Genomic DNA, 55,601 nt, shown 5'->3' with positions numbered 1-55,601 from the left:
GACGCGCAATAACCCCACGTTTGCAACTACTTTCGTCTGCACACTCTAGTATATATAAACACAACAAAAAAATCACAACTTGTCATCAATTAAAAACAAAACGAACAAATAATTTCCATAAATATATATTTTTTAAAGTTTAAGAAGCAGTGAAAATTGCAGATCTAGAAGCTCACAACGCTGCGTGAAATGACGCGCTGTGAGCTTGTAGATCTGCTATTTTCACCGCCGTGTTTGAAACGATACATGACTTACGCCCGTCAGCATTTTCAAACGATTGCTATAGTGCCCCCATTTGGCAGCGCTTATTGGCATGACCTTCTACCCTACTGCAATGTTTTGAAAAAATATGACACCGCATTCATGTAGCATGGAGGCAGAAGAATAATTTTCGTAAAACTGCAATATTCGTTTATATTTCGTCTGGAATTTAGATATTGGTCCAAAGTTTGTCTGCACCTGGCTTGCTGATAACAAACGTTCACTTCATTGCTGGAATTACTTGTATCCACCAGCAGAGGGAGGCAAAGGACATACTGTATACGCTTGTATCTATATAGTCATCAATGTAACACTGTTATTATTGTATAATTAAAGACACAGGCTACAACATGGTTCCTCGTCAACAAGTACACAAGTGTATTTTATTCATTTTTATTTGTTTATGCAAGCAAGTTTTCGTTCCTATAGTTGGAAAAAAAGAAGCCACTGTCTGCCCAAAGCGGTTGGCACAGTTATGTACAAAAAACGGACTGAGTCAGAGAACAGCCTGCTACTACTGTAAGCAACCCCATGAAATACAAAAAGCCTAGAGAGCTGCAGAGACAGAAGAGAGAACAGAAAATAGAAAAGCCCAGCGTCCTCCTAGACCACCAGCCTCTCCCCTGGCCACCGTGCATGGATTCAACCCATGCAATTTCAAGGACCCCCAGTTTGACATGCCTTAGGCCCCGATCTACAACGTACAATTCTCTCAAGTGTTAATTTAACTCAGAGAGTGTACAAATGGTACCATTTGGTTCCATTTGAGAGTTACAGACCCGTGAAGGGTTCATTTGGACCCCTGGTGGTCCCCGGACCTGATGTTGAGAAACCAGGGGATTTAATATCACTGTGATTGGTTAAAGTTCATTCGCCCGAAAGCTGCGATGCTGCTACTAGATCAGATCAAACATCATTTATTAATAATTGATCCCTATTTTGGGTATACGCACATTTTGAACAATTTCAAAAAGTGAAAATAGTCGACCTAGCTTTTACATTTGCTATTTTCACTATTTCTGCATGACACCGTTGTGTGGCGAAGTGTGAAATAATGCTTAAGTGCTTAATCGATTATTGTATATATATTTTTTTTTTATGGTCGATAGAATGATCGCTAATCGATATACCTGAAGCTCTAGTTCAGATCAGATCAGATTGTTTGTCTCTGAAGTCACACTATCTGGTGAGCACCAAGGGGAGACACGTGGTATTTGGGACACCGGGTAAATACATGGCGATGCACAGATTCACCTTCACAAAAAAATGACAAAAGGCATTAAGACTCAAATGAAAAACAAAACGTCACGTCCAGCTATAGAGGACAGCGAGGACAAGGCCAGAGGCCTGGCCCAGAAGAGCTCACGCCTTTTTTTCTTGTTGTGAAACGTCCCGATGGAAATGGGGAGGAGTTTGAACTCATTTCGCCACCTGGTCTGACCTTCCTTTGGCCCTCAGGATCGAATACTTCTTCCCATTAAGACGGCAGTCCGTAAACTGAAGAACTTCAGCCTCGTCTGAGCTCAATTCAGCAGTGATATATACACTGCTTGATGATAAGAGGACGAATCCCCACTCTTTTTCTGTCCTGGCCGTCAGGCAGGGTAGAGCCTACACCTCATGCCTCTCAGGATGTAAAGCCTTGATTTATACTTGGCCGTGTGCTGAAAATAACAGATCTATAAGCTCGATGTGAGCTTATATATATTGTATTTTCACTGAGCGACGCGACGGCGTGTCAATCAAGCATAAGACTGCATTGGGCTCAGGACACTGGGTAGCCAGAACATTACATTATACGCAGGAGTTTCGCAAACCCGAGGCCAAACAATGAAAACAGACACAAACTAAAATGCCTCATGAGTTCTACAATCACAGATTCATGCGCGTAGTGCATACAAATCCATCATGTGCTATCTGGGAACTTATGGGCAAATTTTGGTTCATCAAACGGCTATAATATATTCCTCCGGTGTTAAAAATACAACAGTTAGCGAGAGGAATTGCGATACTGCACATTGAAAAGTGAAAGAAACAAACATTTGAAAGCAGGACAGTATAAAAGAAAACTAAAATAAAGCGTAATCAAAGAAAATTGCTCTTTTTTTGTTTAGTTGTATTCCGTAGAACTAATAATAATTGAATGCATAACCATGCCACATAGAACATCGAGATTCACTTTCATATGTTTTTTTTTGTTCTTTTTTTTTTTTTTTTACCTAGTACAAGATGATCATTATTAATATCAATACCATCGTTGTTATTTTTATTTTATTTTTTTCCTCTGGTAATAACCAATGCTGCAAGACTATACACAGGTCCCATGGTCGGGATTCCAATGCACTTACACATCAAGAATAAGAGAGAGAGAGAGAGAGAGAGAGAGAGAGAGAGAGAGAGAGAGAGAGAGAGAGAGAGAGAGAGAGAGAGAGAGAGAGAGAGCTCACCATGGGTCAATAATTGCACAAGAAACTAACTTTTTTTTCATCAAATCCGAGGTTAAAAACACTGACAAGACATAACCATTGTCAGGCAATGAAACGATAGAATACTATTACTGCAAAACTAGACCGTTAAAAATACAGACTGTAACGGGGCCAGGCAGCCGAGATGGACGTCCAACATGGGCCCCAGAGCTGCTTTCACGTCCTTATAGAAGTCATTAGTCATGTTTCCATCCAAGTTCAACCACTTTAACCCCTGCAGGCCTCCCCATTGACGAAGTATATAACATCACCAGAGAACCTGGGTTACGAAAGTAACCTTAGGGCTTAAGTGGTTAAAGTGAACATTGGGAAAACATAAAAATAAAAAAAAAGCGAAGTGGAATTATGTGCTTTTACAGTAGCTTCTAGTGAACAAATGAGTTGGCAGGCAAATGTTAGCATGATTTGTCACCAGCTAATGTGATCATTTCAGACCTGTTTCAATAGCAATGTATCACTTAGCTACTTAACTGGCCTCTTTTTGTGCTGTTGAAGTTGTTTGGTAAAGCTTTGGTAATGCAGTATATATCATACTTCACATGCAAATGCTTGAATGGAAACATGGCTATTGCTGGTGTTGGTTCTAATGCATGTGATGGTACATTTGGTGGCACCAAAAGTCAAAAGGATAAGAAATAACTGAATGAGGTCTGATCTCCTCAAGGCTGCCTCAACAAAGAAGAGAAAGCCCATTGACCACATTGTCCCTTAAAGTGTACGCAGAAATGTCAGTTAAAATCAGCTGCTGAGCCAAACAAATGAAGCAATGGGCAAAGATCCCTGATATACCACCAAGATAGCCAAGCCCAAGCCTCGCCACTACTATGAATGATACACAATGGGCGTGGCCACTCCATGTCAACATCAGATCTTGTGAACATACTAACCCTGTGATCACTGTTGCCAGATCTCATGAGAATGTGTTATTGACACAGACCTCGACACAGGTCTCGAACAAAGATAATTTCCTCCTGATCGGTCAGAAAAAAAGACTATTTTAATACCAGAATGCTCAGAACATAATGTGACTTGTAAAAGAAATCGTCCAATAAATACTTCAGTCACAATGGGTCATAATCTGTGCTGGTGGTCGCTTCTCCACTGGAATCTAGAGACTCACATGCTACTTCTGATCTCTTAAACCCATGTGACACATAGACACAGGAAACCAATCGAGTCTTGGTTTTCTACGAGATCTTTGGAAAAGCCGGGACACTGAACAGGAACCAGAGGTGCGTATGGTGTCACACGTGTTTCCTAAGCCAATCAAATTAAGTTTCTGGAAACTGAAACGGGACTACCTTCTGGAAACCCAGGACTAAAGTTAATGCACAGAACCTATGAAGTAGGAATCTACTTTCTCAGTCTACGGTTTGACTTTGTTGGACAGCCAGAAGGAGATCAGATTCCTGCTGCAAATATCTTTAGTTTTTCTAGTCAACCTTTGTTCCCCTTTGTCTATGTAGATCTATGTAGGTCACTGTGACAGGATTCCTAAAACCATGTCCGTGTGACAGAACGTGTTCCTCCTGACTCCGTACCCAATGGGAAACCATCATCTCGGCTGCCCCGCCCGAAGTGTTTCACATATACTGTATGTATAATATCTTTATACAGAATTATCTATGTACAGTGCTGTATACTCCCAACGTATTGTTTTTTTTTTGTCCATTTTAAATGATTATTTCATATTTAAAAAAGTCGAAGAGATGAAAAATGCGTGAATTGTTGGAGAAAATAAGAAACACATTATGGCTCATGGTAATGGCAGTGAAGGAGGTATTTGCATGTGATTGTGTGCTTGCACACGTGTGCTTTTGTGTGTACAGTATGTGTGTGTGTGTGTGTGTGTGTGTGTGTGTGTGTGTGTGTGTGTGTGTGTGTGTGTGTGTGTGTGTGTGTGTGTGTGTGTGTGTGTGTGTGTGTGTGTGTGTGTGTGTGTGTTTTCATACAACCACATCAAATCCCTATCTCATGATATGATCATCATAATCAATACCACCACCACCACCACCACCACCATCATCATCATCATCATCATCATCATCATCATTACTGCCATAGGAATGGTGGAGTCTGCACAATCAAACGTAAACACAAGACACACACGATGGTAAAGTAAGAATAGAGTCGTCTAGACTGAGCAACTAAACGGTGTTAAACGGGTCAAAGTTGTGCTGATGAAGAAGATAAGTGTCCTGGCGTCTTGTTCACAGTAGATTAGTTGTCCTGATACACGGTACTGTCTTATAAAAGATGCAGGTCTGCTCTAATGTCAACCTAGATGTTTTTGTCTATAATAAATATAGCTGCAAGTCATACTTGTGGGGGTTCAAGCACCAAAGGGAGACATTGTGATGTGTTTATTTTTTGTATTATTATTTTTTACCTGGATCCTTATTTGTTATATGATTTGGATGTTTGTGCGGACAGTGTCCTCGACAAAGGCCAGATTCGGTCAATGATCTTTTTGCAGCTGAGAGAGCCTCTAACATTTTAAATGACTACAGTGCCACCATTTATTAAGATCATAATTTGCTTTACAGTTATAAATAACCTCTTGCAGATGACACCTTCCAGGGTTTAGTACAGATCTTACAATGTGTTGGCAGGGGTACCAATGCACCATTGATGCTTGGCTCCCTACTGTCATGAGATGATTGAATGGGAGCAACTGGAACGCACTTATAGAAACTATACGGAACGCCATCTTACATTAAATCAGTTTCAAACTTGTAATTTTATGGAATGATAGTTCATCTTCAATACGACCCTGGACAGTAGATATGAAACATGTGTGATTAGTAGATCTACAAGCACCACAGTTCAGTCAAACTGAAAATCACGAGGGTCTCACCCGTTCACCCTCCCCAACTAGAAATACCTACTAAAACAAAAATAAAACAACAACCACCATCATCATTTAGAAAGCCATCATTAGTAGTAGTATAAGTATCGTAAGTGTAATACGTTGTATGAAAGTGAAAGTTTGGTCACATAAGCTCCTACACGTATTAAAATGGAAAAATAGAAATAATTGAATATTGAAGTGTAAAACGTCACAAACGGTGTGCATGTGTGTAGAAATATAGAAACATTGATTCATTACACAAAAATGTAAAAATATAATAATAATAATAATAATAATAATAATAAATACAAATCCCCCACCCCTGCAAATGCCCTGCATGCCAAAATGACACATACATTACAATAATAAACATTTGGCAAAAATGTGGTTTAAAATGTTGATAAAAAATAAAATGTAACACACACACACGGCATAGACAGCTAGGTGCAGCGTGGAGATGTTGTGCTGTTTCTGAAGATTAAAATACGTGCGTCAAAAGGGGTAAAACAAAAAAAAGGGGGGGGAGGGGAGCTGGTGAGAAATGTGAGGAGAGAGGAGACAAAAAATGTTGGAATTTTTCCGAACGTTTTCGGAAATCTTCAGACATTTTCTTAACTCAACAGCAAATATAGCATACCTACGAGCTGCGTTGATATGCTATTTTCGACATTTGTCGTACGGTGAAGAATATATTGAAGTTGTTAAAACACGTGCATCAAACCGGGGGGAAAAAACAGGGAAACTGCTGAGAGAGGTGAGGAGAGAGGAGACACAGCCACAACTAGGACACTATAGGGAAGGACAGGAGTGGAGTAGGCTGGGTGTTATAAGGAAGTATAATACTATAGGTCGATGCAATAGAAAGCTTGCGCTCTGCATGTTGTCCATATTCACGCGGTGGCCATTTCAACTCCTACGTCCAACACCCGGGGCTGACGTAGGAACCCAAACGGCCATTGTGTGGAATCATGGCCAGTAGACGGCGCACAACTTTCTTCACGGGAATGTATTTTATTCAAGACGACGACACAGCGTGACATGACCACAACCCTCACGATTCCAGAGATTCAACATCTATGTGTGTGTGTGTGTGTGTGTGTGTGTGTGTGTGTGTGTGTGTGTGTGTGTGTGTGTGTGTGTGTGTGTGTGTGTGTGTGAGTATGCGCGCGTGTGCGTGTGCGTGTGTATCTGTGTCACACAGGTAAATTCAGTGTCATCTATGTGTAGTTATTGATGTTTATCATAATTTATCCTCCTCAGTACGGCGGAGGAACTAGCTAACGTAAAATCAGCTGTTTCTCTCCAGGCAAGCGACACTGCCGCACGACGGGAGTATAAATTAGCGTCCGAAAAATACCGTCATCAGCTTTATGTCGTCTGCGTGTGTGCGCAGGGACGTGCACAGATAGACTCTAGGTGGTGCTCGAGCACCTGCCCTTTGCCCTCTTGACCAGAAGTGCCCTTTTGAAAAAAAGGAAAAAAAACGTGTTTTTTTTTCAGTTTACAGCAGGGGTCTTCAACAGGGGGTCTGGGACCCCTAGGGGGTCCTCAGAGTTACTACAGAGGGTCCGCCAAATCTTTATGTGATATGATTATTCTTTTTACCATAACCACTCGAAACCTAGCATCCCTTTTCTGAGGAGAACTTTAGCCAAAAATAGTCGATCTACAAGCCCACAACGCCTCGCGCTGCGAGGCGTTGTGGGCTTGTAGATCGGCTATTTTTGGCAAAGAGGTATAGGTGTAGAGGGAAAAAAGAGCAGACCAAGTAAACCAAAAAAAGTATAATTTACTTGAGCACCTGCCCCTCAAAATGTCTGTGCACGCCACTGTGTGTGCGTGTTTGTTTCTCCGCGATAATACATTTAACGCTTATACCGTACGTGGATGTGTGTACCAATTCACATTTGCTTTCCGCTACCTATATGAATATGTACACATACATTAGCTTAGTGAGTGTGTGTGTGTTTGTTTGTTTGTTTGTGTGTGTGCGTGTGTGTGTGCGTGCGTGTGTGCGCGTGTGCGAGCGCGTGTGTGTTTATGTGTAGGCGTTGAGGCGCTCTTTGGAGCGCGTGGAGTGGATGTCATGCAGCTCCTGCTCCTCCTTGGACTTAATGTCCTCGTACTTCTGCAGCCGGCTGGCGTCCTTCAGGTAGCCCCAGTTAGCGGCTAACGCCATCAGGAAATGCACCTGAGAGGAGAGGAGAGGAGAGGAGAGGAGAGGAGAGGAGAGGAGAGGAGTAGTGGCAAGTTAAAGCAGTGTTAGTACAATGTTAGAGAGGAAATTAAACCTTCAGTTGTTCTTGTGTTTATAACTGAATTAATTGGATTTTAATTGAACAGAATCGTTGCATTTAGTTTCCAATGTAGTTTATTAGACCACACACACAGCGTGCGCACGCACGTACGCAAGCACGCACACAATAGTACAGTTAGCATGGAGTTATCTTTGGTTCAAGAAGCTGTGGGAGGTGACATGACCATATTTGGCCATATTCTCCTAAGAGTGTGTCATAACGTACGTTATTTTCCACAAGCCTTTCCATGTGGCCCATAGGAGCCTATCTCCTGTTTCTGTACCGCGTGGGGCTTGATGTAAAAGTACACCCCCTACTGGACAAGACGCCAGTATGTCACAGGGACTTGCCCCCCCCCGCCGCCCCCATCCAACCCTTGATGCTGAGTGCCAAGCAGGGAGGCATCGGATCCCATGTTTATCATTTTATTGGTATGACCCGGCTGGGGGAATCGAACCACAACCTTCCCATCTCAGGGCGTCCCACTCTAACCAAAAGGCCACTGCTGGTTAGAATTGGCATATAATACAGAACAATAACCTTCATAACTTTGGTGAGATAGCCAATATATAAATAATATATATATATATATTAAAAAATGTAAATTCTAAATGAAAAAGAAAGACTGGAAGGTAAATATTGTCACATTGTATCAATGAACAAACGTCTCCATAGATGAAGCTGAGTCAATAAAGCTGACATGGGCGCGGTCCTGTTCTCTGTGACTGTTTTGAAGTATAGCCTGGAAACCAGACCAATCTGCCATTGCAACAAAAAAAAAGGCCCTCGGAAGATTTGGTCTGGCACCGCTCAGCTGTGATTGGATTTCACTTTCCCTCCGAAGTAGTGAGGGACCAATCAGGGCCCAGTATGCAAATATGGGGCGTGTTTATCACCAGAGGAATTTTTTGTATCCGCCCCTTGGGAATGCAGGTTCCACACAGAGATTCCAGACTAATATCTACACAGTGATAATAGTCTGGCCATGTGCCAGGCTATAGCTTTGAAGTGCATTGTTTGTTTTTATCTCCTGTCAGTCAGTCAGTGTAGAACGTTGTGAGTCAGAAGCGAGTACAGTAGCGGTTCTGACTCTGTGAGGATCGAAGCACACTGTTATATATTAGAACCATCAGAGACGTGGCCTGGGGGGGGGGGGACGGGGGGGGGCATGAAGCAAAGACAGGTGGGAGTTAGAAAGAGGGGAGGGAGGGGGGGAGATAAACACAATGTCAACAGGGTTTTTATACTGTATGTAGTATCAGCTATATTTACTAAATGCCATTCAGTGTTCCTTGTCTCATTCCAGGCCGCTGGAATCATCTAGACCAGGGGTCTTCAACAGGGCAGTAACTCTGAGGGGGTCCTCAGAGTTACTACACCCGGGGGGGTGTAGTAACTCACAACGGCTCACAACAAGTAGATCGGCTATTTTCGGCAAAGCGGTTTGGTGTACTAGGAGGGGGAAAAGAGCAGACCAAGTACCGAGCCAGAGGTCAAGTTTACTGAGTGTTGAGGGTGGTTTAAATGTCTGACATTAAACATTAATTTATACAACATTGATGCTGTCAAACAAGTCTATGAAGCTATCTTTGAGATCTATGAAAACTTTTAATCTGCAACACGATTTTATACAATATGTATACTGGTGGGGGGTCCCTGCTTCATCTCTCTCTCTCAGCTAGGGGGTCCTTGGGGCTGAAAAGAACGTTGAAGACCCCTGATTCTGGACTGTTTTTGTAGTGAGCTCATCTGCCCACTAGGTGTCAGGGCAGTGCCACCTGAGCAGTGCCTGCGCTGCAGTGTTGCTGGTGTATTATTGACCATGACGTAATGAAATAAAGAAAAAAACAACATTGCTTCATCTTCTCATCCATGCATCCACCTACTGTATGCATCTATGCATTCAGCATTCAAAAAATAGCAGATCTACAAGCTCATATCACGGCACTCTGTGCCGCGCTATGAGCTTGTAGATCTGCTATTTTTGAAAAACCCATGAACATTTATTTTGAAAATACATATATTTTTTTAAAGCTAACATTTGTGACTCAAATCTTTGCTTCGTTCATGGGGTCCCTGGAACAAAATATTTTGAGATAGGGATGAGCGGCCAAATACATATCATTTTGGGGGGGGTCCTTGACATGAAAACGTTTGAGAACCACTGATATTATAGCAACATTATGTTTTTGTTTTTTAAAACTGTTTGGATGTAGAAGACATTTTGTAGAATGGGCCTCAGGTCTTAATGAGTTAATGTTCATGATGTCTGTCACCTGTCAGCTATTACACTATGTTGATGTGAGTCATTAAAACTGCACTTTATTTCAGTTATTCGTATTTTTCAATCCAAAGCCTCTCCCCTCTGGACTGTGATCATTCAATCATTTATTTCTAATTTCACTTAGAACATTTCAGGGCTTTTACATTTAAATTAAGTATTAACGGTAGATTTCAATCCAATGCAATGTTAACATTAAACCATTGCCAATTGTTTTTCAATTTGAAAGAACAACGCAGTTAAAGTCAGAGTAGTAGCTGAATGCTTATGGGTGGGTGTGTCAAATCAACACTAGATTTATAGAGTGTATGTTCTTCTCTATCGACTTTGTCTGTCTGTCTGTCTGTCTGTTTGTCTGTCTGTATCTCTCTCTCTCTCTATCTCTTTCTCTCTCTCTCTCTCTCTCTCTCTCTCTCTCTCTCTCTCGCTCTCACTCTGTTTTCAGATGGTTCCTTATAGCATCACGTCATACCTGTGAAACCACACACACACACACACACACACACACACACACACACACACACACACACACACACACACACACACACACACACACACACACACACACACACACACACACACACACACGTGTCTCTCCTTTCAGTTTCCATGGAAACATTGGTGGTGAAACCAAAATGATAGGTGTCTCATCAGAATATTGCAAATAGACGATCTAAAAGACACGTTGTGAACTCACACGTTGTGAGCTTATAGATCCGGTATTTTCACTATCATTATCATACCGACAGCAACGATTTAATATTGATCTAGCCTCTGATCCTTTATTCATAATGTTTCCCTCAGCCAGAGGAGTCATCATTTTAGGGCCTACCTATAAACTCTCAGGTTAGCTCATCTAAAAACAAAGTGTACTCTAAATGTTATGAATGTGTTTTATCCTAACTCGTAGCGACTAGCGAGACCAGACTAATCCATTTGGCATTCATGTGGTGGAACAGTAACATAGCGGATATGTACGTTACTATAGTTACTAGTTGGGGAGTAGGCGTGGCCTAGATATGATCACACTGGTCTGAAAACGTGACGTGAGGTTCTCACCATGGCTCTGTGAGTGAAAACAACAGACGGGTTCTCACCATGGCTCTGTGAGTGAAAACAACAGACGGGTTCTCACCATGGCTCTGTGAGTGAAAACAACAGACAGGTTCTCACCATGGCTCTGTGAGTGAAAACAACAGACGGGTTCTCACCATGGCTCTGTGAGTGAAAGCAACAGACAGGTTCTCACCATGGCTCGGTGAGTGAAAACAACAGACAGGTTCTCACCATGGCGATGACAGCAGCTGCTGCTCCGGCCAGCGCACACACAAACAGATGGAAGGTCAGGTCCAGCTGCAACACAACACACAACACAACATCATCAGCAACAATACAGAAGTCTGACGTAATTTACACATCGTACCTGGGTCACAGTCCGCCAACCCCTACCCCCCCCCCCCCCCCCCCCACATTCTAAATTCCCATAGACGTGTTGGACGTGTTAGATATGTGTTCCAAAAATAAACAAAGAAGCCCGGCGGCTGGACTCATACGGGTATGAAGTGTCAACTGACAGCGTTAATTACATTTTCAGCAGACACAGACTGTATCAAATATGACTGACTGACTATGGTAAACGATACAGAGCCTCCTCCCTGTGCCTGCCAGGATTTCATTTTGGACCACAATTCTTATGAGACGATTCTACGATGACCCAATGTAATTTTCCATAGAGAGAAAACGTCCGTGACCCAGGGGACCCAGCTTGTATATTTCTGCCCTTTTTAAAACATTTTCTTTTCAAGTATAAAACTTTGTGTGTTTCAGTTATTTGTCATGTCTGCCCTGTGCAATGTTTGATTACGAAGCCTAAAAGGCAAACAGAAATTACATTTGTATTTATATGCTAATGTTTCAATGTTCAATGCCAAAAGCACAATGAAATCGTTAAAGGTTTCATGACATTCAGTTTTACCAAAATTTGTATTCGTGACAGCCCTAATTTACTTAGTTACTTTTAAATGTCCCTGTTCCTTCTGTTGCCACAAAGTGAGGAAAAGGAAAATCCATCGGACGCATTGTCAGAGTTTCCTGATGAATGAATGAGCTCGTCTTTGTCAACGGAGAGTTGCACGGCCACGGATGTTACCAAAAAAAAAACGGTGTCCGATGCCTTTGCCCACTGCCAGTAGCCTGTGTGTCATGATTGCATAATAGGTCACCACTTTTGGTGTGGCAGTGTCACACGGCTGACGGTATTACTGCGTTAGCTTTGTATTACATGAATTTGTCCTGCCTGTCACTGTGCGACATGGCATGAGATTGAGAGAAGACAGAGAGGTTATCCTTTGGTAAGGTCGTGGAAGTATTCACATAATGTTTGGATTTGAAGTAAGAAGAACTTCAATGCAAATTAGCCGTTTGCCTTGGACAGCTCCAAAACACTGAGGCTGCACTCATAATTTTATGTTTACCAAACATACTCGTAATGACCTGTAAAGAGGTTATTGCGTAGGCATTCCTCGCAAAGGGTTTTTGATCGTTGATCGGTAACGCAGAAGTAATCTAACAAGTTATTTTTCTCAGAAGGTAATCCTGTAACGTCACGGAACACATTTCAACGCCAGAAATCCTGTAACGTAAAGAGTTACTGTTAAAAGTAACGTTAACCAACAACACGTACTGCTTAGCACACATGGATAATGGTGGCTGGCCCCCGCCCCACAGATCACACACACACACACACACACACACACACACACACACACACACACACACACACACACACACACACACACACACACACACACACACACACACACACACACACACACACACACACACACACACACACAGACTCACCTCGTTAGATTCACACATCTTGAAGAACTTCTCAGATCCTGTGCACACCTTCTTCTCCTCAGAAATGGCCACCATGCCTGATGAATGACAAAACACCTTTTTTATAATGTGTAGTTCTGTCATAGATCATACCCCAACAAGTCAAATAGTCACACACACATTTTCCTATGTTAACAGCTGATAGCAGGCACTGGGTTAGTTGAGCATCGATCTCTTTTTCTAACATGTACAAATTAAATGCAATTAGTGCTACAGTTTTTTGCAGCAATTGAAACATAATAAGTAGTCCATGGTTTGGAATGCAATGGAAACAAGCTGTAAGCTTTATTGTGTTATCCTTTCGATTAAGGTGGGTCAGATGTATGTTACCTAGCTGTGACATTATGCTTTATTTCATGATCAATAATGATGTGAAACCCAGGCCACTGTGGTGGTTTTAGAGTGTTTTATCTCTATGCCACCTGTCTGCCTCTACTGTATGTATACGTACTGTACTGTTTCTCTCTCCATATCTCGCCCTCTCAAAGCAAAAGATGTTTCGTCGGCTACCTTTTTTCACTGACAAAAGCAAAATAAAAACAAAATAAAAACTAAGCTATGATGACTAAGATTGAGACTAAAAATATTGACAATTTGGTCAACAAATAAAAACAAAGATTTTAGGGATGGACTAGTGGAGAAGAGATCCAGTAGAACTAAAAGACAAGTCATTTTATGCTTGGTTGGGTTCTGAAAATAGCAGATCTACAACCTACAAGCTTGTAGATCTGCTATTTTCAGCATGCAACCAGGTGTAAAATCAGCCATTACGACACCATCAAGGCACCGCCACAATACTTGTAGGCGACTAAATCAACTGTAGATTTAGTCGACTATAATCTTATGATATTTAGTCGACTAACTAGACTAAAACTAAAACATTACAGATGACTAAAATATGACTAAAGCTAAATGGAATTTTATTCAAAAGATGACTAAAACTACATCTGTCAAAATCAACACTGATCAAAAGGTTATTCAGATGAATTGGTGAGATAAACATGGACTATAGCTCAGTGTCTCACCAAACTGATGGAGGTCCACAGAGAAGAGATAAACATGGACTATAGCTCAGTGTGTCACCAAACTGACGGAGGTCCACACAGAAGAGATAAACATGGACTATATAGCTTAATGTCTCACCAAACTGACGGAGGTCCACACAGAAGAGATAAACATGGACTATATAGCTTAATGTCTCACCAAACTGACGGAGGTCCACACAGAAGTTGGCTCCCTCCACCAGGCTGGTGTTCTGGCACATGGACCACACGTTGAAGTACATGAACACTGGAACACTGCTGAACGCTGTCACTCCCAACCACACCAAGAAGAACAGATAGGCCAGGAACATCAGCTAGAGAGAAAGATAGAAAGAAATGTACTTTGTTGTACTTTTGAACAATAGGGATAGTTCGCCCCCAAAATCACTTTTTCTTCTATGGATTTCTATGAATTTTACTTAAGTAGGAGACTTGAATTCATGGCTATTTCTCATCTCTCATTCCTAAACCAATATTTGATGGACGTCAGTGGTTCCAGTAGGAAACACAAAGAGTCTCCTTTGTGTCTCCTACCGGAACCGCTGCCTACCAGTAAGCTGGTCATCACATTGTCTTAGGAATGCGACAAAAACAAAAAAATATCCAATAATTCAAGTCTCCATGGGGTGAATAATCCATAGGAAAAAAAAAATTGGGGTGAACTATCCCTTAAAGTATTTTACAAGCATAAATATACTTTTGAATATTTTAGTATTATAAAAAGCAAGTACTCAAGTACTTTTAACTCAAGTGCAAATATAATTTAGCAACTTTCACTTGCAGTTGAGTAATATTTGACTATCTATACTTGAGTAGTCCTTGAGTATCTTTGTCCACCACTGAATGGTATTACACCAGGGGTCTTCAATGGTCCCGGACCCCTACCCCAAGTTGACAAAATATTGAGGGTTTAAAGGGTTAACAATCTGAAAATACACATTAGAATGAACCCAATAAACTATACAAGGTTTAATATGCAACATAATGTTACACAATATGTAGTTATACATTAGAAGCAATGGTTCCCATAATAACCCAGTCTCCACAGTGTCAACGTATCGGCGTAATGTGAAGCATTCTTACGAAGGCGGTGAGACAACGTCCACAGGCGGTGATCTTGAACTCTCCGTACAGATCTCTGATGGCTCCGGTGGTGAAGAACCCTTCCACCAGCAGGAGAACGCCGAACACAAAGAACCCGGCCGCCAGTCCATAGATGATGTACTTCAGAATGTCAATACTGTGAAGAGAACACACACACACACACACACACAAAACAGTATTTTCAGTGTTTACACTAGATGGCACTCTTCGCCAACCTATGAGAGATCCTATGACTTCCAGAGAACACCCGGAAACAATGTGATCACAACAAACTTAGCCCCGTCCGATCTAATGTTAAAATTTCTCTGCTTTCTTGTTTTTTTCTGTGTTTTTTGTCGAGAACAAGCTATATTCAACAGCCATTAACTACAGGGCGGAAGGTCACGGTGACAAGCTTTTTTCCTCAATGGAAGCAGAGACACTCCTCTGTCTTTTGCGACACTCTGTGTGTCGATCGTCCTGGAGCGAAATATTCTGTGGCTCTTGAAAGGTCAGTAAAAATGCTCAAAACAACTCTGGCAGTGAATGATTCTCACATAAAGTAACATAAGACACATGTCAGCAGATCAGCGTTGGCCAGGAGAAGTAAAGGATGGAGGCTCTACATCCTCCCGGTGGGGGCTCCTCACTGGCAGATGAGTCAGATACAACAGCAGTGACAACACACAAATGTGTGCGGAGGAATGAAGTGGTATAAGAGTGGGGAGAAAAAGGGGTAAAAAGCAACAGAAAAAAAGAGGGAAGGAATACAGAACAGGTCAAATAACAATCAACTCCAACAAGTCCAATAATAATTTTAAAAAACACATAGCGACCGATGTATAGATGACTCTGCAGAAAATACTTATCCATCATACTGTATGAGGATTCTGATACGGAGATATGCAATAATTATTCTCTTCTTCAAATGGAATGAGCTGCACCCCAAAACACATGAATTCAAGTATTATTGAGTATTACTTTAAATATTGCTTTTCACTATTTTAGATAAGTATAGGCTTACACGTCTCAGCAAAGAGGTGACAGTTGATGTTCTTTGATACTGACAGTTTAGAAATGTGAGAGGCAGCCAGTGTCATGTGAGACGCCCATTCACATCCTCAGAGATAATTGAACAGTTTGTTTAGATTTAAATTAACATTCAGAACTAGTGTGTACGTTACCCGGCTCTGGAGTCATCTGCCTGCTACACCCCACACATTGAGGAAATCGATATACAGTACATATACGTAGATCAAAGCAGATAGTAAATAAATGAATCTGTTTTGTCTGCACAATGCTTGTAGTCATACAGGTTTATTGTCTATGGAGAAAGCAGTAAAAAGGCGTTGTAAACAGGCTTATCATGGTTTTGTGCTGTAGACTCATTGTTTACCTTGGATCTTACTCTCTTTCGGGCATTATTCTCTCTACACTACACTGTTCTCTCTACACTACACTGTTCTTTCTACACTACACACCGTTGGTAGATGAGAGGCAGTTCCACCTTCGTCACAGAAGCGGGGCGTGGTTGTTATAGCACAAGCGGTATAGGCTTTGGTATGTCGCCCATAAACGTGTTCTTGGTTGGTTTATTTTTTTCTGTCTACACCAAATCCTTTCACCGAAAGATATTTGCCGATCTACAAGTTCACAACGAGTCTCACTGTGACGCATTGTGAGCTTATTATAGCAGATTGGCCACGTTCCACACATATTGACGCCATAGGGTTCATGTGGTTACATTGATTGTTTTATTTCTGTTTCAATTCCATTTTCTATTTCAATCAATTTATTCACCATATTGCTGTTAGTTTTTGTCGCTCACTGATTCCTTGTGATTGTGCAGCATATTTGCACTGTACCTCCTCCTGTGTGTGTGTGTGTGTGTGTGTGTGTGTGTGTGTGTGTGTGTGTGTGTGTGTGTGTGTGTGTGTGTGTGTGTGTGTGTGTGTGTGTGTGTGTGTTCTTTCTGACTTCCTGTTTTTGTCTTCCTACTGAACGCCCGTCTGTCTTGTTCTAATCTGGTTCTCTCCGGGATGGGGAGGGGGGGGGGGGGGGGGGGGGGAGGGGTGAGCAGGTGCATTCTGGGACCACCTGGAGACATTTCAGGAGGCTTCAAATCCTCACCGTGGCCCCACACCAAAATATCACACACACACACACACAAACAAACACACGCACACGCACACGCACACACACACACACACACACACACACACACACACACACACACACACACACACACACACAATCAGCTGTGATGCATAGGGATTGGCAGCTCTAACAGGCATTCTTTGCCCACATTTTTTTGGGAAAGAATTTATAGACGCTCACCGGTTTGATCCCAAAATGTGTTTCATCAAATGGACTGATGAGGATACTGTGCTGTTGTGTTTATACTGCATTATCACCATTTCATTACAGTAATGACATATATTGGAGGTATAGCATTATTTACTCTTATAACTGTTCATTTATGTTAACAGTTAATTTCCAGCCAACTCCCACCACCTCTTAAAACTGTAATGAACAGATCACGGCTGTCGGGCAGAAACCTTGTATCTCCATATTTCAACTTTTGATGCTTATAGTTTCCGTTTGTTTTAAATGAATATGCCCCGATTCATCATACTATACAGTGTCTCACAAAAGTAGCAAAAATATCAGATCTACAAGCTCACAGTGTGGCGTGAGTTTGTTTTCGGCGTTTGTATGTAAAAGTGGCGTCTTTCTGTTTTATAAACATTGAACCAATGAAAAGTTTGAATAAGAGCTTGCGACTCAATAATAACTACATTGGATCTCTTCTTCTTTTTTTCACTTCCTTAAATGGGGGGGGGGGGGGGGGGTGCTACAAGGCTGCAATCCTGAAGCAGTGTATCTTAACGCAATGGAATGCCAAACAAGCGATTCAAACAACCGTTTAGATCAGTGGTTTTCAACCTTTTTCATGCCAAGGACCCCTAAATTGATATATATTTGGCTGCGGACCCCCATTTGAAAATGCTTTGTGCCAGGGACCCCCAGAAGCAAAGATATCAGTTAATTTTCCGCTTAAAAAAAAAATAAATATTCAAAGACATATGCAGACTTTTTCAAGGTTTTTCAAAAATAGCAGATCTACAAGCTCATAGCTTGTATATCTGCTCTTTTTGAATAGCCAAATTTAAGTGGTTTAAAATGATTGTGACGCTATTTTAACTAATTTGGCTGGGGACCCCCTGGTACTCCCTCAAGGACCACTGGTGGTCCCCGGACCACTGGTTGAGAACCACTGGTTTAGATCGCTTATTAGTTATTATTAAGTCAACCTATGCCTTGTTTTCTCATTGCAGGAAGTTGGCAGCAGTGCCGACATCCACGGTTGGGTGTTGAATGAGAAAACTTGGCACAGGCTGACTAAATAATTAAGCGATCTGCTTGCTTTCTGAACTACTTTTACTTTTTGGATAGGATGTGGGGGAAAAAGGTAATAATGTGGACCTTTCGCCGGTCCCGAACTCTCCCAGAGCTCAACACAGCGGAACCCCATCTCGAAGCTATAATAGCGGAGAGTGAGGTTCCGGGGCTATTCTTTACAGTGTGTTGCTGAAACAGAGACATTAAAGGTGTAGGGTAAGTGATTTTCTTTGGTTAAAATAAGTGTTAGATAGCTCTATATTCTGATAGTACTCGTTGCTATAGAGTGTTTTTTTTTTTCAGTAACAGGAGTCTCCATGTCAATCCAGATCTTTATTAAACAGAAAAAGCATGTTCAGGTCAGGATACCAATTTTATCCAATCAGGATAGAGAACTCAGACAGGAAGCAGAGTAAAACAAGTGGAATTGGAAGTGATGGCACAAAGGAATGAGCAGAACAAAATTGGAACTGGAACACTATAAAAATGAAGCTGGCTGAAATGTTGCCACCTACATGAAAATGTATTTTCTGTTTATTAAAGAGCTGGAGAGACTGGGAGACTCCTATTACTGAATAAACACTCTATAGCAATGATTACTAACCAAACAATATCACTTACCCTACACCTTTAACATTGAGGCAAACAGAAGCCAGTGACTCACATGGTGAAGACGTCCAGGGTTGCCTCCGGGGCCTGCATCAGCTCAAAGTAGTTCTGCAGGATGGTCACGGTGCCTGTCAACCCTTCATGGCCACACCCACAGAACAAGGCCACGCCCATGTAGAGCAGCACGGTGGCGATGAGAGACGCCCACGGCAGGCTGCCCACGCAGCGCTCGCAGCACTCCTTACAACCTATGGGATATATAGAGACACACTGTATGTTATACACAACACTCCTTACAACCTATGGGATATATAGAAACACACTGTATGTTATACACAACACTCCTTACAACCTATGGGATATATAGAAACACACTGTATGTTATACACAGCACTCCTTACAACCTATGGGATATATAGAGACACACTGTATGTTACACACACACTCCTTACAACCTATGGGATATATAGAAACACACTGTATGTTACACACACACACACACACACACACACACACACACACACACACACACACACACACACACACACACACACACACACACACACACACACACACACACACACACACACACACACACACACACACACTCCTTACAACCTATGGGATATATAGAAACACACTGTATGTTACACACACACACTCCTTACAACCTATGGGATATATAGAAACACACTGCATGTTAAACACATAGCTCACAACACTCCTTACAACCTATAGGATATATTGGATACAGTTTATCATTCTGCTCTGCGATTTGTATCTGGTGAACATTATAGGACTTATCACTGCATCCTGTATGATAGAGTGATTTGTATCTGAACATTATAGACTCATCACTGCATCCTGCCTTCCTTGTCACGGTCCACTCCTCAGCCCTTGGACATTGTCTGTGTTTATTACTTTTGGACTTTTACTTTGTATTCCTGTTCTGTTTTGGTCTTTTAGTTCTGTGTAGTCTGTTACCCTGGTGTTTTATTGTGTAGTATTGTTCCTTGTGTTTCCTGTCTGCTTAGTTATCCAAGTTATTCTAGTCTTTGAGTATTTTGAGGTTCTTTGTTCCAAGTGTTCCTTGTGTGGGTTTTTGTTAAATAAACCCCCTTGAATATTCACTGCTCGGCCTCTCTCTGTCGTTCTGCACCTAGCCTCGGAAACCCATGCCTTTTTTTTTGTTTCAAAAGAAAAAAAGCCTGGGAGAACCTTGCAGGAACGCTGGTCTTAGGACCTTGTTATCTCCTAACCAATCAGAGTGCTCCAAGGCTCCGCCCTTCAAGACCATCGATTGGGCTCGTTCTTTCAGTCTATTCTGCACCTGAGTCCTACACCTCCAGAACCACACCGTGACATTCCTTGGCCGACAGGCCAAACAAACACTGGTACCTGTTTATTTTTTAAGGCAATTGATGGGACTTTACCACATTATATTAAATCTTTGCTGGATTGGAATCCTGTAACACATAGGACACGTTCCAGTGATTGGCTCACGCTAAAAGGTCCCCAAAGTAAAGACTGAACTGGGGAAAATAGCCTTTTGTTTTAGTGCCCCAACCACCTGGAATGACCTACAGCTTATACATTTAAGATCTGTTCTCCCATAACATACGGACAATTGAAATATTAAATAACAAGTGTCTGCAACTGCTTTTAAACTTGTGTTGTATCACACGTTAGGGGAAAGTTTCCGTTTTGTTTTGTTTTATCAGTGAAAACGAAAATGAAATTGTGCTGTGATGTATCTCGACGACACTGAACATGAGGGCAACATGAATGTCCTTCGAGAATAAATAAAGTTTTGAAAATAAATACACTGCATGTATACACACCTCTCACAACACTTCTTACAACCTACAGGATATATATAAATACACATGAAGTACAACTGTCATCCTGCAAAACTTTGAAGGGGGCTTTAACTTTCTATTCGCCTCCGACTTAATGTGTGCCTGGGTCACACACACACACACACACACACACACACACACACACACACACACACACACACACACACACACACACACACACACACACACACACACACACACACACACACACACTAGTTAGTTTGATCACATGCAGCCTAGCGTCCCCAATCATGGCGCGAACATTCTGTGAAAATATCCGATCCACGACGGTTTGTGAGCTTGTAGATCAGCTGTTTTCAGTGAATATATTTGGTGAAGAGACCCTCAGAGTTGCTACAGGGGGGCTGTTTGTTTTGTACATTAAGCACTTGAACCATAGTATCCCTATTCTGGGGCAACGTTTGCTGAAAATGGCAGATGTACAAGCTCGCAACGTGTCGCGCTGCAACACGTTGCGAGCTTGTAGATCGGCTATTTTCGGTGAAGGGGTTAGGTGTAGAGGTGGGGGGGAGAGCAGACCAAGTACAGAGCCAAAAGTCAAGTATACAAAATACTGAGGGTTTAAATGTCTGAAAATACACACGAATCCAATATATTAATAGCAAAAAAGTGTGTAAATAAACAAACGAGAAAATATATAAATGTACACAACACTGATGATAGTGCTGTTGAACAAGTCTATGAAGCTATCTATGAAAACCTTTAATCTGCAACACATTTGTATTCCAATAGATGTAGTGGGGGGGTCCCTGGGGGGGGGGGGGATCCCTGCTTCATCTCTGTCTCTAAGCTAAGATGGCCTTGGCCTGAAAGACCCCTGCCTGGTGTAGAGGGAGGAAAGGAGAGGACAAAGGACGAGTGCTGGGGTGTTGGTTCTCAACCTGTGGGTCGGGACCCCCAGGGGGGTCCCCACATGATTTTGAGGGGGTCCCCAGATGACAGTGAAGTGACTATTTAAGGTCTTTTAATACCTCAAGAAAATAAAAAGACCAAATACTACATCAATTGTCAAATAATATAAGAAAGTGGCAAAAAAATTGAAAATACCCGATCTACAAGCTCACAACGCCTCGCGTTGCGAGGCATTGTGAGCTTGCAGATCTGCTGTTTTCACAATATTTATCTGTGGAACGAAGTCGAACAAAATGGGGGTTCCCCAGTTCAAGTATGATTATTTTGGGGGGTTCACGGCCTGAACAGGTTGATAACCACTGTGCTGGGGGGCTGCGGTCAATGAAGTATAGCGTCTCTGTCGGGTGGAAACCTCATATGTCCACAACTGTTACTTTTCACGATTAAAAGGCAAAGGTTGCAGATCTACAAGCTCGAAACGTGACGCAAGCTCGTAGATCTGCTACCTTTGTGCTAACTTTTGTGTGACGCTGTAGTATGATCAAGTAGGGCATTGATTTACGAACATACACAACAAGTTCAAATATGGAGGCTGGCAGAGGGAGAGTAGCGCCCAGGATTACAGCTTAGGCATTGGCACTGGGTGAGAAAATGGGTTACAAAAATAATTTTAAATTAAAAATATATATATATTTGGAGATAAGAGGTTTCTGCCCGACTGCAGCGATAAAGAGTTTAAGTGGTTAAACATAATAACGTGTTCATGCTGCCACTTGGCCTTTCAGTGTTACTATCTAATGACTGACTGTCCATTAGAGAGGAGATGGCACTTAACGTTATAACAGCACCTCACACGTAACCACCATCTTTACACTTACTGAGGAGGGCTGAATGCACCCTGCCATCCCCCACATGACAAACACCCAGGAACACTGGCTATAAGTGGGTTATTTCAACGAAGGTGGGGGCTCACACTACAACTACAACTGCTCTATATGTCATCCATACACAGACAATGAACAGGTTGAAATAATGACCTTCAGACCTCGTGTAGTGGAACTTGCTGATCATCTTTCATATAATAGACCTATTTCAAGCCTAGCCGCAAACAACTGGGATGCTATAAGGCAGTGGTTTTCAACCGGTGGTCCGGGGACCACCAGTGGTCCTTGAGGGAGTACCAGTGGGTCCCCAGCAAAATGAGTTAATAGCGTCACGATAATTTTCAACCACTTAGTTTTGGCTATTCAAAAATAGCAGATATACAAGCTCTTGTAGATCTGCTATTTTTGAAAAACCTTGAAAAAGTGTGCATATCTTGGAATATTTATATTTTTTAATGCGAAAATGTACTGATATCTTTGCTTCTGGGGGTCCCTGGCACAAAACATTTTCAATTGGGGGTCCGCGGCCAAATGTATATCAATTTAGGGGTCCTTGGCATGAAAAAGGTTGAAAACCACTGCTATAAGGCATCTAAGTTGCAACACCAACCACACAAACAGAAAAGTCCTATCTGATTGTATTAAACAACGTTAAGCTTGGATTATCCTCTTTGTATCTGTCAAGTCTTTGTTTCATAAAAATCCACTGTAGTTTTGTTACGAGCTACTTTCTGTCAATACATTACTTGTAGGTGATTATCTTTCTAAGTGTTCCAGTTTGGAAGCGGTCGTTGGAAATCACTCAACGGTCCTGCATACGACCCGTTTCTAAATTGCACATACTAGGAGGCACTCCAACACTTAGCTGTCAATACACAGAATGTATTGACAGCAAGTATAGCTCACATGTCTTCGGTGGATTTTTATGAAACGAAGACTTTGACAGATACAAAGAGGATAACCTGAGGAGGAGGAGAATCTAAGTTGCTCGCGGCTATTTCAAGCCCGGGCGGCCCATTAGTGTCGGCATAGTTTTTGTGAGGTTGAGGTTAAGGTAGGGTCAGGCTTAGTGATAATGCATGCTGTCTGACCAATGGTACTTCTGAACGACGGGCCGTCAAAATAATGCATAGAGTTATAGAAAAAATAGTAGAGAGCGCACTGGAAATCCCCGCCCATCCACTTGTATAGAGTTGCTCACCCAGCGCATACTACTCCCTTTTCACCCCTTCTTCCGGGTTGGGAAATGTGACGGGCAGGGCCTATTTAGGGCCTATGTGGCGCGTTTTGCGTCACCTCCGTTTGCAACTCCGTGTGCAAGCTCCTGAGTCGAGTCCATTGGTCGAAAGCGTTTTTGCATGTGTCTGGCCCCAGCCGTAATAAGCTGCAATACCTATGATATGACTTCCTACTGACATACAGTAATAGTATAGGGCAATGTTACATCCTGTACAGGTGTTACCAATGATACTAATTAAGGCTCTGTTCCATTCTGGTCAAACAGAGTCAGGGTAACGTGCATGTTGGCTCACTGGAAAGACAGCTGTACTGATACAGAACGTGAACCGAGTGCAGGCACGCACATGTTGGCTGCTGTTGCTGTTTTTACATCACAGGTAAACCCAGGCTCATCATAGCCCAGAGCCTCTGGATATAGTGTTGAATGTACTGGAGAATAAAAAGAAAGGAACCACATATATGTGGGAGTTCAGCTGTGTGTAGCAGGTTGAGGATGCTGTCCTCCACTCAGTGTGAGCATGGATACTCACATTTACATTACATTACAGTCATTTAGCAGACGCTTTTATCCAAAGCGACTTACAATAAGTGCATTCAACGTAGGTAGGCAAGGCAACTACTAATCACCAGAAGTCTGAAGTGCATTCTCTTATAAAACAAGCAGCTAAGAGCATACCTAGTGCTAAGGTAAACGTGCAATATATCAGCTACCTACTTTCTTAAACAGGTGAGACAAATAGGAAAATCAAATGAGCAAGAGCTAAAACAAATAAGTCTATCAAATAAACAAGATCCAATAAAACAAGAGTCCGTACAAATAATTGACAACAAGTAGACATGGCTAAGAGGAAGGGTCAGAGTAGTGTTTACTGAAGAGGTGGGTTTTCAGCCTGCGGCGAAAGATGGGCAGTGCTATACAGTAAGGTAGGTTAGTGCTGTATGATGCTCACACATACAGTAAGGTAGGTTACTGTTGTATGATGCTCACACATAGTAAGGTAGGTTACTGTTGTATGATGCTCACACATACAGTAAGGTAGGTTAGTGCTGTATGATGCTCACACATAGTAAGGTAGGTTACTGTTGTATGATGCTCACACATAGTAAGGTAGGTTACTGTTGTATGATGCTCACGCATACAGTAAGGTAGGTTACTGCTGTATGATGCTCACGCATACAGCAGCAAGACTGGCTCTTTTTCATTAAGGTTACATATTATCGTAACGATGCATTGTGAGCTTGTAGATCGGCTATAGTTTTTGGCAAAGAGATTTGGTGTAGGTGGACCAAAGCCAAAGCTCTAAGCCAAGGAAGCTGTTTTCCACCTTCTCCTCCCTCCTTAAAGAGATAGTTCTTTGGGGGTGAACTATCCCTTTAAACCCCTCCCCCTTCATCTCTCTCCTGCCTGCCTTCGTCATCTACTTTGATAAGAGAAAGGTTGACGACATCAGAAGCTCTTTTTAGCATCTTCCTGCTAATCAGGTGTCTGACTCACTCACCCAACGCTAAACCCAACATGTCATTATGACTCACGCCTGTCCTTCTCTCCCCTCTCTCTCTCCACATGATCGGTCCTATAGCCCTGAAACATGACTGTCATATCATGACAGTCAAGGCGCTACTTGTTCCTGTTTTTTGAAATTTACAACCCCTACATCTACATAATTTCAATAATTTCAAATTTCAAATATAAAGTGCTGACCCCACGACCATGGATGTAACAAGTTAAAACGCCCGGGTCTATGTACCCGTATCTTCCGTATTGGTTAATAAAAAGCATTTTACTCCAATCGCCAGCTATTTTTTAGCCGGCGTTATAATGTATCAGAGTGCAGTACACCTCCAAACCGATAGGGTCGCGTGGTTGAAAGCATATGGAAAACATTTTGTACATTTTGTACATCTGCTATTTTTTTTTAATATTGAAAAAAAAACAGTTTGAATGATATAGATTTTTTTTTAAATAAATCATCTGGCGGTCCCTGGCACAAACATTTTCAGATGGTTCCAAATACGTATCTATGGGGGTCCTTGGCATGAAGAAGTTTGATAACTACTGCCCTAGACTCCATTCCTTCCTTGATATTCCACACCATCATCAACACATAATGTAACCTCAGGCTCAAGTCAGCCAGAGTCACACCGCTCCTCAAGAAACCAACTCCTCAGACGTTAAGAACTACAGACCGCGGTGTCACTCCATTCCTTTCTTTACAAAACTCTTGAACGTGTCGTTTCCAACCAGCTTTAATTTCTCTCCATCTCTCACAAAACAACCTGCTGGATCCCAGCCAGTCATTGTTCAAAGTTCAAACCAGACCACTCCACAGAACCTGCACTCCATGCAGTAAAAAAGGCCTGTCATAATTATTACATAATCGACTAATTGCAATTAAATGAGATAATCACAATTCCTTTGCATAATCGTCACAATCGTTTCCATGTTAAAACATGTTTCATAAATGTTGTGTTTTTATTTTGTAGTGATATTGAGTGTGCCCTGTTCAGTAGTGGTTTGGTTAGTTTACTGTTGTGTTCCTTTTATTTTGTAGTATTGTTCCTATAGTGTTTCCTGTCTGCCCTAGTTACTGTTACCTGTCTTGTCTCGCCTCCCTGTTATATTACTAGTTATCTCCACCTGTGTCCTGTTAGTCTCCTAGCCTATCCATGTGTTCATTGTCAGTTGTGTTCACCTGTGTCTGGTTAACACGGTGTGTATTTAAACCCTCAGTTCCCTAGATTATCAGTCTGTTCTTCAATGTTGTTATGGTGACAGTGATCTGCTGTAGTTATGTTCTCCTCGTGATTTCAGCTGCATTTATTCCACCCATGTTCTCTTGAGTTTGGGAGAAGACATCCTTTGCATTTGACCTGTCCTACATTTGGGTTCTACACTGTCTCACACTGATACAAATATTTCCCCCAAAAATGAAAATAAATGCATTTCACTAAATCTCTTGGCTCTGTCATCTCTGCTCAAAAACTCTCCTATGACTCTTCTTCCTCCTGGCTCCCAAACCGTAGGACAAAAGGCCCATTATACAGTCAGAACTGCAGGCTCACTCCCAAACGTTCTGCCATAATATGAAGACTCGTCTCTTCATTGTTTTGATTGATGCCAGCGACTGACCGAGATGTGGCCGATATACAAACATATATATCTCGGTCACTCGTTCGTCTCTTCTTTGTTTTCTGTGGCCACAAATGTTAACAATGTAATTTAGTACATTGGTTCTCAAAGTGGGGTCCGGGGACCCCAAGGGGTCCTTGAGGGAGTTCCAAGGGGTCCCCAGCTAAATGATAGATTAGGCACCAAATGGACCCTTATGGATCTGTAACTCTGAGAGTGTACAAATGGAACCAAATGGACCCTAACGGGTCCATTTGGTTCCATTTGTACACTCAGAGTTAAATTGACAGATTTTACAATATAGATTGCGGTCCAAGTGATAGAAATGCCATTAAATGCGTGTCTGTAGCCCTAATGCATGTCAAACTGGGGGTTCTTGAAATTAAAATGGTTGAGAATCACTGCTAGAGCCGTAAAAAAATCTTCTCTTATGGGGGTCCCTAGCATATCTTTTGAAATGGGGGTCCGCGGGCTAATAAGTGTCAATTTGGGGGTCCTTGACATGAAAAAGTTTGAGAACCACTGATTTAGTACACTGCACTAATACACTGTTCTCTCAGCATTCTATGTATGTGATTATTTACCTCGCTTATTGTTAGCGCTCTGGATCAGTGGCAGCTAAATGATCTAAATTGTAATAGTAAAGTTTGGCCTTGTGCCCTTCAAAACAATGGCATCCCCTTTGGCCTCAGTGGTCTTAAAGGTTTTATGACATTCATTTTCACTTTTTTAAAAAAAAAACACGTTTTTTGGGGGGTTTTATGACCTCAATTACACCCCAAAAACCTGAACTTTGAACATTCAGTGGATTTTCTGTGGTCTGGGGTTTTCCCAATAATTAAGCTGAAAAGTAATCTGTGATTGGCCCTTGGACAGTGAAGTCACAGGCCATTAATCCCGCCCACTCTCCTCCTCTCGCCCCTCCCCTCCCCTATCCTTGGGGGGGGGGGGTGGGGGAGCAGAGGTGATGATTGACAGGCAAAAATCCCTCAACAGCGACACCCGCAGGCAAAGATTTATTTTTTCATTGCAGTTGAAAAGGCTTTAGAAATGTGAGAGAAAAACACCTGCAATGGCTCACTAGAGTGGAATTTTCAGTTAAAACTTTGTATACACGTTTGAAGGACCATGACAAAGACTTTTAATGTGTTGTAAAACTGAATGTCATGAAAGCTTTAACGCCCCAGCTGCCTGTACCACTGTCTCCTCTGTCTCTTTCTTGTCACGTAGAAACCAGTGTCTCTTGTTGAGATTCTGAATTCTTAACTCCCCTGAGTCCCCATCTTTAAAACAATCCTGTAACTTTGATTGGTGCAGGGCTGAGCATGGATCAGATTGTAAATACCATAATGTATTTATTTCACTGCAGACAGTCTACATATTAAATAAAAAAATCATCCTTAACCGTTAAATACTATTCATTCGTTCAATGGAGAGCCCTCACTGTTGAGGGATTTTTCCTGTCAATCATCGCCTCTGCTCCGCCAGGGGGGAGAAGGAGAAGGGAGGAGAGGGGGCGGGATTAATGGACATCAAAGTCCACTGGCCAATCACAGCACTTTTCTAAGCCTAATTATTCAGTAAACCCCAGACCACAGAAAATCCACTGTATGTTCAATGTTTTTTGGGAGTAATTGAGGTCAGAAAATCAAAAAATAAAACAATACGTAACAAATGTTAAATTCTATGTCATGAAACCAAGACTTCCAAAAATGATGTGTATTCCTGTGCTGTCTGCCCAGAGTGGTCTCAGTACATAACAGTACTGTACATACAAACAAACAGAGAAAATACGTTTAAACATTCAGTTATACATTTTGTATTGCTGCCATTTGTTGTAAAAGTTGATCCCGAGCTAACCTCTCCAACAGTGTATGTATACTGTATGAGTATTTCTGACAGCAAATGCACAATTCTTATGACTTTGTAAGCTCATTTTCCTCCAAGTTACAATGTGTGTTACAACGTGACGTTGTTTTGACTGTTTTGTTCCACTTTTGCTTTGACAACGTAAACGTATGTTCTCTCATGCCAACAAGGCCCATTGAATTGAATGAGAGAGAGAGCGAGAGAGAGAGAGAGAGAGAGAGAGAGAGAGAGAGAGAGAGCATAGTCATCATCACAAACATCTGCCTACTACAACAAGCAATGATAGGATCAACACTTATGCGTGCACACACACACACACACACACACACACACACACACACACACACACACACACACACACACACACACACACACACACACACACTAATAATAAGTCACACGTAGAACAAAGAGGGAAGCCGTCCAATCGCAACAAAGCACATTAAGGAGATGGACGGTGATGTTAATTATTCATGATCAGCATATGGAGCACTTTAACTGAAGAGGCTCCACATGCCGTAGATCTGTTGCATCTAATCTCACCCTGTGAGGGGAAGCAACAAATACACACACAAACAACTATCCAACACCGTTTCAATTAAATTAATAATTGATAAGTGTGTTATCCATTAACCAATCAAGACCTGGGACGCATCTGTGTCATTTTTAGATTTGAGCTAAAAAAAAGCATTTCTTTTACACTTTGGCTGTTCAAAAATATCAGATATACAAGCTCATAGTGAGTGCCGCGCTACGAGCTTGTAGATCTGCTATTTTTGAAAGATCGTGAACATTTGTGCAAATCTTTGAATATATATATTTTCAAGCGAACATTTCTAACTCAAATCTTTGCTTCTGGGGGTCCCTGGAACAAACTATTTTGAGATAGTTTCACATCATTTTGATGGTCCTTGACGTGAAAAAGTTTGAGAACCACTGACATAGAAACATACATCTTTTTTAGAAGAAGACATTCTAAAAACAGACATTTTGTAGAATCTGCCTCAGGTCTTAATGGGTTAAAGGTAGGGTAAGTTATGTTCCTTTTAAATAAGTGTTACATAACTAGGATAGTACTATTGCTATTGGGTGTTTGTTCAGTAATAGGAGTGATACTTATTATAGTATTATTTGTGTATTTTTTTATTTAGATCTATTATATTTGCCATTGTATATTATTCTGTATGAGACTGAAGCCTTGGCTATGAATGGACTGACACCTGCCTGTGGTGTCATGAAACTGTTGATTACTGGAGACTGCCTGCTGCTGTGGGGAAATTGGTCCTCTCCACTGATTGGCTGGCTCTGATGAGCCCTGTGACACAGGCGGTGGATTGGCTGGGGGCCACACCCAGTCTCCTATAAAGCTGGATCTCACACTTTACCGATGAGAGAACTGTCAGCTTCGGCAGCAGAGGATCACTTCCTCTGTCCTATCACCCAAAACCTACTGTCTTTGAATGCTTTTAAAAGAGACTGTGTTTTCATTATCTGCCCCTGGAAGCCTGGAGAAAGATTGATCCATGACCAACTCAGTTCTCTTGTTATTTGGGTTGTGTTTAGCTCAGACTTGTAGTTGGGTTATGTTAGTTAGATACGTTTTCCTTTGTATGTATTGTCTATTATTGTAATATTCCTAGTTATGTTTATAATAAATATATATTCAATGTTACATTCCAATTGTTCTTTTGCATTTTATGTTGCTTCCCCTAACCCTAGACTAGGGGTTCGTAACACAGAGTCTCCATGTCTCTCCAGCTCTTTAATAAACATAAAATGCATTTTCAGGTTTTGATACCAATTTTATCCAATCAGGAGAGAGAACTCATACAGGATAACGAAGTGATGACACAAAGAAATGAGCAGAACATTTTTTTAACTGGAACACAATAAAAATGAAGCTGATAAATTGGTACTCTCTCCTGATTAGTTGAACATTTGCAACCCAGCTGAAAATCAATGTTATGTTTATTAAAGAGCTGGAGAGACGCGGAGACCATAGTTACTGAAAAAGCACTCAAGGAATGAATACTGTCAGAATATAGTGCTTTAACCGTTTTGTTTTGACCACAAAATATCACTTCCCCTACCTTTAACCACTCAAACCCTATCTTCTCCCCACAACGGTGTTGCACAAAAATAGTTAAAATATCTGATGTACAAGCTCACAACGTGTCACATCACGTTACTTTTATTCAGCTTCCTCCGGTAAAAACTGGGAACAAATAAAGAATCTAATACACAGCATCGCTGTCGGGCAGAAACCTTGCAGCTACATATATATATATATTTTCTTTATGATATATTTTTATGTTAATACCCTCAGGACCTTTCACACCTTGTCATGAGAAAACTGCAAAAAGAGCAGATTTGCTAGAGCTTGTAAAATGTATTTTTTGCTGAGAACATGCCCAAATATGGAGGCCAGGTTGATAGTGGTTCAGTGTGTCTGTGGGTTTTATAAATGTTGAACCGATGAAAATTGATTGTGACTAAATGATAAGTATCCATTGGAACACAGGTTATTTCTTAATTTTCTTGAAAAAGCAGTTATGGACATACAAGGTTTACACCAAAGAGTGAGAATATGCCTATTAGATTTTTTACGCACACACACGCACGCACGCACGCACGCACGCACGCACGCACGCACGCACGCACGCACGCACGCACGCACGCACGCACGCACGCACGCACGCACGCACGCACGCACACACACACACACACACACACACACACACACACACACACACACACACACACACACACACACACACACACACACACACACACACACGAATGAGTTTGACCGCAAAGATTGGCTGAGCTCCTGTATCTAAGATGGACGTATTCAATCCATGGTGGCTGGTTGTTTGTTCCATAGGAAGATGCATTGATTATGGTAACCATAGCAACATGCAACCCAGCAATGTACTGTAGGAGGCTGAGAACCGTCTACACTTTTACATCTATGTCTGCACCGCTGAACAACAGCAGCACTGCATACAATGGTGCATTTATGAGATATTGCACCTTTTATCCAAGCACAATGTGCATTACATTCACACATTCACACACATTCACTGATCATCAGCAGCCGTTAGTGGTTCAGTGTCTTGCTCAAGGACACTTGGACAATAACCCAGGGGGAGTCTGGGATGGAAGCTGGATGGAACCATCTGATTCCGGGATCAGGGACCACTTGAAAACCTCCAAAGAGGTTTGGGACCCACTCAATCCAGCACTTCAATATGTATAATATAATCCAACACGGCAGCCAAATTGTGGTTAACATTAGTAGTAAAACATTAATGTTCTTGTTATACTATCATTAAAGGTAGGGTAAAGTGATATATATTTTCCGTTTAAACAAAGTGTTTTTTTGTTAAAAGGTTAAAGCTCTTTTTTCTGATAGTAATCATTACTATAGAGGTAGTGTTCAGTAACAGCTCTTTAAACAGATAAGTACATTGTCAGAAAGTTGACACAATTTCAGCCAATCAGGAGGAGAGAGTACCCATGTATCAGCTTCATTTTCAAAGTTGAGATTCTCGCTTCTGTGCGCACCGACATTGCTGAGATCTTTCCAACTGAACGGCAGTCTGCTTTGGGAAATGACTTGGCAACCAATACATATGAGCTGCTCTGAATACAGAACCGTCCGACAAGATAACAACGTTGCAGTCTGATGTTACAGGTCTGAAAACTACGGTGGGAGAAACAGAAGCATCCTTTACTACAGATAAGGACATTGCTGCATTCCAGGCGATTGTGCAAAGTCTTTCTGCGGAATTGATTAAAATGGAAGACACGTATGATGGGTTCAAATCCATGGTCCGTCGCAACAACATTAGGATAATCGGTGTGTCCCTGAGGACAAACCCCCTTCGACCACTTCCGTTTCCAAGCTACTTAACCCATTAAGATCTGGAACTGTCATTTTTAGATTTGAGCTAAAAAGCATTATTTTACACTTTGGGCTATTTTTGAAAAATCGTGAAAATGTGTGCAAATCTTTGAATATATATATTTTAAAAGCGAATATTTTTAACTCAAATCTTTGCTTCTGGGGGTCCTTGGAACAACATATTTTGACTGGGGTCTGCGGCCAAATACATATCATTTTGGGGGTCCTTGACATGAAAAAGATTGAGCACCACTGATATAGAAACATACGTTGTTCAGAAACTGTTTAGGAGACATGTAGAATCGGCTTCAAGCCCTTCTACCCACTGCATTCAGCGAGCCAATCAGCTCTGGGAAATAGACGGTGCCCTGTTTGGTTGTTTTCTCATCCCTGACCAGTTTGCGCATTACATACTGAATACTATATGACACACAGAGGGAGTTGGACTGGCCAGAGGAAGCCAAAGTGTTCACACCAAAACCCTGGTCAAAAAATAGGGACTGAATTGATGTCTGGGACTGCCTGCTCCACTTTTGCTTGCATTGTTGTTATTCTTTATGCCCTGAAGTGTTAGCTGGTGACAACATATGAAACAGGTGTGGCATTGCACTACATCATGGGTCTTCAACAGGGGGTCCAGGACCCCTAGAGGGTCCTCTGAGCTACTATAGGTGGATGGCAAATCATTGTGAGAAAGGAACTTCTTTTTTTGTTTGTGAAGCACTTTAACCCATAGCATTTCTATTCTGGGGGGAACATTTGCCGAATGTATAGATCTACAAGCTCAGCTATTTGCGGCAAAGAGATATACTATATGTGTATAGGAAAGAGCAGACAATGTACAGAGCAAAAGGTAGAGTTTACTAAGTAATGAGGTTCTAAGTGGTTTAATGTCTGAAAATACACATTAACATGAATCCAACACTGATGATAGTTGCTGTCAAACAAGTCTTTGAAGCTATCTATGAAATGTATCAAAGTTTAATCTGTGACACAATGTGATTCAACATGTAGTGGATCCCGGCTTCATTTCTCTCTCGGCTTTCCATCTTGACACAATGAAGCCATTGTGGAAGTAATGAAAACACTGCAGTTCTCATTAACATTTCCCCTTCCTGCTGGTCGCAGAAGCATTTTCATTGCCTTAAAGCCTATGAAGACCCACCCCCGCTCCCCTTCCCACCCAATTAGCATCCGTTTTCCGGTTTCCATTCGGGATTAGAAATTCCAAGATGGTGGATTTGAATTTGATGAAATAGTGGCTGCAAAGACATGCCCAAATATGACAGGAGATTGGACGGACGGACGGACGGATGACTGGATGGATGGCTATCTATCCAGTACGAGATTAATGTACGAGAACTTTGGCACTGAGCGACCGTTCAGTTGTTTGCTAGCTTAGCTGCGGACAAACCGACAGAAAGACAGGCAGATATAGGCAGGCACACAAGCAGACGGACAGACAGACAGACAGACAGACAGACAGACAGACAGACATTCAAGAAGGGAATATAACATTCAAGTAGGGAAGCAGGTGCATGGTGTCTGATGGAGTCATGTCATCAGACCAGACAGTAAACATGAATCTACCATCAGACTGTTGAACAAGGCTGTCATCAGGCTGGCCTTTTCCTAGTAAAACTACCATGTGGATTTATACCTGGAAGTTCTGTGGTTGAACCAAGGGGCAAGTCTTAGATATTTACGATGAGGTCGACACGGAAGCTTATAAATGGCCAGAGTGGCGCTGTTTTACCCTGCGCCGACCTGCGGTGTCAGAAAGAATTTATTTTAACGCAAGTGAATGGGTTTTTTGACAAACTTTAGACTAGATTTTCTTACTGTATTAAAAATTGTCATAAATTCTATATGCCTCCAGTCGCTAGTTTAAAGTCTCCTTTCAATCATCAGGATATGCGTTTTGCTCACACACACACGCTCAAATGCACAATCCACGCACACTCATATGCACGCTCACATGCATGCTCACACACACACACGCTCAAATGCACGCTCCACGCACACTCATATGCACGCTCACATGCACACTCACGCACTCACATGCACGCTCATATGCACAATCACATGCACGCTTACACACACACACACTCATATGCACGCTCACATGCACACTCACATGCACGCTTACACACACACACTCACATGCACGCTTACACACACACACTCACATGCACGCTCCACGCACACTCATATGCACACTCACATGCACACTCACATGCACACTCACACACACACACACACACACACACTCATATGCACGCTCACACACACACGCTCACATTCACGTTCACACTCACACACACTCATATGCACGCTCACACACACACACGCTCACATTCACGTTCACACACACACACACACTCATATGAGTTATAGGTTTATGATTAGCAAAAGATGCATGTTGGGGTTATAGGGTTAGAATTAGACATTGTGTTAGGGTTGACATTTGTCTGACCGAAAACAGCTGATCTACAAGCTCACAATGCGTCATGGCATGAGCTTGTAGATCAGCTATGTAGGGTCAGGGCTAAAAACGGGAAAAGGAAATGGCATTCATACAATTGCCGTCCAAAAATATTGACGTCCACAAGTATAGCAATACTAATAGAGTGTGTGTGTGTGTGTGTGTGTGTGTGTGTGTGTGTGTGTGTGTGTGTGTGTGTGTGTGTGTGTGTGTGCGTGCGTGCGTGCGTGCGTGCGTGCGTGCGTGCGTGCGTGCGTGCGTGCGTGCGTGAGTGGACTCACGCATGTGAGTGTGTGTGTGTGTGTTGTGTGAGCGTATGACTCATCGCAGCGCTCATGTTTAATTGACTGGCCTTGTTGCCATGCCAACCGGGGTGTGGCCAGAGTCCACTGACCCACTTTGACTGTAGCGTCGTCATGACGACAAGGAGTGTACATTAGAGCTCAAATCAAACACACATACACACACACACACACACATGCGCACGCACACGGACGCACGCACACACACACACACACACACACACACGCGCGCACACACGCACGTGCGTGCGTGCATGCGTGCGTGAGTGTGTAAAAAGCATGTTAAATAATTAACCATACAGCAAATATATAGATAATGTTGAAAATTGTAACGGCCTCTTTGAATTAGACTGTCGATGCTGCTCGGCAGCATCGACAGTCAGAGGAAAATACCAAATATTATTTAGCTATTTATTTACATTTTCTAGAGCCATGACATCTGACCTCTTAACACTTCTCCTCACTTTCCCTGTACAGTATTTCCCCCTCATTGTCTTTCCTGATTTGCCTGGTGTGAAATGCGGCCACTTCAAACCTGGCACCATGTCACAAATGCCCCCCTTTCTCTCTGTGACAGTGTTTGGACAATTCACTAATGTTTCTCTGAAGTGTCAATGGCAGGCTCATGTCACATCTGTGACATGTTCCACAATCTTCAAATGCTATTCTGTGATTCATATTGTTTGATATAATTATATTAAGGTTCTTGGTTATAAAATGTACCTACATGAGCAATATTAAGTGGCTTATTGGTTCTGAATATGGGTTTGGATATATTTAGGGTGAATTGCCTGTAGGCTGAAGGATTCCAAACTTGTGTGGGAGCCAACAATCTGTCTTGAGCAATGGTTCTCAAACTTTTTCAAGTCAAGGGCTCCCAAAATTATATGTAGAAGCAAAGATTAGCAAAAACTGTTCGCAATTTTTAAAAAAAAGAATAGACCCCAAAAGACCCCTGGGGGTCCCCGGACCACACTTTGAGAACCACTTATTGCATCTGGATATAGGTATCGATATATTTTAGGTGAATTGGCCAGCTCTACGCAGAAGGATTCAAAACATTGTGGGGGCCAACAATCTGTCTGGAGAGACTCAACATACAAGATAGATAAAAGCCACAGTTAGAGTCAGTGTTAATGACATGTAAATGACATGTAAATGACATGTAAATGATCCATGGATAAGGTTTATTAAACGGAAAGATCTTCTTTCTAATCTTCAATACAAAAAGCTTCCACTAAATCAAGAAGAATTTGGCTTCATGGGGTTAATCTGTCCTTTAAGTGTCAACATGCCAGCTGTCATAACATATCAACCTCCTCTCCTCTCCTCTCCATGTCTCTCCTCCCCTCCCCTCCCCTCCCCTCCCCTCTCCTCCTGGGTCTTCTAAGTGCATTTGTATTGACATGGCTCTTCTCTCTGTTGAGTTGCATTTTATTAGCGGTCTCAATAATCAAATGGATGTGGGTTAAACGAGAGTACATTTACTTGAGTACAGTGCTTCAGTTATGTCTGGGAGTATCTGTACCTTACTTGAGTATTTGTATTGTTGTATTGTTGGATACTATTGTTACTGTTACCTGCACTGTATCTCTTTCTGTCTCTCCTTTGTCTCTCTCTCTCTCCCTCTCCCTCTCCCTCTCTCTCTCTCTCTCTCTCTCTCTCTCTCTCTCTCTCTCTCTCTCTCTCTCTCTCTCTCTCTCTCTCTCTCTCTCTCTCTCTCTCTCTCTCTCTCTCTCTCTCTCTCTCTCTTCCAGTTGAGAGGGAGTTTTTCGTTGCCACTGTCGCAAAAATTGCTTGTTCAGGGTGGGATTGTCGGGTCTCTTCTCTACATGTAAAGTGTCTTTAGACAACTTGTTGTGATTTGACACTTTAATAAAATTGAATTGAATTGAAAAAATTACTCATGACTTTCACTCAAAGACAAATATATACTTTTAGCCCCATTTCAAATATTGTGAAAATAGCAGAACAACAAGCTCCTTGTGAACTTGTTGATCTGGTATTTTCACTATATTTGATATTGTTTGTACTTTCTAATGTGTACTTTTTGATTACTTATTGATTAATTAACCCATTCAAACTATTAGGATTTAAAAGGGCATTTCTAGAATCTGCCTCAAGTCGTAAGTATTTTAAAAAGCATGTGCTTTTGAATACTATAACCCAGTGGTTCTCAACCAGTGGTCCGGGGACCACTAGTGGTCTTTGAAGGGGTTCCAGGGGGTCCCCAGCCAAATTAATAGTTAGAAACCAAATTGACCCTTACTGTATGTGTCTGTATCTGAGAGTGTACAAATGGAACCAAATGGACCCTAACGGGTCCATTTGGTTCCATTTGTACACTCTCAGAGTTAAATGAACACTAATGATGATGATACAGTGTAGATTGGGACCCCCAAGAAATCAAAATGGTTGGGTCCCTGGCATCTTTTCAAATGGGGGTCCGTGGGCTAATGTGTGTCAATTTGGGGGTCCTTGATGCAAAAAAAGGTTGAAAACCACTGCTAAAACCCTAAGCCTAATAAGAATAATAACAATAAAACAGTTTGAATACACTTGGGGATTATTTTCTAACCATGATTTTACAGAATAAAAAAAAAATCGTGGGTCGCGGTGCGGGTTGAGCCATAGATTTATATATGGGTTCTTGGGGCGGGTTGAGGCGGGTTGGGTTCCGTGGCGGGGCGGGGCGGGTCATGAAAAAACCCGACCCGCGCATCACTAGCGGCCGCGGTAATGAAATGGCTGTAGGTTAAAAAAAAAACATCTGTTCTTTCATGTCCAGAAAACCCTTCCTGTGTGAAGCCATCATTTAGCAGTAACAACCTCATTATTTTCCGGTTGAATATTGATTTAGTTTATTAGCGGCGGTGTGGCGTATGGGTAGCCTAAGTGTTCTGAATAATGTCCCATGAGGAGAAGATGAAGTTAATTACCTCCCACGGTTCATTTGACCACTTGTGAAAAATGGTATTATCTTCAAATTAAATTAAAGTAACCCAAATTGCTGTTATAGGGAAGTTCAGTGACGTGCACAGACATTTTGAGGGGCAGGTGCTCAAGTAAATTATACTTTTTTTTGTTTACTTGGTCTGCTCTTTGTTCCCTCTACACCTATACCTCTTTGCCAAAAATAGCCGATCTACAAGCCACAACGCCTCGCAGGGCGAGGCATTGTGGGCTTGTAGATCTGCTAATTTTCTCCTCAGAAAAGGGATGCTAGGCTTCGAGTGGTTATGGTAAAAAGAAAAATCATATCACATAAAGATTTGGCGGACCCCCTGTAGTAACTCTGAGGACCCCTTAGGGGTCCCGGACCCCCTGTTGAAGACCCCTGCTGTAAACTGAAAAAAACAACAACTTTTTTTACTCTTTTTTTTCAAAAGGGCACTTCTGGTCAAGAGGGCAAAGGGCAGTTGCTCTAGCACCACCTAGAGTCTATCTGTGCACGTCCCTGCAGGGAAGTTTTAGGGATTTTGTTTTTGCCTACCAGCCACTACAGGGCTGTGTTGTTTTTTTTTTTTTTCAAGAATACAGTAAATGAACACTGAGGATTTAACAGTGTAGAGTGGGGTCTGTGCTTGTTAATGCTTGTTATCTCCATGTATATATATTCATTCATTCATAGAGTAACATGTGAGTTATATTCTTCAATAGCAGCATTATCAAGGAAAGAGGAAGAGAGAACTGAAGCTCAAAAAGTTTAGTCCACTTCTATCAAGAGCCGTGTAAAGCAACTAGATAATAGAAACATGTATCAACTGATATGTGTTTATATTGTTAATGGTGTGTGTGTGTGTGTGTGTGTGTGTGTGTGTGTGTGTGTGTGTGTGTGTGTGTGTGTGTGTGTGTGTGTGTGTGTGTGTGTGTGTGTGTGTGTGTGTGTGCGTGCGTGCGTGCGTGCGTGCGTGCGTGCGTGTGTGAGTTCACTTGAGTTCAGTTTTCTGAATTATAATTCAGATGAAAGTACTTCATTTGTGTCACTGTCACCACAACCACCACAACAACAGCAAATAAACACTATTGTTACAATAGTGTGCGTAACACCAGTACACCTGCATGAAATGAGTCCAATCACAAAGAGAACATATTCTGGCACGCACGCACGCACGCACGCACGCACGCACGCACGCACGCACGCACGCACGCACGCACGCACACACACACACACACACACACACACACACACACACACACACACACACACACACACACACACACACACACACACACAGTTGTACTGTTTCCTCCTGTTTTGCTTCTTTATCTCTAGCTTGTAGATCTGCTATTTGGTCCCTCAGCACTTTGATTTGAACTCAGAAAACACACACACACACACACACACACACACACACACACACACACACACACACACACACACACACACACACACACACACACACACACACACACACACACACACACACACACACACACACACTTGTTTCCCTGCTAAGGATGCAGTGCAATCATCACAAAGGACATGAGGCAAGGAGGTAGGAGAGGAGTCAAGGAGACAAACCCCACACAGAATCTCAGAATCTCCGACATCTCAATGTCACTAAAAACTAAGCTTCAAACCTCCTAAAACAAACGGATACAACTAGGCCTTAAGCCCATGACCCACCTGATTCCAACACACTTAGCTAGTCTGGGATGGCTCAGGGTAGAAGACTGGTTATAAGCTGTTAAAATGGGATTGGTATTTAAGATAGTCAAAGAGACAATACCCTGACACCTGTCTAAAAACTTCTCCAAAGTGAGTGACATCCACAGCCACAACAAGAGGGAGCAACATGACCTGGTAAAATTTTACCCGGTGCCAATTTGCTAAGTGATCCTGGGCACTACACTCCCCCCACCAGCCTAGGGAGGCCAGGGCCGAGCTCATGCCTCCTTCAATGCATGAGAGCCAACTGACCTTCTTGTCACCTGACAGGGGGGAGTTTCCCCGGTTGGACGTAGCGCGTGGAAGGAACACGTTATTCCAACCAGTTCCTTTCCCCTCCATCAGGCGCCCCGGCTGACCAGGGGGAGGCAGTATAGTGACCAGGATTACTACATGTTTTTGTGAGGGTATTAACTACCCTAGGAGACACGGGGAGAACATGCAAACTCCACACAGAGTAGGCCCTTTCGCCAACCCCACCTAGGGTATGGGCGCTGGTGACGCGGAGGAGAAGACACACCCCCAGTGCCCACAGCGTCCCCGGCGGGAATCGAACCTAGGACATTCTAGCTGTGAGGCGACATCGCTACCGACTGCGCCACCGTGCCCCCCCCCAAAAAAATCTCATTCTACTACTCTGTCACCAACATGTAGAATGTCCTGACTCCTGACACCAGCATTCATTAAACCAGTGGCTCTCAAACTTCATCGTCATGTCAAGAACCCCCAAATTGACACTTATTAGCCCACGGACCCCCATTTGAAAAGATACGCCAGGGACCCCCATAAGAGAAGATTTTTACGGCTCTAGCAGTGATTTTTCAACCATTTTAATTTCAAGGACTCCCAGTTTCACATGCATTAGGCTGTCTATCATGAACTATCTATCATTTAGCTGGGGACCCCCTGGAACTCCCTCAAGGACCTCTGGGGGTCCTCGGACCCCACTTTGAGAACCAATGCATTGAAGGATGTGAACCATTGGTTTCTTTAAAACAGGCCTGAAAACCCATCTACCAGGAAAGCACAAAGGAGAGGTAAATGTAAATGCTCATAGAAAGGAGGTGTCATTCCACTTCTTCATTTTTCTCCTGTGTACATTGTTTGTATTTGTTGATCACATGCATTATTATTATTATTATTAGTATGTATTATTGTATTAAAACAGGAGGCTGGAGGGAAGAAATAACAGAAGAATCACCAACCACTTGTACCCCAGCTTGAACCCCATGAGCCTCCCTATTCTGGGGGGAGGGGGACGTTTGCCTAAAATAGCAGATCCACAAGCTCACAACACGTCAAAATGCGACACGTTGTGAGCTTGTAAATCTGCTATTTCTATTGGCAAAGAGATTTGGTGTATATAGATGGGGAAAAGCAGTCCAGCTACAGTTACAACTACCTAAGACTGAAAGATTGAAGAGGTATACAGTAGATGCATGAGACAAAGAATGTTGTTAAAACATTGCATCGTCCTGTTCTCCTCCTTTGATTGGCTGAGGCGGTTTCCCTCCAGAATGAATCACTGCGCTATCTGCTCACCCAACAATAGACGGCACCCTTCCCACAGACGCTGTCACCACCCCCCTCCTTCCCCAAAACATGAATAAATAAAGAACTATAAATTAAAGAATAAACAATCAACAATGAATGTCTCTGCTTCTCCTCTTCGCACAGCGTCTGGTTTGGTAGCGGTGTAACCCGACGGCACATTTCTTTCGGGGGGGTATTTTCCATGCCGTGCGGACACGCCCATTTTCACCGCCATCAACAACAATAACATCGCCATGGGCGTGCTGCCGTGGCAACCGAGCGGATGCTGTGTGGCTTGAGCGCACGAAACGGGGCGAGGCGGCGAAATGGACGGATGAATGAAACCGCCGCTACCATCGGAAAAAGAGAATTGGAAGGGAAATAAAAAGGCACGACTAATGCCCAGTGTTATACTCTGTCGCTCGCCGGGGGAAAAAAAAAGGAACGGATTTCTTGGAAAATTTGTCGTCTTTTTTTTCCCGGCGAGCGAAGCTGTGGGCGCGACGGAGAAAGAAAATGGGCTCGACGCAGGCAACAACTATAGAGGCAAACAAAAAGGGAGTATATGATATGTAAGTGAAAAACACAGGGAGGGGCAAAGACAGGACGTAAGACCCATATAACGGCGTTCCATTGATCCATCTATAAGCTTAAAACGATTGACACTAACATCCATTGATTAGCGTTTTGTAGCAAATGTAACCACATTTGGTTCCATTTGTACATTCTTAGAGTTACATTCCTCACTCTCAGGGTCTTTGCAGTGTTTATCATGAGAGGGGGAGAACGGGGATGGGGGGGGGAGGACATGGATCCACGCTGGGGAGAAGAAAGGGGGGATAGAAGCATTCTGACAAGCGTGAAGCGCTAACAATGGAGGCTCACAAAGGAACCAGCAGGGTTGGGGCATTAATCACCACTACCTCCCCCCCTCCCTTCCATTCTCTCTCTCTCTCTCTCTCTCTCTCTCTCTCTCTCTCTCTCTCTCTCTCTCTCTCTCTCTCTCTCTCTCTCTCTCTCTCTCTCTCTCTCTCTCTCTCTCTCTCTCTCTCTCTCTCTCTCTCTCTCTCTCTCTCTCTCTCTCTCTCTCTCCCCCTCTGCCACTCTCCCGCTTATTTTCAATCAACATTTCAATTTCTCTCCACCCCATAGCCCCCTTCCCCCACCCACCCCTCGCTCTCTCCCTCTCTGCCCCCTCCCTGCAACTCCCACCGCCCCCTCCTTGTTCCTCTCTCTCTCTCTCCCTCCCTCTCTCTCTCCCTCCCATCCATCCATCCATCCATCCACCCATCCATCCATCCATCCACCCATCCATCCTCCCCAAAACAGCCCTGTCCAATCTGATGCTTGGCATCTCCTCTCCTCTTTCAATCTGTTGTTTATCGATCTCTCCATCTGTCCGTCCGTCCCTCCCTCCGTCTATCCGTTCTGTCCATCCTTCCCTCCGTCAGTCCCTCTAAAGCAGGTGCACGGTGAGGCAGGTGAGGCAGAGAGGCTGAGAGGCTGAGGTTCTAAAACGTTGGACGCGATTCACCGGAGAATTCAGATTCCAATCGAGACAAATGTGAGGTTATAAAACCATAGAATATGCATCTCTCTCTCTCTCTGCAACACACACACACACACACACACACACACACACACACACACACACACACACACACACACACACACACACACACACAAAGGGAGCGAGCGCAGCCTGTGAGAGAGGGGGGGGGTGGACCATAAAGCGCTGTAAAATGACAGATGGGACATGATGAAAAGACACAAAGACAGAGACATCTCACTCTCTCTCTCTCTCTCTCTCTCTCTTTCTCTCTCTCTCTCTTTCTCTCTGTCTCTCTCTCTCTCTCTCTCTCTCCTACCCTTCTGGCTCTGTGAATCATCCATGTTGTCCTCCATTGCAGCAGGTTTCTGGACGTATATCTCCTCTCGTTACAAAGCTGCTCAAAGCTCCTTCAGCACTCTGCTCTGTGGCTGTGGATATGCACTAGACTCTGTCTGAGTGTGTGTGTGTGTGTGAGTGTACTGTATGTGTGCGCTGGGGTGTGTGTGTGTGTGTGTGTGTGTGTGTGTGTGTGTGTGTGTGTGTGTGTGTGTGTGTGTGTGTGTGTGTGTGTGTGTGTGTGTGTGTGTGTGTTATTTTCCCTCAACACAGGGGAGCCCCTCTTTCCCTTTCTGCCTCAGCTCTCCGTCTCTCCGGCGCCCTCTAGTGTATCTCTGCGTTTCTGCACCGAGGGTCCCAGTTTTTTTTTTTACATTCTTGAGAGGCAATCACTTATTTCAAAAATAGAGAAAATAGAAAACAGATCTACAAGTTCACCAAGCGTAGCACCGCATAGCACGCCTGATATTTTGCACCTTGATCCCATGTACAACGCACTGACTTGTCTTTCTCGCACCTTAACTAACGTCCGTAAGTATATCATGTACATTATACATCTGCTGCTATGCACAAACACCTGTATATCTTATGTCACGTCACGTACCATGTGTGAATATGTAGATAACTTGTTATTAGTTTTATCTTGTTTTATCTCCTTTTCCCCCTCGCCCTCTCTCTTCTTCCCCTTCTTTCTTCTATGGATATAACGATACGATGAGAACGATATCATGATTTGTGTGCACGGGGATCTCATCTTAAACAAGCTTAGTGCTTAATGAGCTTTCCAGTTTAGTAGACCTTGTATTGTGAATTTGTACTTCCATGTACTGTTATGTACTGTCATGTACTGTTCTCATGTCTTACTAAATAAAGTACATCAATCAATCAATCAAACTAATGAACGATGGGCACGAAAACTAATTTCACCCACTACTTTACCCTGTAAACCTGTGATGACAATAAAGATGATTCTGATTCTGATTCTGATTCTGATTCTGGTGAAGTTTTGAATGTTTCTGAACTTTAATGAACATTTTCACCTTTATAATGATGTGTCCAAAATGATGATGATGTTGATCACAGCCCCATTGACTTCCATTGTAAAATGGAAGTTAAATATTTCAAAAGTACGGAGCCCCCGAAGTGAACTATAGGGTTACGTATTATTTACGTATTATTTATGTGATCATGGGAACATCACACAATGCCACGACTTAATAGTATGTGGGAACGCGGTCTGTTCTGCAGTATCTATGGTTTCCAAATATATAGGCATAAACAAGAATAAACAAACAATAATATCCATCCAGCCTATAATCCTTTTGTGTGGTAAAAATAAATGGTAAATGGTTCATTTATGTAGCGTTTTTATCCAAAGCGCTTTACATTGATTGTGCCATTAACCCATTCACACACACATTCACGGCGGAGGAAACCATGCCAGGCACCAACTTGCTCATCGGGAGCAGTTAGGGGTTCAGCGTCTTGCGCAAGGACACTTCCACAATAACTCTGGGGGAGCGCCCCAGCCCGGGATCGAACTGGGAACCTTGCAGTTTTCCAGTTTACTTCGGCCACTCTACTCACTCTACCCCTGAGCCACTGCCGCCCCGTGTGCAATTTAAATGAGTTTTGGGTGTGAGTATTCTCATGCCAGACTCTTGAACCGTGTTTGTTTGTTTGTTTGTTGCGGATTGGAGCGACGGCGCACCTTGACGACCCCGCGGCCCTCAGGGGCCCCTGGCGGCATGTAAGCTGGGTGTGGTCCCTGCAGGGGGGGGCGGAGACCTGCACCGGGAGCGGGATCCCATGGTAACCACACGGATCCCTACGCAGGTCTTGTGGGCGCGGGCGGTATTTAAATACAGGCGGTCAGGAACAACCTATGGAAGTCGTTCCAAAATCAAACCTGCGGGCCCTGCAAAATCCTGTACCGCCCTGCAATAAACCTGATATACAGTAGAGCAGGGGTCTTCAACAGGGGGTCCGGGACCCCTAGGGGGTCCTCAGAGCTACTATAGGGGGTCCGCCAAATCTTTGTGTGATAGGATTTAGTTTTTTTACATTAACCACTTGAACCCTAGAATTCCTTTTCTGAGGGGAACATTAGCCAAAAATAGCTGATCGGCTATTTTTGGCAAAGAGGCTATAGGTGTAGAGGGGGAAAAGAGCAGACTAAGTAAAAAAAAAAAAACTTTATTCTGAAACACAATTTTATACAGTATAGAGTAGGGGGTCCCTGCTTCATCTCTCTCTCAGCTAGGGGGTCCTTGGCCTGAAAACGTTGAAGACCCCTGCAGTAGAGCATGTGTGGTCATGCTTTACTTTAACAAGATATGAATCTTATGGCTACATTCAGAGGGAAATGTAATTTCTCTCTCTCTCTCTCTCTCTCTCTCTCTCTCTCTCTCTCTCTCTCTCTCTCATGTTCGTTCTCACGCTGTGCGCTGTGCTCAGCTCGTCGGGTTGCCATATGTCCATCGCAATATAAACACGAGTCCTCACATATAAACAGTCCCTCTCTCTCTTTGAGCGAGTCCTCACATATAAACAGTCCCTCTCTCTCTCATGCACGCCCGCTCACTATCTCATTATGTTTTGTAATGTTTTTGGAGGCTTATACAGGACTGGACGGTGATATTGCGGTCCTACATACGGGACTAAATGGCAGGTCAGAAGTTAACGGCGGGCGGTCATAAATTAAATCATTGCGGGCGGGGCACGGTCAGAAATACAACGGGAGCGGGCAGGGGAGCGCAGGGCTCTACCACTGGCACAGTGAGCTGGGTGTGGTCCCTGGATGGGGGCCACTGGCACAGTGAGCTGGGTGTGGTCCCTGGATGGGGGCCACTGGCACAGTGAGCTGGGTGTGGTCCCTGGATGGGGGCCACTGGCACAGTGAGCTGGGTGTGGTCCCTGGATGGGGGCCACTGGCACGGTGAGCTGGGGGTGGTCCCTAGGGGCCACTGGCACGGTATGGTCCCTAGGGGCCACTGGCACGGTGAGCTGGGTGTGGTCCCTAGGGGCCACTGGTACGGTATGGTCCCTAGGGGCCACTGGCACGGTGAGCTGGGTGTGGTCCCTAGGGGCCACTGGTACGGTATGGTCCCTAGGGACCACCGGCACGGTGAGCTGGGTGTGGTCCCTGCATGGGGACCACTGGCACGGTATAAGCTGGGTGTGGTCCCTGGGGGTTGTGCAACGTGGCCCCTGGTGTGACTATTCTCATGGCGGACCCCTAAACAGTGTTTGTGCCGAGTTTGGTGTGGATTAAAGCAACATTTGCCTGCTGTGGCCAACCAGTAATCTGAAGTTCCCCCTGATGGGGGAAACTTCATAAATTACTGGTTTCTGACAGAAGATCTATTTTCAAGGGTTCAAGTGCTTTTGCGCTAAAACAAACAAAACATTGAGGAGTGCTCAACCACAGTCATAAATCATACATTTATACTATAACTGTGACTTTGTATAAGAGAGCTGCAAGCTATTGATAGCGTGGCATCAAATAAGCCTACTGTGAGTTCATTATAGTGTTTTTCATAGTCATAAATCATATATATTTATGCACACACATACACACGCACACGCACGCACACACACACACACACACAAGGTTTACAAGCTTTTTGTGGTTGTCTGTCGTGGATCAAAAAAAGTTCCCCCCCCCCAGAGACAACTGGAAGACACCTTATGAGGTTCCCCTCCATTCGCTTCAGCCACAGAGCTGTAGCCATAGAAGACATCATCTACATCTATAGGGAGGATTTCCCGGTTGCACTGATTTAAATCCAGAGGCGTTCTACTGCAACATACTCTATGCATTTGAAGGACCAACAATGCAAGGTTATGCAAGGTTCTACTTATTCAGCTCGGACCTCCCACACAGCATCAGGTGGGAACTGGTAGCTATGAGCCCACGAGCCCACAAAAAGAAAAAAAGAACGGCAAATCTATCGTCAACATAAAAAGGTTGATTTTCTATTTTTTTTGTCTTTTTAGTCAAAAGAATAATGCTGATCTACAAGCTCACGATGTGTCACAAGACGGGATACGGGCGTCTTTGACAGTAATAATAGTCAAAATCTACAAAGTACAGTGGTGGAAAAAAGTACTCAAAAGTTTTATCAATACTGCAATGTAGAAATACTCATGTTTCAAGTAAAAGTCCGGAATTCAAAATGTACTTGAGTAAAAGTACAAAAGTATTGGTATCAGAATGTGTACTAAAATGTTTGAAAATAGCAGATCTACAAGCTCACATGCAGCGACGCGTTGTGAGCTTGTAGATCTGCTGTTTTCAAATAGCCTAGGTATAAAATAGTGCTGAAGTGGTTAATGTATCTATATATACAATTTGAATCCTGCGCCATGTCGGTTGTCTGTATGTATGTATGTAGCCAGTGTGACGTCATATGACATCACGGTCGTGACATCACGATGAGACACGCCAGTGTGACGTAATCTCACGACAGCATGACATCACATCCTACCTAGGCTTCCATCCTCAACACAACCCACGCCGACGACCCTTTACACAAATAAACTGCTAACTTCATCTCCTGCGATTTCAACTATCTTTTCACATTGTACACCACTGCACACTCCCCACAGGTCTGCCATACCAGGTCTGAGTAATCACAAAGTGGGTTTTGGTCATTGGAGAGGTGATGCACGTCACCTCTTTCTGAAGTGGGTACTTTCAAAGCCTGCCGTGGATTTAGGAGAGCACAAAACTCTCTCTCACACTGTGAGGTGCCTGTAAGGTGGCACTGCAAAGTGAACGACGCGTCACGCTAGACGTTCGGGCCGCGTAGCGGCCCGAACTTCTAGTGTTTTACAATATCCCAGATAGCTGCATGCATGCATTATGTACGTATGTACAGTACATGAATTCAAATCAACGACAACACACACACACACACACACACACACACACACACACACACACACACACACACACACACACACACACACACACACACACACACACACACACACAGAGAACCACTGTACCACAGCATCTGGCACAAAGACACAACTTAATAAGGAAAGGCTATAAATGAACTTACCATTGTTGGCACGGGCCGGCCGTAACTACATATTCCTCATTCTGTGTTCTTTCCCTTTTTTAAAATGTATTTATATCCTTAATCCAATCCATTAAACTTCCCTCATTAACCGCAGTAAACACCCTGAACATGAATTGTTGTTGTTGTAGTAAGTAGCGTAGCCGTCCAAGGAGCTTACACTCTTTAAGGTCAAGAAACAAATATTATTAACCCTTTGAAACGGCAGAGTTATAACTTCCTCCAACACTACTGTATGGCATGCTTCTGTTTGAAAACAAAACAAAGGCAACTCACCAGCTCAGCTGGAGTGTCGCCAGATTTTGCGAGGGAAACAAGCAACCATATGAAAACAAGCCCAAATCAGTGCAGTTATAATAATCAGACTTGGCAACACAGACCAACACGGACCAAACCATTGTGGGCATTATACACAGGGGGGGATGAAAATGAATCCTTCAAAAAACATTGTGTTTGTGTGGGAATGATTTCTAAATTATATTAAATAAGTATTTTAAAATTCTTATTTAATCATGTATTATTCCAAATGACTCCTAAATAACTTGGGGGGGGGGGGGGTCCAATCTGAAGCTAGGGGTAGACAAAACTCCCCCGCCCTCCCCCCCGGGATGTCCGCGCCTGTATTTGTTTGCAAACTTACCTTGAGGGGTGGGGTCGGCGGGCTGTGGGTCCCCACCCCCTATGCAAATAGCCTCAGTGCCCCCGTGTGTGTAGCTGTGTGTGTGCTTGTCCGGCACATAGACGGTAAACAATAACAGACGCAGTGACGGCGACGTCACCCATTGGCTCGTGGAGGAATCCCCTTGTGAAGCCTGGAGTAGGGCAAATGGAGCGTGGCGGCCATCTTTGATTTGACCGGCACCACCATGGATTTCTGCAGCCAGAACAAGTGATGAGTATGAATTAGATGAGGCGTAAACCTAATTTATGCTCCATCGAGTGATGGTGCTCGGTTGGCTCAGTGGTGAGGTTGTGGGTTCGAATCCACCACGTGGTGCATCTGAATTTGTTAAGCGTTTATGCAAACACAAAAAAAAAAAGTCGCCAGGAAGGGAGGAGGGTGATAATTGTCAATGCATGTAATCTTACGGGCTGGGGGCGGAGCCTGTCAGCAGGGAGTGTTGGGCGGGAGGAGTAGGACGAAGGCTCTACGTCCTCCCAATATTTGTCTTTGAAATAATAGGGAATTCTAAGTATCCAAAAAGTACAAATACTCAAGTAAAGTACAGATAGTGTGCGCTGGGGGTTTTCATCACGTTACACATAGTTTTGTGAGGTTAAGGTTATTATAGGGTTATGGTTAGGTTTAGGCATAGTTGTAAATACACAAGGACAGCGGGTACTGGCCAATCACAGCGGACCTTTGCAAAAGTGGTATAGGCTATGGTTAGCCTCGTTCCCAGCCTTTACTCATCTGCGAAGAGAAAAGCCTACTGGTCACGACCTAATGCAGAGAACAGCCTCTTCACGACCTAATGCAGAGAACAGCCTCTTCACGACCTATTGCAGAGAACAGCCTGGTCACGACCTAATGCAGAGAACAGCCTCTTCATGACCTAATGCAGAGAACAGCCTCTTCACGACCTAAAGCAGAGAACAGCCTCTTCACGACCTAAAGCAGAGAACAGCCTGGTCACGACCTAAAGCAGAGAACAGCCTCTTCACGACCTAAAGCAGAGAACAGCCTCTTCACGACCTAATGCAGAGAGTGTCTATAAGGGCGGGACTTCCGTTTTATGCATTTCCGCCGGAAACTAACTTTGTCGACCAATCACAACACTGGTCTTGCCCAGCGTGGGCTATGGTGGCACGCGGACCAGGGCCCACTTCAAAATCTTGGCGTTCATGGCCCAAACATTTGCTAAAAGCATGAATTGGCCTATTAGTCAGATCTCAGTAAATGATGTTCACTCTGAAACAGTGCCAGAGATATGCCGCAAAAACATGTTTTGCCGAGTATTACATTGGAGGAGGCTCTGATCATCAACATTTATTGTGTTTCTAGTGCACACTTCAAACCAGGAAAGGTTTAATTAAAGTATTATCTATTGTACGAATGGATATGTGTCTAAAGCTTTGTCATGCACATTCATCAGTACGGGACCTGAGAACGTGGGCCGCTCAAAGTAAAGATAAGTCCTTGCATGGCACAGTATGTTGTCCTACACTGTCTACAGAGACACCATCTTTAAAAGATAAATGAATAGGACAGCGTGGGAGAATGTTTAGTCATAGCTATACTATAAAAGCAAAGAAGAAAGAAAGGAACAGTATCCGTAAAACAGGAACAAGGAACAATGCTCCGTCAAGCGAGCATCATACAGTATAGGTCCACTTTTCTTTCTGTTATTTATTATTATTTTCTTTTAATTTAAATGTTTATCCCACGATTTTGTAACCCCATTTTTTTTACACCCAGTGCCAATTGTCTATGTACTCCTGGGCACTACACGCCCTCTGCCAACCTAGGGAGGCCAGGGCCGAGCTCATGCCTCCTTCAAAGCATGAGAGCAAACTGACCCTCTTGTCACCTGACAGGGGGGAGTTTCCCCAGTAGGACGTAGCGCTTGGAAGGAACACGTTATTCCAACCAGTTCCCTTCCCCTCCATCAGGCGCCCCGGCTGACCAGGGGGAGGCCTTTTCTTTCTGTTATATGTTAATGACATAAAGTCAGCCTGTGGTTGTTTTGTAACCTGTTCCTTTTGGCCGATGACTCTCTCCTGGTCTCTCACTATATCAAGTCAGAGGTAGAAAATGTATTCAGTGCAGAGAGACACAAAAGTACTGTCATATACAGTCAGTGCTGGAAAAAGTATTACATTATTTTTTACTTAAGTAAAAGTAGCAATACTGCAATGTAGAAGTAAAAGTCCGTTAATCAAAATTTGCTTGAGTAAAAGTACAAAAGTATTGGTATCAAAATGTACTTAAAGTACAAAAGTAGAAAGTGCACATTATGCAGAATGTCCCATTTCACAAGATTTCAAATGTATAAACATCTTTTGAAAATAGCAGATCTACAAGCTCACAATGCGTTGCATCGCGACGCATTGTGAGCTTGTAGAATTGCCTATTTTGTGTGAACATTTTTGAAAAGTGTTCTCTATATCAATGTTTAGGCTTCACATTAATTCATATTTTTTAGATAATTGACAGCCAAATGAAATGAAATAAAATGATATTGTACACAGTGGTTTCAGCTCTGAATCCAGCTCATTGATGTGGAATAACATTAATATGCAAACTCTCAGTTCCACAGAAAAGGCAAACCTCAGTCTGACTGAATTCCTTCACAAATGAAAGAAAGCCATGCTGTGTGTGTGTGTGTGTGTGTGTGTGTGTGTGTGTGTGTGTGTGTGTGTGTGTGTGTGTGTGTGTGTGTGTGTGTGTGTGTGTGTGTGTGTGTGTGTGTGTGTGTGTGTGTGTGTGTGTGTGTGTGTGTGTGTGTGTGTGTGTTGCAGAAGTGAAAGGCTTATTCATAGACGTTAACCATGTTCTCAGGCCCATATTATGTGACTTCACAATCACACAGAGAGAGAGAGAGAGAGAGAGAGAGAGAGAGAGAGAGAGAGAGAGAGAGAGAGAGAGAGAGAGAGGCATACTGAAATAGAGAAAATATAAGGCGATGTTTGTTTGTCCACAGTGAGGCACTGTTGTGTTTGAAAAAACAAATATTCTGCTCAAAAGATGAAGCTGTTGCACTTGATATCACTTCCTGTACATATAATTATTTTCTCAATTTTAAATGTTATTTTTTTCTAGTATTGTATCTGCTGTTTGTCCTGTTACTTTGTGTAATTTGCAATATTTTGTCAATAATACATACAGATAACATGTCCGTTCCTGTAATGATTATGTCACTTCCTGTCATTGTTAACCTCCCTGCAGGGTGACAGAGCTGGTTTTAATATCCCTGTGTTTAAGTTCTATTAAAGTCCATGATTATTTCCATCCACGTCATTATAGGCTATTATGTAAAACGGTGTTAATCCAGTTAAGGCAGTTAAGGCCAGTTATTTTTATACCATTAGTATTTACTTGGGGGGGGGGGTTGCATGGGATAAAACATAAATTAAAAATATAATTGTGAAATATAGAACAATAGAAATGTATTGTACTTTTCCCCCCATGTGTATGAAGTCAAAAAGCATTCCTCCATTCAGAAATACTCAACCGTGGAAAATATCTGTGTAGAAAGAAATTATTAAACATACATAAAGCAATGACTTCTTACCCATTTGTCGTTCTTTGTAGTTTAGACACCTTAAGGTTTCACAGAATAGATAGATAGACGCGGGCCGGGCTGTTGAAGGTGTTAGAGTCCTCTGTCTCTCTGTATGTCCAACAGGGTTTGGCTTTTCAGCCTATTGTCACCGAGACACTTCATCTATAGTCTACACTGTGAGATCCTCAGTGTTAGTTTAACTCAGAGAGTGTCACACATGCAACCAAATGGACCCGGAAAGGGTCCATTTGGTTCCATGTGTGACACTCTCCGAGTTACAGATCCGTAAGTGTTCGTAAAGAAGGAGGAGGAGGAGAGAACGAGACAGAGAGCCTACTGTGGGGACAGTGGTGTAAAGTAAATAAGTACATTTACTCAAGTACTGTACTTAAGTACAGTTTTGAGGTACTTTTACTTTACTGGAGTATTTTCAATTGTCTATACTTTTACTTCTACTCCACTACATCTCAGAGGTAAATATTGTACTTTTACCCAACTGCAATGATTTGGAAAATGTAGTTACTAGTTGATTTGCAGATATAAATTATTACATTATAAAACATCATTAACAACTTTAGCTATTTTATACCTAGACAATTTGAAAAAAGCCGTTCTACAAGCTCACAACGTGTCGCATCGCGACACGTTGTGAGCTTGTAGATCTGCTATTTTCAAACATTTTAGTACTTTTACCTTTGGTAGTACATTTTAATACCAATACTTTTGTACTTTTACTCAAGTACATTTTTAATCCTGGAGAGAGAAAGAGAGCGAGAGAGAGAGAGAGAGAGAGAGAGAGAGAGAGAGAGAGAGAGAGAGAGAGAGAGAGAGAGAGAGAGAGAGAGAGAGAGAGAGATAGGACAGAAAGAGACAGCAGGACAGAGGGACAAAGGAACAATGGACTGCTGTAGTTTGTATGAAAGAGACCTTCTCATGTCATTCCGGTGAAACAGAGCCGTGTCTGAAACACTGAAACACTGTTGTCTAGTTGAATAAAAACCTTTCTTTCTTTCTTTCTTTCTGTCTCTCTGTTCATTGTCATGATTGTAAGAATCAGAGCTAAAATGAAGAATAAAGCATATTGTGCTGATTTCAACTAAATGTAAATACATACAATAGCTGATCTACACGTTCACCACATGACGCGTTGTGAGCGTGTAGACAGACAGACAGACAGACAGACAGACAGACAGACAGACAGACAGACAGACAGACAGACAGACAGACAGACAGACAGAATAGAGGTGTGGTCGAACAGTAACGTCTCTACCTTCTCCAAACTGTCCAAAGAGTCAAACATCGTTCCTTCTGCCAACTCTGGTGACGTCAGTGGAACGGTCACACAGGCCATGACCAATTTTTTGGGCGCACTAGCCAGAGCCTTCTATTGGAGAGTTGCGTCAATGAGGGGGCAGAAACAGCCCCGGTCACGTGGTTCATGTAAACTCAAAATAGTGACAAACGCTCATAGACTCATAGACTCCAGTGCATTCCGTAAACCTCCAGGTTCAGGGCTTCGTCATTATTCGGCTCCTCCCTTCCCGAGCCGCGAATTGGACTGGCCCGAATGAAGTGAACGGAGGTGACGCAACTCTCCTTATATGCTCTGGCACTAGCCAATCAGAGCCCAATGGCAGACATCTCAACGCCAAACACAAAAGGGCAGACCGGACCAGACCGGACCAGACCAGACCAGACCAGACCAGGCCAGACGGTGTTATCAACCCCAGCAGTGGAACGCTAGTAGTGCAGACCACGGTACCGATAGCAGAGTTGTTAAGGGACCGCGGGTTCAATTCCTGATCCTGGAGGACCTTTGCTGCATGTCACTCCCTGATTCTCTACCCCTAAAAGTCTCTTCACTTTGGACTGTCAATAAAGGCAGAAAACCTATTAAGACCTGAAGCCGATAAAACAAAAGCCTTCTAAACAGTTGCTATATCTCTCTGAGGCCCCGTTTAGACGAAAACGGTGTCTGGAGGATACAGCAAAATAAAATATCAGATGCACATAACACCGTTATTGATGTTTGAAACCGTAACAAAGTGAAACCACCTTCCAGAGTGGAAATCTTTGGAAGCGCTCCACCTCGCGTCTCCGTGTGAACATGCAATACGGGAATCTGCAAAACGTGTGACGTGGTTCGGCTCTGGTGTAGTTCTGTGTTGCCAGGTTTCGAGAGAGAAACATGCAACTATAGGTCCATGAAAACAAGCCCAAAAGAAGCACGCCCTTCGCCCTTTAAACATATACATGGCTATTTATAAATATCTGATCTACAAGCTCACATCGCAACGCATTGTGAGCTTGTCAAAATCTCCCCCTCTCATCCACAGTCACCAACCTGGGTGTGAAAATGGACCCGCACCTCAACTTCGAGGCACACATTAAACACCTCTGTAAAACGTCCTTTTTTCACCTCAGGAACATCTC

At 43.0% G+C, this 55,601-nt stretch overlaps 1 protein-coding gene across 1 annotated transcript; it reads right to left on the bottom strand.

Annotated features, from left to right (window-relative positions):
* Positions 1-7,441: 7,441 nt before the first annotated feature.
* LOC311061312 (neuronal membrane glycoprotein M6-a-like) lies at positions 7,442-43,872 on the bottom strand (the record flags this gene model as incomplete). The annotated part of the gene is made up of 7 exons (XM_084079904.1): positions 7,442-7,789; positions 11,464-11,529; positions 13,039-13,115; positions 14,281-14,434; positions 15,204-15,360; positions 19,270-19,462; positions 43,836-43,872. 7 exons carry the CDS (start codon positions 43,870-43,872, stop codon positions 7,637-7,639), a joined length of 837 nt encoding a protein of 278 aa, XP_083936030.1. The 3' UTR covers positions 7,442-7,636.
* Positions 43,873-55,601: the final 11,729 nt, after the last annotated feature.

The sequence above is a fragment of the Gymnoscopelus microlampas genome (genome assembly GCF_963454915.1).
Source record: "Gymnoscopelus microlampas genome assembly, chromosome: 2".
NCBI classification, from domain to species: domain Eukaryota; kingdom Metazoa; phylum Chordata; class Actinopteri; order Myctophiformes; family Myctophidae; genus Gymnoscopelus; species Gymnoscopelus microlampas.
Note: the sequence above shows the minus strand (reverse complement) of the source record. Positions and strands in the feature narration are given on the sequence as shown.